General features: G+C 33.9%; 2 protein-coding genes and 1 pseudogene across 3 annotated transcripts in view; 2 read left to right on the forward strand and 1 right to left on the reverse strand.

Moving 5' to 3' along the window:
- The first annotated feature begins 178 nt into the window (after window positions 1-178).
- LOC145280565 (U2 spliceosomal RNA) lies at window positions 179-319 on the forward strand (annotated as a pseudogene).
- A 13,760-nt stretch (window positions 320-14,079) lies between these two features.
- LOC145280112 (GATA-type zinc finger protein 1-like) lies at window positions 14,080-53,179 on the reverse strand. 2 transcript variants are annotated; one of them, XM_080131863.1, is made up of 5 exons: window positions 52,996-53,174; window positions 44,707-45,009; window positions 43,219-43,355; window positions 38,206-38,296; window positions 14,080-14,745 (listed from the first exon to the last, which is right to left on the reverse strand). In XM_080131863.1, the coding sequence occupies exons 1-5, from the start codon at window positions 53,052-53,054 to the stop codon at window positions 14,607-14,609; spliced, it is 729 nt and encodes a 242-aa protein (XP_079987989.1). In that variant the 5' UTR covers window positions 53,055-53,174; the 3' UTR covers window positions 14,080-14,606. The 2 variants fall into 2 exon arrangements, with proteins under 2 accessions (XP_079987989.1, XP_079987990.1); XM_080131864.1 differs by lacking the exon at window positions 14,080-14,745 and adding an exon at window positions 21,643-22,016 and having other exon boundaries at window positions 52,996-53,179.
- A 14,684-nt stretch (window positions 53,180-67,863) lies between these two features.
- Window positions 67,864-72,089, forward strand: part of LOC145280113 (ubiquitin-conjugating enzyme E2 U-like) — a 66,329-nt gene continuing 62,103 nt past the window's right edge. Inside the window, exon 1 of the mRNA XM_080131866.1 lies at window positions 67,864-67,935. The gene's annotated coding sequence lies outside the window, so the exon portion shown is untranslated. The remainder of the gene's footprint in view (window positions 67,936-72,089) is intronic.

Consider the following 72,089-nt stretch of genomic DNA (forward strand, 5'->3'; position numbering starts at 1 on the left):
ACACGCCTCTATCTACAGTCAAAGAGGAGATAACTCTGAATCACCAAATTCTAAAACGCGTCATCAGTTAACAAAGGGAGGCAACTTGAGGTTACTTAAGTCTTTACGTCCCAAAAGCGTCAAAGATAGACAACTCTTCAAGCATTTAAAAAAAAAAAAAACAGCAACATCGATACTTTTTGTTTCTTGGCCTTTTGGCTAGGAACAAAGTGTAGTATCTGTTCTGATACTACACTTCATCTTTTTTGTCCTTACTATTATTCCTATTCAGAGTTCCCCTTTTAGGGGAGCTGGATTTTCATCACATTAAAAACCGACTTTGTGTCTAACTTTGCTCTCGTGCAGAGGCAAGTAAATAAGAACACTAATAAATTTTCAATAAAGTCACGACTGTTATATCGAATTGCAGAATAAAATTACGAAAGATCACCCAAAAGTGAACATTTTCTTTATCTTAAAGGCAAGGAATTATTGAATTATTTTCCATTTAAGCACATGCTATTAAGAGAGATAATTTCTTGATGGCAAAATACAGTAAAGAAAGATATATATATATTTTTTAAGTTTATTTATTATTAAAATTTGAAATTTAAGAAAGCTAAAACGATATGTGCTTTTCTTTTATTCAAAAAAGATATTTATTTACCTTTTAAAGATAATAATAAATATTTTTCAATGAATATTTAAATAATTTTTTTTTTATAATGATAAATTATTTATTATTGTATTAATTTTTAACACTTTAAGACAATATGTTTTAATCTTGTCTTTGTGGGGGAAAAAAAAATCTTGTGGACGTATATATAAAAAGCATATTTAAATGAAAGTTATGCTGGAAAAATAAAGTAGTCTTTCTAATAAAAAAATTATAGCTCAGGTTCATAAAAATGGAGATTGTTTTGTCAACAGGTACCGTACTGAAATGATATTATTTAGAAACCTGTTCTTAACATGGGGAGGGTGTTAGGTAAATGTACAGAATAATTACCAAACAATTAAATAAACAAAATATGCCGAAAAACTTTAAAAATACTATAAAAAAAAAAATAAGCTAGTTCTTTCTTTACATAAACACTGTTATTTCTTTTAAAAACATGGTTTTAGTAAATAAAAAGTTTAAGAACAATGTCAAAATAACTCGTTTCGCTAAGTAATTTGTGTGACTGAAATAGGAATTTCATTTATTTGGTGAAAATAAACTTTATTGAAAACTGAGCTTATATCTCAGTTCTTTCATTTGTCTTGAAATATCATTCCATTTTTTTAAACTCATTTCTGTAGAAATATATTTTCTTATAATACATATCAATCCTTATTTAAGAAGCTCAATGTAATTTCAAAGCAATATAGAGAATAAATGACAAAAAGTTGTATTCCAACATCCATGATGTTGACCATCTTATAATTTATTGCTTTAATTCAGTTGACTTATACAATTCTTTACAGTATCTGTTTGTTAGCGCAAAATCAATCACTTAATTCTTATATCAATCAGTGAATCTATTATGCCCTTAACTCATCAGAAGAAATAGCAACAATCAATCCGTCAAAAGGAATTGAAATGTGATTTGACATGGTGAAAATCCGAAAATTAGAAGGTAATCTGCAGATATCTTTTCATTTTTCTATTATGCCATATATATATATATATATATATATATATATATATAATTATTTTGTGAGTTTTGCACTGGATTTTGATTGAAGGAAAACTTACTTTCAACTTGATCACCAGAATTGAGGGGATTTGATAAGAGAAATTAACATTTCCTCCTTTTCCAATTTAATCTGATAATTGTTACATATGGGATGGGGGGGGGGTAAATAAAAAGCAAACAAAGGGATTGAATACAACAGCATGTGAGAAATAACGAAACAAACACTTTTCCAAATAATATAAAAATAGGTTTATTAAAGATAAAAAGGGAAAGTTTAACAAAAAAATAAATATATTCGAAATTATGGGGTTTGGGGTATTTCTAAACCTATAACATGAGCTAGTCTTGGAAAAAGGTTAACAGTGTAAGTAGGGATTGTGCCACCACGAGGAAAATTAAACTGATAGGAGAAACAAAATTTACACTCACAGTTCCCTTCTTTTTTTTTTTTTTTTGTTTTCACTTTTTTGTTTCTTTTTGTTCTGTTCTTTTTCTTGTCACGACTTGTTAGCGACATAATTAATCCGAGAGAATACTTTTGTGGGGAAAAAAAGTTCAAATAATAAATTCATGGTTATTCCATCTTTTTTCTTATCATCCGTCTTTTGTATCGTATCCGTCATTGGTTTTTGGTTCTCCAAAATAGTGTTCCTATTTCCTCTTCAGCCGGAATCCGGGTCTTAAAAGAAATTGGAGGGGAAAAGGAGACAGTTTCAGCTCTTGTCCTCCCCCTTTCTCTGCTTCACATTCCAATCTAAAAATAGGATTGACAAATTCTCTTTCTTTACCTCTTGGCTGATGAAATATCTCCCGGTTGAATTCTTAACTTTCGAGATTGGATCATAGTGTAGTATCTGTTCTGCTGCTACACTTCACTTTGTCTTCGGTCAGTGGAAGAGAAATCCTTCATGACTGAGACAATTTCTACCTCTGTCTACGTCCAGAGCGCCCCCTTCTAGGGAGCTGGATCTCCCCGCATCAAAGCTCTATCTTTTGTCCAACACTGCCCTCGCGGGGAAGCAAGTAAATAGGAAACAAATGTGGTTGCATGTTCTCGTTCCCTCAGACTGACTTTAACATTAGGTTTTAAAAGAAGAATGGATTAGTGGACTCTCGCTTAGTTCAAAACAAATATTAATATTTAGCCTGTTGCTAGCGAACAGGAAGAAAATGTCTGGCATCGAGGTGGGCATCTATAACAATGAAGAGGCTTCTTAATTTTACTTTTTCTGATGACATGGGAAGAAAGAATTATTGACCTTATGATAATGCGCATTGGCATTTATCAAGGCGTGTTGCTGTGTCAACAGTCTCCACAATGGCTAGTCATAAGTAGTGGTTGGGCCATCTGCCTTGCATAAGCCACAAAGCAAATGTCAGCTTTTGCAATAATCAAAATGAATAAGCGGTAAAGAGTTGATATTAAAACAGTTTTATAAACAAACAGGAAATATGTCTGACCGAATTCAACACCAGTCATTGATGTTAACCATTTATTTGAAATTTGCTAACTGATAATATTGCTTACCTAAACTAATGGAATCGGGGGCATTGCTGTGAGCGGGTGGGATGATTGATTAACTGCCAAAAGACACTCGGGTCAATGAAGAAGAAAAGAGGAATGGGTTGAAAGATCTGTTCACCACTCATGGTCTTGCAAGTTAAATTCCCATAGAATAAGAAATTGTAATTATTACTGGTAACTTGAAACAATAATTTATTATTATGAATTAGATTAGGCAGAGTTATGTCTGTCTTGTCTATAATAGAAATCTCACCTGTCTGTTTAAATGTATGTATGTTTGTATGTCTTCCTAAAACTTTTGACAGAGGCGACGAATTTTCACGAGATCAGTATCGTTTTAATGCTTGGCCCTTCAGATGACAAATATCGAAAAATTGGCTAAAAATATTCATTCTTTCACCCTCAACTGGGCACTTTTCTACAAGTAGGGGTTGCTGTTTTTGCCGATATTTTCGAAAGTCATCGCCTCTTTTCGATGGACTAGGCTTAACCTTTGCAACTTCCGGTTTGGCGATGAACACAACGGCAAGACATCACTGTTTTTTGCACGTTATTTTCTTCATTGGTGGTACAGGTTCGAACCTGACTGCCCTAATACCACTTTTTTTATTTTTATTTATTTATTTATTGTTTTGCTCAACACACACCTCCAAACACCCGGGCAACGCCAGGCACTCAGGCTATTTCCCAATGGAAAGCGAAAAATAATAAGCTTTGGAGACTCCGGTCTGCTTGATCACTGAACTCATACCATTAAAAGATTAACCCTCAGATTAGGATTAAGATCACTAAACCCAATAATTGCCCAGATTTTGCCAATATTGCCATCCGGACATGAACATTCTGATCTGAAGTCAGACGTGAATAATCAAGAGTTGTACAAGGTGGAACGATAAAACTGTCGCCCTAGAAAAGATTACTTGACTCCATTTCCATTTGATAAAAACCGGTTTTCTTTTTTTTTGTTGCAGACAAATCCCAAGAGCAATAAGAGACTTCTATCATGTCTGAAAGTGACACAATGTTCAACGAGTGAGATTGGAGATGCGCCATTGTACAACTCATGCTCTCTACCGATCCATGTTAGGACGATAGGATCATTACCAGCACCCTTTAAATGCAAATCTGGACGGTTCAATGCTTGTGGGCACAGCTCAATGAAGTATCCAGCCACGGTTATGGTCTTTAGTGTGGTTTCAAGTGAGGACCACATAATGCCACCTCACACCTTCAAAGTCAGCTTGAAAGTCAACAAAAGAGTACTTGGATGCTGAAAAGTGTGATCTCCTAGTGCAATCAGGCGGCTGCTGGAAAACCTTGGGTGTGGCAGCAGGACTTGGCACTGGCCCACAAGTCCAAAGAGACCCAGGCTTGGCTTCAGAAGTTCTACTTTGTACCCTTCTCTCACTGATCCCCCTCCTCCCTTGATCTGAACCCACTGGACTACTTTGTTTAGTCAGACATCGAGAACATCACCAACATGACCTCCCACAATACTAAAGCCAGCCTGATCACTGCTGAGCTTTCAGCGCTTGTGGAAAAGACATGCTCCCAGTTCTGGACCCATATCGAGACGGTGATTGAGGCTGAAAGCAGCTACATTGAATAGATGTCAGCACTAGTACATAATCAAGTTGCCTCAATTGATTTTTTTTTTTCAATAAGTTTTTCAAATAAAACTGTTGTGTTGTTTTCTTTAGGTGACAAATTTATCATTCCACCCTGTACAGTCTTTCAACAAATAATTTTGTTTTATCCAAAATGACTAATCATCAATATGTTATTTTCTTTTTTGACTTCAAATGACCTTTGCTCTCCAATAACACGGACTTTGGTGACCAATGCTGAACGGATTGTCCTCTTGATCTTTTACATGAGGAAAGTGGTGATTCATCGGACCAGGAAGGCATTTTGTTATAAAGTTCGGAAAGTACAGGGGCTAGCTCAGCCAAGCATTTTTTAATTAGTATAGCAGGGATGAGATCAGGCCCACAAGCCTTAATGTTACAGACCAACACCTTGACAACTATGATACACAACCCTTCTCCACCTCTTACAATAAGAACCGCCTCAAAAAATAAAGTCATTAATCTATATACATATAAAGTCAAGTTTTTTCTCACTCTGACATTGATATTAAAAGCCTACTTTTTCTACTTAAAAATTAAAACAAACTTTGTAATATACTCAGTCATTAATATGTGAGCTGACCATAAAGGTTAGCTAATTTGCATATTCCTTTGAAAAATGAGCTTTAATTAATTACTCATTTTTTTATGGCTTCTTATTAGATGATCGGTTTCATTTCACGCTTACACTGAATACTATTTATGCATAGTTTCTACATTCTGCATAATTGCATAGAAGTTAAGAAAACGTTCTAGCAAACAGAAATATATAAGTGACCTTGTCAGGGTGTGTGCAAAAAGTCTACCAAACCCGTCTCTGAATATTTGGTCTACAGAGTGCAAATTTTATATATATATATATATATATATATATATATATATAGGGTATTTGGACAGGTAGCACACTTTTGATTTAGTTTTTAGCTGGCAAAAATTGTTGCTAAGAGGTCAAAATTGAAAACAAAGCTGTTGACCTTGGCAGGAGTAGTCGACTAAACATATTTACATGCACAAACCTACATTCACAGGCTAAACGTTAATTTTTAACTATTTGTATGCGTATTGGCATAGCTCAGAGGTTACAGAATGAGTTTGGAAAGTTGTAGGTTTCAGTTTCAATTCTAGCTGATGGTGCCTGTCATTTTTTTTTTTTTTTTTTTTGCTATCACTACTATATATTAGGTACAATATAATAATAAATACATAATCTGCATGAATTAAAATATATTTAAGCGTATCTTACGGCTAGTTTACTATATGTTTAAACAATACTTTTCACAGCAATCCAAAACTATCGGTAGAATAATTTTTCATTATGAACTGGAGACAAGAGGGGTGCACAATAAACATTTGTGGTTATAGGTTTTCTATCATTAAGTCGAAAATAATTTTGTATTTTTGTTTTTAATACAAAACTGAAACATTACCAGATTTTAATTAAAGCTTTAAAAATTAATTTTAATTTGAAATGAAGAAAAATAGAAAAGATATAAAATGTTTACTCACAAACGCAATTTTCTTGTTACACCCAGCATAGATTCATGTGACTGAGAACAGACACCGTGCCACACACATGGCCTCAACATCAAGGTGACTGATTAGTGGCACGGACCAACAATCTGGATGTGCCAAATTAGAATCTAGTTCCACAGCAACTTTCACTCATGATGTTGGCAACCTTACTGTGGGTACTCCTGTAAATAGCTTATGTCTTTCTAGAAAGAATTCAAACCAGAAATATATCAGAGAAATGAATGCCAATAATGATCATCTGATTATATTTGGATAAGGATATCAGAATTGCCATCTCAACAGTTGGGGATCCATTTTAGTCATTAGCACCAGTGCTGCTAAAACTAAACTATGAACTAGTTTCAGTATACTCCCTGTTCTGTGGATTCAGCATTCGCTATCTGCTTAGTCACAATTCTGCTGAGTTTGCATCAATTTTCCAGCCAGTCAGACTAGACAGAGGTGATGATCACCAACGTAATATGCTTTGCTTTTAAAGCAAAAACACTCATTCTGGGCCACCACTTGTTCTGACCATTTTTGCAGCATCAAGATTCGTGGCATCTGTTTTCAATTCCAGCATTGCAAATCAGTTTGCTGAAACCACGAAATAAATAAATAAAAAAAAAAAAATAAATAAAATAGAACTCATTAACTAACCTTTTCCAACTTCTCAAGAAAAATGTCAGGGACGTTCAATTCCAATACTCCACAATTCATACAAAACATTAAATGTATGATGTCCAATGTACGAATGAGTTCTGATAGCCAGGATGCTTCACCACATTTTCCTTACAATTATCCAAGATAACGCTATTATGTCATCCCACAACATTTAAGATTTTGTGTCTATTTTTCGTTTTTATGTAAAGTACAGAGTTTTTGTCTTAATTATTTTACTAATGATTGGCTATTTATCGAAGTAGTTTTATTTCTTCAGTAAATTCATGCCAGTCACTTAAAATATGAACAATTGCATGGAAGAGTAAAAGAAAGAAAAAGTCAAATAACTAGTTTTCTTCAAGTTCAATGTAAACAAGTTCTTGTTGAGCTGCCCCCCCCCACCCCAACTAATCAAATTCTACCCAATTTCCATCACTAATGATTACTAAGTTGTCTCAGTGACCACTATACACTCATTAAACCTTATTCTCGAGTGGCCTTTGGACTATAATATTGGTGACTACTCCCTTGTAAAAAAGAAAAAAAAGGGGGGTGGGAGCAATAAAAGTTACTTTTTTTTTAATCTTTTATTTACCTGGATCATGTATCCGTGTATGTAAGTTTTAAAATATCTTAAAACATGTTCATTGCATTTTAATATTTCATTCAAATCCAATATTTTTTCAAAATGGCCAGTCAGTTTAACCAAAGTTTTAACTCTTTCATTTTTCCAATTAAGACTTAAATAAAAAAGATGTAAACAAATTTAAAAGATAATTGATAGGATTGGTTATGTTTGTAACAATCAATGTTTTGGATGGAAGGAATGAGAAGTGTTGAGAGGAATGGTATGATATAGAAAGAATCTAGGATATCACAATGTATTCAGAAATCCTTTATACTTTGTGAAAGTGGGACATGTTGAAAAGAGAGCGTTTGCCTAATGATTTTGTTACAGTTCCTTAAAAACATTGATATTGTTCAACTCTTATCCAGGTTACATTGTATTAACATTGCCCAACAGATCACAGGTCATCTATTATATAAAATCAAGGGAAACAAAATATTTTCGTGGAACAGGAAAAAGATGTTAGTGGCCACCTACAGAGTGACAAATTTCCAATAGTTTTTTTTTTTTTTTTTTCTCTCTGTCGGGTTTTTAATACTGTGAAGACAAGTTTTGTCCCTTAGACCATATAAGGAGTTGCCTCCCCTTGTCTGTTTAGCTGCCGTGACTTTTAAGCTTAATTTAGAGTTACTCCCCTTTGTTTATATAAAAAAACAAAAACAAAGGAGTGTTTACGTGTAATCACTCTCATCTGATTATGTAAATAAAAGCAGACGTGTCTCTTCATGTCTGTGTAAAACAAATGAGTTAACATATTACATGTTTATCTTTTTGTCAACCGTCGATATGACTTCCAATATGAATTTTATTTGAAACTAACAAAGTATGTTTTTTTTTATTTGATTCATAATTAACTATCAAAAGGTTATTAACCAACAAACAGCTTTCATGCTTACAGATTATCCCATCATGAATGACATAAGCATCAAACGACTAATTTAAAGTAAAAAAAAAAAAAAATTTGCAGAACACAAGCCACTTTCTCTACCGCCAATTCACTGTGCGACGGGATCAAGCTAAAAACTAGTGGTCTTCTTGTGGTTTGATAATCTTGTCAACCATTTCCAAGGATATATGTGAAAGTTACTTAATGACACCAACACAACTCTTACATTAAAATAACTAAACAAAACCAAATGGATTATATCAGTGTGTGCAGTCTTCATCCTACACCTATCCCCTACCATTATAAAATCATATTAGTGTGGAGGAAAAAAATATGAAAGAGTATAAGAAGGCTATAGCAATGCAAGGAACTGGCTGTTGTATGAATAAATGACAGGTCTTGTTTGTTTTGTTATTTTATTCAAACTTCGTATATCCATTTATTTTTCAGAAATCACAATACAAATCAGTATATATTTGATGTAATCAGGATGGTGGAGGTCTTAATATTTAGAGATAACATCTCTATAGATAAAAAAAGGGGGAGATGGACAACTTATTTTCAGACCAGAACTGTGGCAGTCACATAATAACGATCTATTTTCTTTTGTATTGGTTAATACATGATTTGGTTAAGAACATATTTGAATATTCTTATTAACTGAACGATTAAGGGGGTTGTTTGGCAAAAAAAAAAAAAAAAAAAAAAAAAAAAAAGTTTTGTCCAGAATAGCATTTCTGCCCCAATAATCGGACTGAGTATTGTATTGACACGCCATATTATATTTATCACCATAGTTTGAGAAAAAAACGAGATAAAAGACTTGAACGCAATCTCAATTCTCTATTACATATTATAGGCATCAACGAACTCTACAGATTTGATTCCTGCTTTTATAACTCTTTCAGACCATTTTGTAGTTTTTTTTTGTTTTTTTTTAATTACATTTTCACCCTAAACAAGGCACATTGCCACTTTGTTGTAGGGGGCTATTATCAGGGATATAGGCATCCATGGGTACTGTGTAGGGGGTTGGGCAGCAAGCTGTCGGTTCACGTTACACTTGAACTTGTGCATGTCAGTACAGTTGGAGAAGCAGGGACCCAGAAGGGAAATTCCAAAGTGTAGCTGTCCTGGGGAAGAAACTACTAGAGTAGAAGGCTCTCTTACATCTAGGGATCTCTACTGTGTAGGAGTGGGATTTAGCTGCTTGTCAGGTTTGTCGGGGGTATTTACGTCGAGGGGGTACAAGTGCCTGCAATTCGTCAGAGCATTCACCGTTAAAGTACTTGTAGAACAGGCAGAGGGATGCAACGTTTCGTCGATGGGACAGAGGTTGAAGTTTTGATGTTAGTTCAGGACCTATCAAATATATACCCATCTCACAGGTAATTTTGTCAGGGAGGTCATTTATGAATATTAGGAATAGCAGAGGTTCAAGAATAGACCCGAGACACTCCCACACTTATATCATATTGTTTAGATGTACAACCGTCGAGGACAGCCTGGATTTTTCTCTTATCTAAGAAGGATTTAATTATGTTAAGTATTCTTCCAGAGATACTGTATGATCTGATTTTCCTGAGGAGATCTGCATGCCATACCCTGTCAAAAGTCTTAGATATATCTAGAACTACCGTTCTACCCTCCCATGCTTTGTCCAGTATATGGTATATACGTTCTGAGATTACAGTCAGGATGTCTGCTGTGGAACAGGCTTGCCTAAATCCATATTGTTGGTCAGTCAGAATTTTAGCATCTGTAAGGTGATGCACTAAACTTGGTTAATTATGGTCTCAAATATTTTGGCGAAAAGTGGGAGGAGGCTAATGGAGCGATAATTTACTGAGTCAGTTCTTTCACCAGAATTCTTGAAAACTGGTACTACAGAATCAGTTTTTCAGCAGGCAGGAAAGCAAGATTCATTAAGGTATTTGTTGTAAAGTTTGGAGAGAACTGGAGCTACTTGGGCAGACACTTTAATAGCATAACTGGGATGAGACCAGGTCCACATGCTTTTTGCAGTGTCAAGATTTCTTATGATAGCATGCACCTAAGGGCTGATTTTCAGATCATCTAGTGTGGCATCTGTCTGTAAAGGAAAGTCAGAGAGGGGGTGGTTGGCAGGGTCCAGTGTGGAGTTGGAGGCAAACCGACTGGCAAGCATGTTAGCCTTCTCAGTTGCAGAGCAAACAACCTTATGATTGTTGGTTAGTGGGGGAATTGTTGATTGCCCATTATTTACTACACAGTTGTAGATTTTCCAGAAGTCGTGGGTTTCTAATTTCTGTGCTTTGATGCGTTTTTTAGTGGTTTCAGTAAATTCCCTCTTAGCTGTCGCTATTTCTTTCTTACAGTTACTTCTGGCTTCTATATACTTCTGCCTGTTTGAACTGAACTTATGTCGGTTAAATTTTTGGTACGCATGCTGCCTTTGCGCTATGGCAGCTGCACAAGTAGAAGTAAACCATTGGGGAGAGTGGGGCTTGCTATAAAATTTGTGCATGGGAACATGTGCTTCAATTGCCATTTTGAACCATTCAGTGGCCTCATTTGCGCAGTGTTCAGAAAAGAAGTGTTCAGAAAAGAAGTATAGTAAATAGATATATGGGCAGATTTCCAATAGATGCGAATATATGGAGATTGTAGGTATTAAGTATGTTCCCATTTCTAATGAAGATATCTTCAGCTTTCATTAAAAAATCAGGAAGTTGTATTTTGCATTATAGAGTATCGGTTCAGTTTTTGTATTTAACATAGCAAAGCTAAGGAAGAGACAGCTATTGCTATGTAATATAGATAGTTGTAAATCTAAGTACAGACTGTTGTTAGTAAGTATCTGCCTGGATAAGAATAAACTAATGCATGCCTACGGGGTAGAAATGTACAGATGTTTAGTGTTAATACACTAAACATCTGCACATTTCTACCCGTTAGGCATATTAAAATAAAATGGATTTAAATTGTAAAGAAATTTTAACGAAAACTTCATGACACATTTTCTTCTTATCCAATAAGACTAGTAGGATGGAGGGTTATTATCAAGCAAAGTCCCCCTGATGCTTGCTGTGAGCCTGTTGGATTGATTTTTTTTTAATCCAATCGAAACTATTCCTCAAAAGTTCTTTTTCTTTAAAAAAAAAAAAAAATAAATAAATAAAAAAATAAATAAATAAAAAAATAAATAAATAAATTCTAATAGTAAAAATCTGGTATGTTTTTTATGATCTTTGATTTTAGTTAAACAGGCTTGCAGCAAACATCGGGGAAGGGGGAGGGCTTTGACAATAATCCTCTGGATATCCATGCAGCGCCCCCCCCCCACACAAAATGTCAATCCAACAGCTTCTTCCTCTAAAACAAATATGTCAATTCTTTAAAATACAAACTGTTATTGATAAGAATGTCAAAAATTAATCAACTCGATACCCAAGTTTTGATTCTCTTGCAGTGTCTAACATTGCTGTATCATCAAATTTCGATTGTTGACACGAGTGAAAAACCATACTTTTAAGGCTACCTTCAAAATTCGCATCTATACAGAAAACATCACTTGTGAAAATTATTACATAAAAAAACAAACAAGATTTCATTTTGATTTTTTTTTTTTTTTTTTTTTATTCAGTTATAATTTCATGGAAAATAAAATAAAATGATTAAAAAATTCATTAGAGCAAATTTTTGCTATGTCCATTTTTAATATTTTTCTTGTTAGGGTGTAAACAAATGTAATCTTCGGGAGTTAATATTTAATAAATTATATATAAAAAATTAAATGTCAATTAAGTTAAATACAAAAAAAAAAAGTCAAACATGACAATTTTCTGCTCTTAACAAAATGTTATTTTGTAGGAAGAAACTGATTTAGTCAATGTCTGAAGACAATGTTAAGAATATCTTAAATACAAAAATGTTTCCTAATAGAAACCAGGATGTAGTCAACAATGTTTCTTGATAAGAAACTAAAACAAATATATTAATCTTTTGTTATAAGGCACTTTTTAAACTTTTTAAATATCACATACACACAACCTTAACAATCAATGTATTGGTTTTCAAATGCATATTTACAAAAACAAATGTTAATCAATATCTGCAAATTTTTTTTTTTTTTTAAAGAATAGATTTTCAACAATAAATAAGATAAGCTGAAAGCCGAACTTATGGGAACCGATATCACATGCAATAATTATGTTGACATATTGGTACTAATTAGATCAATTAAGTTAAGCAACGTTAAGTCTGGTCAGTACCAGATGAGTGACCAATCGGGAATACCAGGCACTGTATCCTGCAAGAGACTTTAAAAAAAAAACACACTAAGATCGTCTCCTTTGATAAGGATATACACTCAACTGGAGACTGCTTGTGAATTTTATACTCCCATGAAACTTCCTCCTTCAGAAGAAGCCAGTTCAAGTTGCCTAGGGTGAATGCCACTATTGATTAATAATGTTACATGTGAGAAATTGTTGGGCTCGAACAAGTTCAGTCTTTCCAAAAATGCAAAGGAATATGGTTCAGGGAGTTGTAGTGTGCACCTTGACAGCTCTAACTCCTTGCTATAGAGGTCAAATGTAGCCAGACTAAAGGCAGCTTTATGGTGGTACAGGCATATTAAACAAAGACCTTGTTGGATGATATAATCTCAATTTAGACCAAGTGAGGCAAATCAAATCCAGATAGACTTGGAAGATTGACCAAGTTAAAATGACCTCAAACAGTTGCACATATAAATGATAAAGTTTCAAGGAGGAATAAAGTTACTGTGTGCTGCTACGATCAACGTACAACCCACATTTGATATGGAAGACATTAAAAGAGCTTTTACTTTATTTTTATACAAAGGACATTCCAAAAATAATGCCTCCTATTTTTTTCTGCCCGAATGGATCAAAGGAGATTGAAAATTGCATTTGATTTTTTTTTTTTTATTCAGTTACAATTTCATGGGGGAATAAAAAAAAAATAAAATTCATTGAGTAAATTCTTTCCATGTCTATTTTTACATTCATGACCTGAAAGTTTTATCTGTTGCAACTATTAACAGTGTGAGACTTAAAAAAAAAAAAAAGAAAAAAAAAGCAACCTTTGTTATAGACATGCATCAAAAGCAGAAATGCGTTACTGAATTCCTCCATGCAAAAAAAAAAAAAAAAAAATTGAGCCAATTAACATCCACTGATGCCTGTTGAACATTTACAAAATCAATCAAAGCACAGTTAGATGGGTGTGTCGATTAGAGCAATGTGAGTGACAAAGTGCGCTCTGGACTATTATGACAGAAGCATTATTCATCACTGGTAAAAATGCAGAAAGAATGGTGGTGACTATATAGAAAAATAAATTCTGGAACAAAAATGATCACTCGTCTTATGATACTACTCCTGTCTTTGTAGCTCTTCAAAATTGTAGTTTTTTTTTTTTATATACTACAAAATAAAAACCTTACGTTTTTAGAACGACCTTCATATTTACTGTCAAAACAAAAGTCCATATACATTATATATGTGTGTGTGTGTGTGTGTGTGTGTGTGTGTGTGTTTGATCCCTTAAAATAGGAATTATGAATATATTCATATATGTATAACAAATGAGGATGTGTAAATATATTAATGATGTTACTCACAACAGAAACAGCCAAAATACTTGCTGGCTCCACAAAACAAAAATATGGTTGACGAAATCAGAGAAAAAAAGAAATTAAATAAAAATTTCCACTTCAAAATGTCTTTGCCAGGAAATTAAAATCTAAATTTGTGTTTATAAATTTAAAAACCATCACCAAAAGATATAAAGGAAAATAATAGTTTAACTCTTGACAAGTTTTGCCATAAAAGCTTAAGATTCTTAAGCATTTAATTTTCTTTTTGGTAAAAATAGAATTAAAATAAAAAGGTTTCAAAATTCATCACTACAATTACCTCCATTTTTTTTTTCTTTTCTAAAACAAAAACTAAAACAAATTTTGTGCATATATATTGATACGGAAATTCATTACAAAATGATTTTGTATTTTCTTTAAAAAAATAAAGTCTTTATACCTTAACAATAAGAGATTTTTCTCTTAACAAAAAATGTGTTAAAAAATGTATTAAGTAAATAACTAAAAATAATCTTTTAAAGTCTGATTTCGGTCTTTCCGACGAAGCATTGCATTACAACGAACACACTTTGGGTAGGTTTTGTCATCTTTTTTAGGAATGTACCAACATCCACTGCATCGAAGTCTGTATTTCTTGTAGCTGTTTAGAGAAAAAGATATTTTTAACTTTTTACACATTGCATTTTCTAAATATAAAACTATAAGTTTATCAATAAGCTCACCTTAAGATAGAAAAAAATTGATTGAAGCTATAATCAGTATCATACAAAAACAAAACCTACCAATTATTATTTGGATTCATCAAGCAAACAAAACACACTTCAAGTCAAAACAAGCTGCAAAGAAAATGATTTACTTATTCAATCCAACATTGAATCTTAACATTTCTGAATTTTTGAGAGGTTTCATTATTTGTATTTAAATTCTACTGTTATCATCTTGAGTGAGATTTGCACAACCATTCAAATGCATCTTGTGGAACTCCGGAATATGTATAGAATTTCAAACGGAACCTTTTATTTAATCCATGGAAGTAGCATACTCTTGTTCCGTCAGCCATAGCTAGTTGAAGTCATGATTAATTTGCAATTGTATTGTCACTGAGGATTTAATCTAACTCCCAGAAGAGTGCAATATCAACAACTGAATTTTACCAAGTACTTTATCCACTATGCCATGGGTCTTTGCAAACACGTTTGACAAGATACGCCTTAAGATTGACATTACACCAAAACGTTGTACCAATAAAACTTAAGAGAATAGTAGTCCAAAGAATCCAAATAATACATACAATCTTATAAACTTAATTTTACTTAAATATTCAATAATTTTAACTCTGTTTTATATATATATATATATATATATATGAGCAAACAGTTAATGAAATATGTTAAAAAACACTTTGAAATGAGTTAAAAACATATTTAATCTGAAAAAGGAAACACTAGATAAATGGATAGTCCTTAATCCGCGGAGTTTCGAAGAAATACTCTCCTTCTCATCAGAGGGTAGGAATTAGCAAAATTCAGGATCGGATTTTGCATGCAGAAGTATTTGATGAAACAACAAATAAGTCAAAGATCTTACTTGAAAACAAAATAAGTTAAGCAGAGGGAATATGGTAAAGAAAAAGGTGATTACACATTAATGGATAGTCTGGTGGAAGATAAAAAAAGCCAGTGACGGTAAAATCCAAATGTAAAACTTCAAGAAAGTTAAAAGAATTTCCATTTGTACAAGTAAAATTCAAAGAAATCCCGTAATTGGAAGAAGATGGTCCATAATAATCCAAAGGCAGAAATCCATGGAATAATTCACAAAAAAGTGTGTACAAGGAAAAAATAATATTAATAAAAGAAAAATAAGATGTGCTTTTCACTCTACTTCCGAGACATAACTATAAATAAAAAAAATCTGGGAAGAGAAAGGAGAAAAAAAAAAATGATAAAGTTAAATATAAAATAAAGGGAAACAAAAGTGAAACTGACCCAGACAGGAAATGTTAAAGGCGCGAAAATATATATGGGGCAAAATAATATAGGTCAACTGAAATATACTTAAATGTCACTTAAAAAGTGTCAGCAAGAATTGTTAAAGGACATTCAAAGGAAAATAAAAATAAATAAATAAATATATAATAAATAAATAGAAAATAAATAAAAAATGAAATATAATAAAAAATAAAATATAATATATAATATAAAATAAAGTAAAATAAGAATAAAATTAAAAAATAAAAATAAAAGTTATTTGGGGAGAAGATGGCCGGTATCTGCAATTTCAGGAAAAAAAAAAAATTAAAAAAATTTATAAATAAAAAAATAAGTAAATTCATATAGTAAAATTTAAGTAAATATACATACAAGATATGAAAGTGTGGGTAGATTGATATATTAGATAGATAGGAAAGTTTAAAGAATAAAACAGAAAATGCAGATAAAAATAAATAAATAAATAAAACAGAAAATGCAGATAAAAAACCGGCCATGCAAAGAAGAGATAAAGAATTAAAATAAAGGATTATTAAATTATAAAGTATTAAGTATGTCGAAAAACGATAAAGTCAAAGAAAAAATATTTTATATCTATATAAAGGGTAAAAGTAATAACTATGTAATTTCAAAATTGCCATAATTAAATTTGGACTTATGTTTACAGAAAGAGAGGAGTTCATTTTTAGAATTTATTATATTGTTACTTAGAGGGGAAGTAATTATAGTTATAGCTTCGGTTGTGCAGAGGCGACATGACTTAGAGCCTGGAGTATAAGACTTAACTTTTTTTATAATAGTCCATTTGATTGAGAAGGGAGTATTGTTAGAGTTAAGTTTTTTAATTAAAGTGGTTAGAGAAGTTCCTTGGTTATTATTAGAATTATGGTTGTTAAAAGAAGAAATGTGGTTTGATATTCTTTTCTTAATTAATATTGAAGTAGCGCCGATATATGTATGTACTTTATTAAAAGCTCGGGGTCTGGTATTAATATTAATTTGCTGATTTGTATTAGTTAAATAGTTTGAATTTTGTTCATAGTGTTCAACAAATGGTGGGACAATGTATTTTGGAGGGGATAATGAGTGTTGTTAGTGTTAGGATGGTATTAGGAGAAATATTATTCTCATTAATATTATTATCATCATCATCATTACTAGTTGTATGATTGTAAATGGAAGGGCTGCTCGAATGGTGTATTGGATTAGTAACTATATCCGATGGAGGATGGGAAGAAGAATAACTTGAAGACAAAATATTAGTGTCTGTTATGGGAGGATTGCGTGGGAGCTCAGTAATAGTGCAAGAATATATAACATCTTTATGGATACAATCATTATTGAGTGGGCAAAGATGTTTGTTATTACAATTACAGTTAGTTTTGGGTTTAATTGGGAAAGGGATTTTTTGGGCTGATTTAATTTTTTTGTTATTAAATGTTAAGATTCTTTGTGCTAAATTAGGCATTGTTGAATAAGAAATCCGGATTGAATTTTTATTGAAAATAGAACTATATCTGTGCGGGTATTTGTACAATGTTGAAGAATTCCTTAGGTATATTAGTTTTGACATTTAGGCTAAATGGAGGATTAAACCAAATTTTAATTTTACCATCTTGGATCATTTTGGTAAATTCAATTGTAATTTTCATTTTATATATATATATAAATTGTACAGGAGTTCAGAAAAACATTGGTACCGTTGGTTTCAAGCCCAACATAAAGGGGACCAGTTAATGGTAAACATAAATAATGTTAGGCTCACAAGAGAAACAACATGGCTGACGAGAGCCTAACATTATTTATGTTTACCATTAACTGGTCCCCTTTATGTTGGGCTTGAAATCGACGGTACCAATGTTTTTCTGAACTTCTGTACAATTATATATATATATATATATATATATATATATATATATATATATATATATATATATATATATATATATCAATATCACGCACACTTTAATTCTGTGCCAGTATGTAGCTTATATAGACATAAGGGAAGTAACACTTAGAAGATATTTTTAAAACCAGTCACCATTATCTCACTTGTTTTTTCCTGATAAAAAAGTAAAGTGTTCCCTTATACGGATTATTGTTTTCTTGACATGTCCTGAATATATCTCCCTTTAACTGACACTTTATTTTCATTTAAGGTTATTGAATAAATTTATAAGAAATAAGGCTTTCGTCCAAATATCATTACATGTTTAAGAAGTCAACAGTTTTTTTTTTTTGTGTGTGTGTGTGTGTGTGTGTGTGTGTGCACACGCACTTGTGAGAGTTGAGGCATTGCAGCAGGTTACAGGCCAAATGAAGGAGCATTGGCTGATGCTGATTCAGGAACTCTGGCCCAACTGGTCACTGAAGAAAAATCTGGCTTTTTAAAGGATTGAGGCGACTCCCAGAAAAACCATTTCTAATAAATTTAGGAAATCCTCTAATTGGTCCAAAACATTTTCGGTTGCACAGAAACGAGTTTAGCGTCCAAAATGAAAATGCTTAAAGTGTAAACACCGCTGCTACACTTAGCAAGCAGGTCGAAGTTGATAATATGATTTCTGGTCTCTTTCCAGACACCCTCAAATGGAGGAATCAAAAATTCTAATTCCCAAATACCTCACCGGGGTTAAGGTAGATGTATAATAAGAGTTTGCATAGCATATTATTATTATATCTAATTTTCTACAGTTAATAAAACCTGTATTAAAAGAGAAAAAAAATCCTTGTGTCCAAATTGGTTTTGACAAGGAAGGGGTGCCAGCTGTCCTGTGTATGAGATTATATGCCTTGATAACACAACATTGTAACAATATTTAAAAATAGCTTAACTAAATGAAAGCGCATAAAATATTTAAAACAGTTAAAGAAAATAGAAAAAAAGGGGGTTAAAATCATGGTTTTAAAATTTAAAATACACCAATATATATTTTTCATAAAATTACAATCAAATTAAAAGAATGCACTTAAATACAACAAGCATATTATTAAACCAAACAAAAAATATCACATCTGTTGCTCTACTCTGCATATATTAAAAAAAGTTGCGAATAAGAATGATTTCATAATTAACTGAAATCAGTTTTAATTTTCTAATGAAACAAAATGGAAAAATAAAGATAAAACATCTGTTCTTCAGATGCTGCACTTCATTTTCTTGTTCTCTTTCGGTGGAGGAGAAATCCTTCACGACTGAGACAATTTTTATTTTTGTACCTTTTCTCCACGTTAAAAAACGACCCTGGTGTCTAACTCTGTCCCGTGGGGAGGCATAGTAAATAGGTACAACAATAACAAAATTGATTAAGGGGAGATAACTAACGAAATCTAAGGGAGATCACTCAAGGAAACCAAAGATTTGTGAAGTTGTTTTGTTAACAATGAAAATTACAATATTAAAGTCAGTTTAGCGTTACAATATTTTTTTTATGGGGCTAGAATTATGGGACTTATGCGCCAAAATTTGCCGCTTATGTATTTAGTATTATATAATAATTTATTTGCTCGCTGGGCTAATATTTTTTATACAATGTAAATTTAAACGGCTAACGTTATGACTATGACAAGCAAAAATGGCTGAATAAAGGGGACAGTTTTGAAAGCCGATTTATCATAATTTTTTTTTTTTTTTTTTTTTTTTTTTGTAGGTTTCCGGCTACTTCATGATTTTATTTGAAAGATTAAAGACTAAAGTTAATTTCCCAAATGGAAAAAAATATTTGTACACGTGAAAAAAAAAATGCTTTCACGGCGAGCTAACCAATTCAGTAGGTGTATCAGAAATTTGGAGGAAATTTTGACACCCCTAACAGAAAACTGCGAATAAAATATAAAAAAAACTCGTAATTTCTCTTTTTAAAGTGGGTTGTTTATTTTCTGTATGGAATATACTTCCAAAATAAACTATTAAAGTTGTTAAAATAATAGAAATATTATTTTTTAAAAAACAGTGTTTACAAAATACCGACGTGCCTTCATGCAGCCATTTTTTTTACGTAATAAAATCAATAGAAGTTTTAAGAGCTAAATATTTTTCAATTTTTAAACTTAAAAAAAAATTTATCAAAATTTTTCTATTGGTGCAATTTTTACGATATTTTCAGGGTCAATGTAAAATTTTATGCTCTTTCCAATAAACCAAATATAATATTTTAGAGAAACGTCTTTTTTTTTTCAAATCCCCCCGTATTTTGAAATGTCTATTAAAATTTTAATAATTAATTTATGTGCCAAAGTTTTATACATTACAAATTGAAGATAAAAGATCAATAAAGAAAATATTCTAATTTAAAAAAAAAAAATAGTTTTTTGGAAATTTACCTGTAAAGTCCAAAGTGTAAAACTTTTTTTTTTTTAAAAACACTTTTTTTTAAATGAAAGCTCATGTTATGCTTACATCGTCAAGTAAATACCAGACGCTGACGGCAAACATTTCTATTTCATTAAATGTTTTCTTTTAGATATTTAAAAAAAAAAAAAAAAAAAAAAAATTAGTTAATAAAGAAGTATTAAAATATATCAATCAAAAATTCATGTATTTCATTAAAAGAATAAAAAAAAAAAAAAAAATTGACGAAGCGGATTTTTTTGTTCTAGGGGAAAAACTTATAAGTGAATGTGCGTTTCCTTTTTAAATACGGAGGATGAAAAATACTAATTTGGTTAACACACACAAAAAAAAAAAAAAAAAAAAAAACATTTATATTCCTTGGACTCATCTGTATTTCATAAATTTCATTTTAGCAGGAGCAACTTTGCGTAAAACACATTGCGAAAATGTGATTTTCTACGACCCTCGCTTTAAAAAAATCCTTTTCAAAAAATACATAAAATTTAAAATATCAATATGGATAAATTCTTAATTAAGGATGGAACTACCCATTTAACAGTAATGCTGGAGTCCCTCAGGGGTCAATCCTAGGCCCAATTCTCTTCCTGATCTACATCAATGACCTCCCTAAACACATACTTAAATCATTCGTTGACATCTATGCTGATGACACGACCATCTACGGCAACACATCAAAGGCTGTAAATGACAAAGTTCTCTCTGATTCTCTCTCCTCTGATCTCGAGCGCATGGTTCAGTGGGGGAAGATGTGGCTGGTTTCCTTTAATGCATCTAAAACTAAACTCCTATCCTTGCATCATCAACGCTCTGATCCCCAGCTGGCATCAATTGTGATGGATGGCTCTCGTCTGGGTGAGGCTCAGGGTTTTGACAAGCTTCTGGGTTTGACCTTTACTCCTGATCTGAAATGAAACACGTACATCAAGTCTGTTGCCAAGGTCGCTGGAAAGATGGTGGGATCCTTCTACCACTCCAGAAGATATCTCACTATTGATGCAATTCTCTATCTATATAAAAGCCAAATACGTCCAAGGATGGAATACTGCTGCCATATCTGGGCAGGAGCTGCTAAAAACAGCCTATCCTGCCTTGACAGAGTACAAAATAGACTTCGTGGTTTAGTGGGGGATGCCCTTTTCTCTACCCTGCAACCTCTCTCCCACAGAAGAGACGTTGCGAGCCTGTCCTTGTTTTATCATTATTTCCATGGCAGATGCTCACCTGAACTCCAATCTCTGGTTCCCCCTCGCCAATCTTTCACGAATAACACCCGTCTAGCTGAATTCACTGTGAAAAATTTCCCCCACTCTATATCTGTGCCTAAATCAAAACGTGGATTCCATGAACAAAGCTTCTTTCTTAGAACTGCACGCCTGTGGAACTCTGTTCCATCTGCCTGCTTCCCTCCGGACTACAACTTGGATGTCTTCAAGTCCAATGTTAACAAATTCCTAATGAACCGCCCCCTTAAGTAAACACTTCAGCAAATTTCCACACTAACGTAATGTACTTGCAATAACCCTTATCCCTGAGTGGCTTCTTCCGGGCCTTGATAAGTGGTGATCACTGTGTAAAAAAAAAAAAAAAAAAAAAAGTGATTTTTTTGGCATTTATAAGCAAGTCAAATGTTGATTTTCTTTATATTTTTTTTTAAAGAAAACCGCTTTAAAAAAAACAAATATTGCATAATTTGCAATTAAACCTGTTATTTTTTTTTAATTTGGTCTTTGCTCCTTTAATTGAAAAAAAAAATTTAGGGTTTGAATTATATTTTTCAAGTAGTTATAAGCTTTGAAAAATAGTAAATTGAATTATTAAAGTTCTGATCTCCGTTTTTAATGGCCACTTTCTGATACACCTACCAATTCAGCTACATTTTTAAAGTTAAATAAATTCATTGTAAAAATCCTTTGAAAGAAAAATAGTTTTCTGGGTCTATTTCAAAGATAATTAGTAAAGTCCTAAAATATTGATATAATTAAAAAAAAAGAAAAAAAAAAAAGAAGTTTTGTAAACATCAACTATACGGAAGCCCTAAATCTGAGATAGTCGAAACGCTGTCATAAAATTAAAAGGAGGTAGGGACTGCTGGTCCCCTCCAACCCCACCGAGACGTGCATCCGTACATTCATATCTTGAACGTTTGTATCATTTTTACCATTTTTTAATTTAATTATTTTTCTATGTTCCTGTTTTTAAATTAAAATTTAAAGTAATTTAAAAAAAAAAAAAAAAAGAAAAAAAAAGTAGAATTATTTTTTGCATGAAAATATTAAATAAACACTTTAATTCAATGATAATATCGGTAGTTCGAGAAATTAATTTTTCTTTGAGTTATATCGAATTTATTAATATATATTTTAGGGACCGTTTTTTCATAATGTTTCTGTAAAAATTAAATCATTTTATTTTTAATTGTTATAATTTATGCTTTATTTTCATAAAAAAAGCAAAAATAAATTAAATCATTTTCTTTTTTACTACAGAAAATAACTTTAGTAAAGGTGTTTTTTGTTTAAACAAAATAATACATTTCCACTAAGATTTAAATAAAAGAAATAATGGATCCATTATATGCCATGATCATTATTTGATAAATACTGAAAACTGCATTAAAATTGGTTAATTTCCTGATTTTTGGTGAATTTTAAGTAAAGGGATGTGGAGGGAGGGGTGTCAAATATTTATACATTTTGAGCATCGGCATTCATTTTGCACATACCTAGTTATGACTAATAACTAAATTACTTATAGGTTATAACATGGACACAAAACCAGAAGGTGAGGATATAAATGCCAATGCATTTTGGCCCTACAAAAAAAAAAAAAATAAAAAAATAAAAATAATCCCTGAGCATCTCCCCTAAGTCAACTACTTCTCAAAGAGAGAAGGTAAAGCCTGGGAAGGTTATATTAGGACCAATCAGAACAGAATCTGATGCCGCAATGGTTCGCTTTGTTAGACTAATTGTCTGGCATGGGATCTTCAAATTTGTAAAAGATCATAAAAGCGACGATTTTGTCAAATTAAAAAATTTGAGTTCATTTTATTTTCATTATTTTTTTTATTTAATGTAGCAATTATTTTAATTATTTAATTTTTAAAAAATAATTTTATAATTTTTTATTTAAATGTTAGAAAATTATAGAATTATGTGATAGTATTAAAAAAAAGCATTTTATATACAAAATAAGATGGCACTTTAAATATCATTAAAAGTTTGAAAATTAAAATAAAATATTTTTGAACCTGATCAGGTCTTTATCAAAAAGATTTGTTTTTAATTTTTTATTAATCATTTATCCTTTGGAAATCTGGTGACTTGTTAAAATAGTTTGTAAGTCACCAGATTTCTAAAGGATAAATGATTAATAAAAAATTAAAAACGAGTCTTTTTGATAAAGACCTGATCAGGTTCAAAGATTTTTTATTTTAATTTTCAAACTTTTAATGATATTTAAAGTGCCATCTTATTTTGTATATAAAATGCTTCTTTTTTTTTAATACTATCACATAATTCTATTTCAAATTAATATTCAAACTTATATTTGAAATAATGACATCTTATAACATTGTCAATCTCTTTGATGTGATAAACTGCATTTTAAAATCCCAATTAGATTTTTATATTTGCAAGAAAAAAAAAAATATGAATAAAAAAAAAAAAAAAAAAAAAAAATGAAACAAGCCTAGCATGCGGGATTCCCCTCCATGTGAAAAATTTGGGGGCAATTTTACCTCTATAATGCTCCCTAGGAGGAGGGTGGGGGCAACCAGAGTTATCCCGAAAAATATGTTCTGGCAAAAATTTACTTTCATCATGACTAATGTTGGTGCAAAATTTCAAAAAATTCAAGGCATGGTTATTGAGAAAAGCGAACAAATAGACAAGAGGGGATGAATTACTAGATTCAATCCCTTTGTTGGGGGGAGGGGCAAAAATTATTAATAAAATTCACTTGACAATGATCTGACTAGGTCGAAAGCTTTATTTTAAAGAAAAAGAAACAAATCGTTTTGGATTTGTCAAATTTCAATATTCATTTAATTTTTTTTTTTTTTTTTTTTTGCATATTTTCAGTACTTTTTTATGATTTATATTGAATTCAACCGATTCTATGGAGTCCCCTAATGGCCAAAAGTTAAGCAACATTACTTGCTCGTATAGTATACTATACTGCTGCCTTTTTTCATGTCAGACTAGTATTAGTTTTAAGAGATTACCCCCCCCCCCATACTCTAGTTAATTGCCTAAAGGAGCTGTCCAACGAATTTTTAAGGAACTAAAGAGGCTCTTGTTGTGCTGGCTTTATGTCCTCACCTTCGAATCCTATAAGAGCAATGCAAATACAAAGTCATTGAATCGCCATAAACAAATCAATGGAAGACTGAATTTCCAAAGTTACACAATACACACCGATATTCAAAATATTTTTTTCGTCTGCAAATCATTTAGTTCATATTGAAAGTGATATTTGACAAATAATTCATTTTCAAATCAGAACAAAACTAATTTTTTAAGCCGTTTATTAAAAAAGGAAAATGGTTTACAAAAACGTTAACACTTTCTAAAAATTAACCAAGCAACCATAACATGAAGTAAAATGTACAAGTTTAAAAAAAAAAAAAAAAAAAAAAGATATTTTTGTTAAGATGTTGATCATGTTTAACAATAAAAATAAGTATTAACATGTTTATATTTTTAGGGTTTTTCAAGCCGATTTACTCTCACGGTTTCGGCCATTTTGTCCTCTGGCTTTCTTTAGTACCTTGCATCAAATTCTAAAATCATTATGGAATTTTGAACCAAGGAGGCTACGCAGTTTCATTTTATTTTATTAAGAATGAAACATCAACTATAAAAAAACAAAGATTACAAAAAAAAATTATTTTCATGATTTGGTTAAGAAAAATTTTTCTTTCAGGTTTGAGAAATAAAAAAATTTCTAAGCCTAGAATTTGGTTTCAAAAATGACTTTATCTTTTCAATTCTATTTTGCTTTTCAATGTAAAAATATTGGATCTGTTACTCATACACACGTCACTAGCACACTACACAAAATCTAGACATTAACAGTCTCCATTTGACACGAGGAAAGATTGGTTATCACAGACATTCATTGTTATAAGAAAGAAAATAAATAAAAATGTGTCTCGCACCAAGGAAGATCAAAGTTTGCCAAAAGATTTGATTCACTTTTTTTTTCCCAATAAATGAAACGTTGGAAAATTTAGTACAATGTAAGATCCAATTTAAATTTATTACATTTGAAAAAAAGTGAACCTTACAATAGCAGAGATGAAGTCATAAACAGTGACAATGTTCATATATATAATCTGGTTACATTAAAATAAGTATAAATCTTGGATCCACTTCAACTTCAATAATCGTATCAAAGTCTTTTTTTAGTCATCACCCCCCCCTACAAGACATTGCCAACTTGGACATAAACGGTTACTATTTGGGAACATGTTTATAGATGAATGAGAGAGATATCCGTTTATATCACATTTAGACTTCTGCATGTCAGTACAGTCAGGGAAGTCGGTATCAGGGAGGAAATTCGAAAATCTAGCATTCCAAGAGAAGAAGCTATGAAGAGAGTATGGCCTCTAGGGACCTAAAGTGAAGTAGAGGATTTTATTGCTAAACTGGTTTGTTGGGAGTATAAGTGCAACAAGTTCAGAGTAAATATCCCATTGATTACTGTACACGCAATAACCCTTATCCTCGAGTAGCTTCCGGGTCTTGATAAGTGGTGATTCCATGTAAAAAAAAGAAAAAAAAAAAAATTCTATTAAAATACTTGTAAAGTAGGCACAGGGATGCAACATTGTGGTGATGGGACAGAGGTTGGAGCTTAGTTGACAAAGTGGGACCTATTAGATTGGAGACTTAATGGACCTTGTACAAAAGGGAGAGACTAGTTTTTGTTTGTTTATTTTTGTTTAACAGCACCTCAACCCTTTTCAGGCTATTTATTGCCAAATCCAGTAGTTTAGAAAAAGGTCTTTATGTTTTGAATATTTATTCATAGGGTTTAGTTGGGTTGCTTTGTAGAGAAAAAAACTTTTAATTTAAAAAAAAAAAAAAAAAAAAAAAAAAGTCTTGTTACTCTCAAAAAGGAAAGTATTTGATTCAAGTCAGGAACCCGAACCTTGGATTAACCACTAAGGAGTCTGTCCTATCAGCAGGCACAAAGTACTGGGACTGCTGTATTGCCATTTGGTGAATGGATTCTGGACCATGCAGTAGTCTCTGGTGGGGCCTCTCGATGCCATACTAGTGGGTAATTGTTACGGCTTTACCTTTTCATGTGCTACAAAAAAAAAAAAAAAAAAAATTTCCTGTCTTATTCTCTCTTACTTTCCCTCTCTATCCTGCTCTAACCAAGTATGCCGACCTGTTCCACAAATCCCAAAACCTCAACATGAAATATCTCCAGAAAAAAACCTCAAATAAACCTAGAACCCCATCTTCCAATGCACCAGGTCTCCTTCTCCAACATCAGGGGTCTACGTTCCAACCTTCCAGAGGTTGAAACCCAATTACAGGAGACAAAACCGGACATTCTTTCGAAGCGAAACTGGAATAGGGTCGACCACTTCTCTAGAGGAGTTCATAATTAACGGATACTCTAACTTAACAGCTAAATCTGATCCCCAAGATCGCCATAGGCATGGAATATGTGCCTACATTAAAGATGGCTTCCCATGTGGCAGGGATATCTCTAGAGAAGATCCTAATTTACCCTATATGTGCTTCCGGGTTGCATTTGTTTACACTACTGCATTTATATTTGCTCTCTATCGGCTCCACAACAGCGGAGTTACTATCTTTAAGAGCATATCTAAGAAAATAGACCACATCCTATCTGCACATCCCTCGACTAACATCCACATCTGTGGTGACTTCAACATCCATAACGTGGAATGGCTGACCCATTCAAATAAGACAGATGATGAGGGGAGGTTTTGTCATGATTTTGCCAATGCTTATGACCTCACTCAGATTATTCGTGAACCCACCCGTGTGCCCGATACTAGTGGTCAATATGCAAGCCTCCTAGACCTTTTTCTCTCAACTTCCCCTGAGCTATGTTCATATTCCGTTCATTCTCCTCTAGGATCCTCCGACCACTCCGTAATATCAGTTAAGATAAAAATGAAATGTAATAAGTCCCCAGACGTACTCCTCCACCGTACTGTATACCAATACTTTATGGCTGACTGGGATAGCTTCCGTACATTCATATCTGATTTATCTCTGCACTCCATGTTTAAAAAGGAAGTGTCCTCTATAGTATCAGATCTGACCGAATGGTTAATTGTAGGCATAGACAGATTCATACCATCTAAAAAATTCCAACAAAAACCTAACAGCCAGCCATGGTTCTCCCCAGAATGTGCTTCTGCCATTGCGCACAGAAATCACTTTTTCCATAACTACCAACGTAATAGATGCACTGAGACTAAAGCTGCTTTCAGGAACGCCAGCAACCACTGTAAAAGAGTAATAAAAAAAGCAAGAGAGCTATATGCCCAGTCTGTTAAATCCAAAGTAGCTGATCAGAGGCTTGGTTCCCATCAGTTTTGGCAAATAACAAATAGGATCCTGAACAGAAGTGTGCGTTCTATCCCAACTATTATCAATGGACCAGAGGTCATCTCATCAGCATCAGACAAGACCAAACTATTTGCAAAGAACCTTGCAGCTAATTCTACCCTATGCGACGAAGGCCATCGACTCCCCATATTTCCTCCTATAACACAGAACACGCTAGGTAACATACAAATATCTGTGCATGAGGTCGCCAAGCTAATCAAGAACCTTGATTCCAGTAAAGCTACTGGCCCTGACGGCATCCCAATTACAGTGTTAAAAAAGCTTCAACCAGAACTTGCTCCCATACTTACGAAACTGTTTAAGCGTTGCCTTAAGGAGAAGTGCTTTCCGACGCCCTGGAAAACCTCATCAGTTTGCCCTGTATTTAAGAATTCAGGTGATAACTCATCTCCCTCTCAGTACAGACCAATAAGTCTCCTGTGTGTTATGAGTAAGTTGCTGGAATCCATATTAAATAGAGAAATAGTCAACCACCTCAGCAGAAATAACCTTAGTGACACAATATGGTTTCTGTTCTGCAAGATCTACCGCAGATGTGCTAACGGTTATACCTCACAGGATTAGTGAATCTCTTGACAATCTCTAGGGCAATTGCTCTTGACATATCAAAGGCCTTCAACAAGGTATGGCATAAGGGCCTACTTCACAAGATTTCCAGCTACGGTATAACTGGAAATGTTTTCTCAATCATTAAATCATTTCTCTCCGATAGGCTCATAAGAGTAGTGGTCGATGGACAAAAATCAGAGGCCTGCAGTATTAATGCTGGAGTCCCTCAAGGGTCACTCCTGGGCCCAACTCTCTTCCTGATCTACATCAATGATCTCCCTAAACACATACTTAAATCATTTGTTGACATCTATGCTGATGACACGACCATCTACGGCAACACATCAAAGGCTGTAAATGACAAAGTTCTCTCTGATTCTCTCTCCTCTGATCTCGAGCGCGTGGTTCAGTGGGGGAAGACGTGGCTGGTTACCTTTAATGCATCTAAAATCAAACTCCTATCTTTACATCATCACCACTGATCCCCATCTGGCATCAATTGAAATGGATGGCTCTCGTCTAGGAGAAACCCCATGTTTTGACAAGCTTCTGGGTTTGACCTTTACTCCTGATCTGAAATGAAACACGTACATCAAGTCTGTTGCCAAGGTCGCTGGAAAGATGGTGGGATCCTTCTACCGCTCCAGAAGATATCTCACTACTGATGCAATTCTCTATATAAAAGCCAAGTACGTCCAAGGATGGAATACTGCTGCCATATCTGGGCAGGAGCTGCTAAAAACAGCCTATCCTGCCTTGACAGAATACAAACTAGACATCACGGCTTAGTGGGGGGGATGCCCTTTTCTCTACCCTGCAACCTTTCTCCCACAGAAGAGACGTTGCGAGCCTATCCTTGTTTTATCGTTATTTCCATGGCAGGTGCCCATCTGAACTCCAATCTCTGGCCCCCCCCCTCGCCAATCTTTCAATTTTCGTCTAGCTGAATCCACTGTCAAAAATTTCTCCCACTCTTTATCTGTGCCTAAATCAAAACGTAGATTTCATGAACAAAGCTTCTGTCTTAGAACTGCACGCCTGTGGAACTCTGTTCCATCTGCCTGTTTCCCACCTGACTACAACCTGGATGTCTTCAAGTCCAACGTAAACAAATTCTTAATGAACCACTCCCTTAAGTAAACACTTCATTAAATCTCCACACTAACATACTGTACTTGTAATAACTCTTATCCCTGAGTGGCTCCCGGGCCTTGATAAGTGGTGACCACCGTGTAAAAAAAAAAAGAAAAAGAAAAAAGGCAGTTGTTTTCGAAGATGTTCTTCAGATTGTTGGATTTAAGATATTGTTTTCTAGCATTATCAATGGTTCTACATTTCATGAAAATGTGTTTAATGGTGCAAGTTTCTTGACAGAATGAGTGTTGTAGTTGTTGCTCTTGTTTCATTATGTAGGAGTGTGAATTTTGTATGACCAATATGAATTCTGGATATGACAACTTGTTCTTTTCCTGATATTCTGGTACTTGATTTCCATTCTTCCAGAATGGGTTTAATTTGGTATAATTTGTTATTTATGTTGTTGCCATTTTGCATAAAATAGTTGATTGATTTTGGGTTTAAAGTCAGTATATGCAATGTTTGTTTCAGGGTTCAGGTTTAAAGCTGATTTGGCTCTTTCATTTCCTTTTGTTCCGATGTGATTTGGGATCCAGCATATAATTATTCCTTTGTGTTTAGATAAGGAGTGGATTCTGTTTAGGAGTTTGATTTTTAGAGCGGTTTCAAGTTTATTATTCAGTGATGTTAGTACAGAAAGTAAATCTGAGAGTATTAGGAGTTTATGTTTATTTTGTTCTAAAATGTTGAGTGCGAGGTCAGTGGCATATGTTTCAGCAGTAAAAAATAGAGCTTTCTGTTGGAAGGGCCCCCTTTTTTTTTTCTTTTATTTTAGGGTTGTCTCATTCGATACAGTGGAACATACCACACTACTGTGGTCTTTGAAGCCATTGGTAAAAATGTGTAAATGATCAGGGTATTTCAGGAAGATATCACAGGCTTTCTCTTGGTAGGTATTAGGAGTTTTTGCTTTTAAGAGTTCATTTAATTTTAGGATGATGATTAGGGCTTGGGGTTACTGGCCGATTGATCAGATCAGACCTCTCCGACAGCTCGTCTAGCCAAAGTAAGAGTCAAAGTAATGTGTTGTAGTGCCTAGATTGCTATGCAACCAGTCTAGAACAGCTCAATCACCAGGATCACGTTTTAAAGAGTTACGAGTAGTAACCCATGGCTAACTGGTTGCCTCATGGAGGAATTTTTACCCTCTGCAGGGTGGAGGGGGCGGTCAGCTTATTCTGGTGTCCTAGCAATAGAGAGAGAAAAAAAAAAAAAAAAAGCAAACGTCCATAGTTTTGTAAAGATACAGCCTATCATACAAATAACTGATTATTCAAACATCAATACACTATACGCCACTCCAAATTGGGTGCTTATTTAGAATTGTACTTATAAATACAGAAAAATCATTGATGTATGTATTCGTCACGGAACAAGGTCATATTCCAAAAATCATATAAGTAGGGGTTTTTTTTTGTTGTTGTTAAATCAAATTTTATGATTTATAGTGATTAAAAAGTGTTAATCATTTTGAAAAAACAAAAACAAAAAATGTTTCGAATCGAATTGCCGCCCTTGAATTTTAGCAAAATTCAAAATCAACATAGCTGCTTCCAACCTCCTGGCTTAGTCATAAAATGATGTTCTATGATGAGTACAAAGATTTTTCTGTATTTTTTTCTTTTTTAACAACTAATAAAAAATAAAAAATTTTTTAAAATTAACAGAAACTGCCACTTGAATATTTCAGAAAGTATCGCCTCATCTAACATCTTGTTAGTGTAAATGACATTGAAGATGTCAAAGATTAAAATTTGCTAATTCAAACAAAACATTAGAATTATCTCCCTTGATCTATGAACAAGATTGTAATAAAATAGTTCTGCTTTGTTGATATAGATTTGTACATGAAAGTTTTAGATACTAAAAGTAAATAGACATTCACCAAATATAAGAAAATCGGGTGTTTGTAGACATGTACCGGTGATAATATATTTAATATACTTACATATCGAGCAAAAAAGGTATATCTACATAAAAAAAAAAAAAAAAAAAAAAAAAAAAAAAAAAAAAAAACTAAGGGAAAATTATAGAAAAGAATTTTAATTGAAAATATCAGTTTCATTCTATATTTTGGATCAAGATAAAAACTAAGGACCCCAATGGACTGAGAAAAAACAAACGGTCAGATATCGATCAACACCAGTTTGATCTTAATCTTCACACACGGCCTCTAAACAAATAAAACAACAGACTTGTTCATTTTTCGTGACTAAGATTTATCTACGTAGAGCAGGGTTTTTTTTTTTTAATTTTTAATATACATAAACATTTAATAAAGCTATTTAAACCAAATACAAGCTAAGTTTTTAATGTAAAAAACAAAAAACAATGCAATACGTGTAAAAAAAAAAAAACAAAAAAAAACATGGCAACCAATGAAAACAATAGGATTGTATAATAAAGATTTTAATATAAAAACTATTTGTTGGTGACAATTTTAAAGGTGATATTCGTTCAAAGCAATGCCAAATACTTGTAAAAATATCCAACTTTTAAAAAAGGTAAATATTTAGTTGGTAGTTTATTGCATTTTGACCCAAAACTTTAAATCAAACTTTAATGGCTAACATTTTGGGGAGGAACAAGCTTGCCAAAATGAGGCACTCTGGATTAATATTTCTATTAAAAAAAAAAATCTATTTAAATATATTTTGTTTAAATATGTTTCGTTAAAAACTTACCTTGGATTTAGTTTAAATAGTTTTATTAGAGAGTAAAGAGTTTTGTAAATATTTTTTTTTATTTAAATTAAAAAAAAAAAAAAAAAAATGCTTTGTACAGCCGAACACGTCTTATTTTATATTTGTTTACAGAGGTTCTTAGTTTCTGAAGATCTAAGTCAAACCAGTGATCGATTGAAATCTGTCCTTTTGTTTTTCTTGGTCGATTGGGGTCCTTATTCTTGTCTTGATCCTATATTTCAAATTCTCCATTGGCACAAACATTTTACGTTTAATTTAGAAGAGTTATGGAAAAAAGGAGAACCAGGGAGACAAGTCAGTTATTTTAAAAAAAAAAAATAAATAAAAAAATTTAAAAAAAAAAAATGTAAAATGCAAAAAAAAAAAAAAAAAAAAAAAAAAAAAAAAATGTAAAATTCATTTGTGTCAATAGAGAAGTAAAAATATACGATAAAACATTAAAATTCTCTATAATTTTCCAGACTTTTCAGTGGTCTAATTTTGCAAACTATGCAATTATATTAAAGAGTTTTCCTTTTAACTTATTTTGAAATATATTACATCTAGAAAATGAACAGTTAAACTAACGTAATTGTCTTTCGATCTCCGATTGCATTGGAGCAGTCATCAAATAACTTTATAAATTCTATTTAATTTGGTTTTGGAGATTTTTATGTGTTGAGACGATATATCAGAGTCGGGGAAAATCTGAAGTTTTGTAGTTATGTGCCTATTTTCTGATGCCAAAAACAATTCTTTTATTTATTTTTTTTATATTTGACTTTAAAAAAATCTTCCATTGCTGGTAAGTAATGATGAAATCAATATTTATTGATTTTAAACTAAAATCTATAGATCACCTCCCACAAGAACATTTTCACGTTTAAGAAAATATACTCATTTAACATGTGTTTATAATAATCGGGAAAAAATAGCTATAGTTAAATATTTAGAGATTTATAAAACCAAAAAAAGTTGGAATCAGGGAAAAATATTAGAATTGTCGCATCATTAATATATATATATATATATATATATATATATATATATATATATATATAAAAAAGGTATTTGTACAAATATGTAAACATACCATCTAAATTAACCGGTTATGAATTTTAAACAGAGCAACTAGGCATAAGGAGTCCAAATGTGGATTATATTTAATTTAGTTTTATGGAAAGGGGAGAGGGAACTTAAAAAAATTCTGATTTTGATGGAATTTTAATAGATATCAATAAATATTTCCAAAATCTCAGTTATTTGGGGATGAAAACAAACTTTGACATGTTATGGTCTTTGGTGTAGTTTCAAGTGAGGGCCACATCATGCCACCTCACATCTTCAAAATCAGCTTGAAAGTCAATACCAAAGTGTACCTGGATGTGCTGAGGAGTGTGGTGATCCTCTGGTGCAATTAGGTTGCCGCTGGCAGACCCTGGGTATGACAACACAACTCGGCACTGGCCGTCCAAAGAGATCCGGGCTTAGATTCAGAAGTGCTATGAATTTGAACCATTCTCTCAATGGGCCCTCCTCCTCCTGACCTACTTCGTTAAGTCATACGTCGAGAACATCACCAACATGACCTCCCACAACACCAAAGCCAGCCTGAGTTCCTGCCATCCGGTGATCTCTCGCTGGTGCTTATAGAAAAGGCATGCTCCCAGTTCCAGACCAGTATTGAGGTGGTGATTGAGGCTGAAGGTGGCTACATTAAATAGATATTAGCTCTACTACATAATCAAGTTTCCTGAATTGATTTTTTTTCAAAAGTCTTAAAATAAAATTCTAGTGTTATTTTTTTTTAGAGCGACAAATTTATCTCACCCTGTACTTAAAATACCATATTAATCACTATTAGTAACTATTCTAAAGTTTTGTACAACACATACCTAACTTTTATATAGAGACATTCTATCTAAAAAATTCAAATTAGATGAAACTAATTTTTGATAACCGCCAATCCAATATTTTCCACAGATTTCAAAACACTTCATCTAGTATTAATAGGATCCAATTGCAGATTCCAAAAGATATTACAGTCAATAAAATTTTACAACAAATCCAATTGCAATATTAATTTTGTATTTAAATTTTTATAATGTATCTTGCAATAGACATCTATAAACAGCAAATCTTAATTTTAAAAAAAATATGGGGGCTTAGAGATGGGAGGTGTACATAAAGTTCTCATTTCTTTTAGAGTAATGCCAAAGAGTGCGATAGCCAATGTAGAATAAAATGTGGAAAAAAAAAAAAAATAAAAAAAATAAAAAATAAGAGGCATCAATCCTAGATCTTGTGAATCAGTTTTCTTTTGCTTAATTATCTAAAGAGGGGAGGAGAGGTGTTGCCCGGTCATTAAAAAAAAAAATAAAATAAAATTTAAAAAATTAATAAATTTTCTAAATAAAAGGAACTTGGGTGCCAGCAGAGAAACCAAATTTTCTAAGCACAAATATATATATAAAAAAAAAATAAACGACTGCTGGGCTCCAACTTGCATAACTTAACACAAGAATACAGGCATTATCTTGCAAACTTACCTTTTTAAAAACGTAAAAAAACAAAACGACAGTTTGCACATGCATTTTGCTAACAGCATCGAAAGCAAGGTTTTTATCTGACCCCCTTCAAACAAAATGACATTTCTACACAAAATAATCGATTTTTTTTTCCAATTTTTCTGTTATAACATTATCATGTTCGTGCCTGCTTGATACGGATAGCAAGTTTTTAGCAGACATATGCATACAGACGTTTTCCCTTTATATAAGGGACTAGTGGGGGGGGGGAATTGGGTGCCATCAGCCAGAATGGAAACTAAAATTTCTAAGCAATAGACAAACAAAATTTTTCTGGTTGTGAAATAGAAGGGGGGGGGGTAAGTGCACTTTAATTTGAAAAACAAAAGATATGGTTAAAAACATGTCCAAAAATGTATCAAACTTTGGTGCTATTGTTTTTTTTTCTCTTTGCAAAATTCAATCATGTTCTGCAAAGGCTAAAACAAAATTTTCATAATATAAAAATAAATTAAAGAAAAAGAAACTTAAAGCATAAAACTTAGGAAAATTATAGGATTTGGCATTAAACAACCCTAAAAGTGTTGATAGGACAAACTAAAGACAATTGGATGTTACTATTATTAAAATTTGAACAGTAAATGTAAAGCTTATGAATATACGTTCTTGCAGCATACAGTTACTGTAAGTCAAATATCTTATAGCATACATTTATCATAAGAGACAGTATTGCAGCTCATATGGCTAGTCAACCAACTGAGTTATGAACTGCTCCATCAAGTTTTCATCTTCAAACACCACAGGATTTAAAAATCAAGATTTGAATTCTGAAGCACATTACTGAAAGCAGATTCATATCTTTGGTGATCTTCAGTTTTATTTTGAAATCTGCATGCTTTTAATAATGCAACTTCATGCAACCCTTTTCCATTAAAAGTCACTGAAAATATTTACGTATTTGTCGTTAAAGAGGAAATATTTTATAACCATTTACAAGTCCAGTATAAAGATACATATTACAAAGCAGGAAACAAAAAGAGCAAAAGAGCAACAAGAGCAAATAAAAAATAAAAGGCAACAAAGATTAAAAAAAAAGGCAACAAAGAGCAAAAAAAAGGCAACAAAGAGCAAAAAAAAAGGCAACAAAGAGCAAAAAAAAGGCAACAAAGAGAAAAAAAAAAGGCAACAAAGAGAAAAAAAAAGGCAACAAAGAGAAAAAAAAAAGGCAACAAAGAGCAAAAAAAAGGCAACAAAGAGCAAAAAAAAGGCAACAAAGAGCAAAAAAAGGCAACAAAGAGCAAAAAAAGGCAACAAAGAGAAAAAAAAAGGCAACAAAGAGAAAAAAAAGGCAACAAAGAGCAAAAAAAAAGGCAACAAAGAGCAAAAAAAAAGGCAACAAAGAGCTAAAAAAAGGCAACAAAGAGCTAAAAAAAAGGCAACAAAGAGCAAAAAAAAAAGGGCAACAAAGAGCAAAAAAGAAAAAAGGCAACCAAGAGCAAAAAAGAAAAAAGGCAACCAAGAGCAGAGAAAAAAAAAACAAAGAACAGAGCTAAAAAAAAAAAATAAATAAAATAGCAGTGTGAAATCTTCATGAAATTATAATTTAAGGATGCCTATTATGTATGTCTGTGATTGGAATTAGTTTTTCAGTGACCTATCAAAAATGCATATGCAGAATATCCCTCCTCTTCACAACATTAGGTTTTCAAAATTCAATTAATTTAAAAGCATTTTCAATTATTCAAATTAACATTCTCATCCTCATTATTTTCACAACATTTTAGCCAATGTAACGAACCATCTTCAGGTGGTACATATTTTTTTAACTGAATAATTTAATCAAGAGTAAATTGACCTTATTCCATCAACAATAACTAGGTAAAAATACTTGTTTTTAGTTATTACCTGTAGTAAGGACTGAACCATTAACCCCTAGAACTGATTGACAATCAACATATGAATTTTGGGAGCTTGAAACCTAACATTGTTTAGATGCATAGAGTATTCCCTTACAAGCTAGAAGATTGAAATTCAATCCTTGGTTTAATCATACAAAAGAAAAAAATTATTTAATGTCTTCTTAAAGTTCTAAATTTTTAGATGAGGGCCGATTGTTTACATTACTTGTATTGATCGGACTATTGTTCTCATCTTCAGTGTTAGTTGGGCAACGTTTCAGTCGGATTGGCCTCCGACATGTTGGTTGCTGTTTGGGGGAGAAAAAAAAAAAAAAAAAAAAAAAAAAGTTACTTGCTCTGTAGATATTTTTGTATTATTTGAGTCTGATTTCATATTTGTGGAAAAGTTGGTTGCCAAAGAGGAGGCAATTCTAATAAAAATCGACAGGGATTATCTCCCTTCCATTGCCAAAATTTTAAGGGTATGTAATGTTTTTTCTAAAATTAGAATCTCCTAAATGCTATTAATCACTAGGCTTGGTCTGCTTAGTAATTTTTTTTTTTAGCATATGTGCTGCCTCCTTGAGTCGCCTGACCCTCCACCTTGCATCCCTGTCAATTATTTTGACCTCGTTCCACAAAGGGAAGAGTGTTCTTCTCCCCCCCCTCCCCCCATATGTGATCAACTAGTGCCAACTTTTCGATCTCTTCCCAGGTTACAGTTTTCCAGTATTCTTCTAAACTTACCTTCAAGGGGCAACCGGTCTTATCTTTGTATAGTTTTCCACATTTGTATGATATATATATCAGTTTTTTGTCATGATACTTTTGTACCAGTGATTAACTGCATTTTAATGCTCTTTTGCTAAACACTGAACATTACAGATGATCAAGGATAAGTGGAGCAATTCAAGTAAAAAAAAGTGATGCTCTTCTCTACATCTGTATAGTAACCAATGGAAAGGTAACCTTTGAATTACCCTCAACTAGTTGACTACTAAGAATAAAATAATTAACACTTCTACCTGGCCATGGTTGACTGAAGCAGCACAAACTAGCGCTGCAGATTAAAAGATTTAAGTTTCCGTTAAAATTCCATTTAGGTTCAGAGTTCAAAGATTACAAATTTCAAAAAGATGCGCTTAAAAAGTTCAGCAATTAAAATCGGCTGAAATATTGAACGAAAATAACCAAGATGAGAATAGTAGTTTAAATAATCTAACTTATCAATCCTTATCTCAAAAATTCAGAAACAAATTATTCTTACCAGAAAATTTAATGAACATGTCATTAAATTACCTGAAATGTAGTAAGTTAGAAATTTTACTAACCGTATTCCACAGGCATTGCATAATGGGGTTCCGTCTTCAGCATCTCGCCACAAGGGAGTTTTTTTTGTGCCACAGGAGTTGCATATTTTTGCTGAAGAAAAATTTCAGTTTAAAAATTTTTTTCAAATTTCAAAATTTGATTTTGGGTGTTGAAGTAATCATTAATTTTCTGGAGGGGGGGGGGGTTTACATTACTATACCAAAGACTGATAAAAAAAAAAAAAAAAAAAAAAAAAAAAAGTTTAAGCTATTTCATATCTGCAGACAACCAACTTCCTTTACTCAGACACTGTACAACTTTCTCCAATCTACATGTAAGGATGTACCAACCAACCCCAACGAAGCGACACTAATCCTAGACAGGTTGAACCGGTTTGCCCTAAAGGAGGAAGTTCCATGGTAGTATGAAATTCACAAGTAGTTTCCAGTCACATGTACATCTCCGTCAGAGGAAATGACGTTAGGTGTTTTGCAGCTCTTGGAAGGAGGTGTCAACGATCTCCCACATACAGTGCCTAGAATTCCCAAATAGTCACCCATCTAGTACTGACTAGGTTCAATGTTGCTTAACTTTGGTGATCTTACAAGAACCAGGGTGTCAACATGGTTATGCCATATTTACACAAGGTTTTAAGTTCCTTTTGTTTGACAAATGTTTTAGTTGTTACAAATATTATAAAAGTTGGTTTTGATTATCTATACCAAGATTCCTTTATTTTTTCCTGCTTTCCAGCTGAAAAGCATATCATGTTTACTATTTTCCGAGTCAATTTCTTTAGATGAGCATTGGGGCTATAAGTGTTAATGGAAGTAACGTTTTTTTGCGATTGGATTTTTATATTTACATACGAAAATAAATAGATTTTTTAACAAACTCCACAGATGAGAGTTAAAACAAAATTAACTTTAACGTCTTCTGTTGACATTTATATATCTAAAAGATAGTGTTACTTACAGGCCTCCATACTTTTTTGGAAAAAAAAAAAAAAAAACGCCAGAAAATAAGTATCACCCTCTTTCATATTAAATAAAAACAATTTTTTTTTTTTTTTAGGTCGATTTTGTATTTGTAATTTTTATTATTATCTCAAGACTCTTATATTCTATTATATAAATATTTTTTTAATATTGGAAACCCGATATAAGAAAAAAAAAAAGAAATCTTTGTTTAAACTTCATATCACATAATATTTGAATTTAATATCATTTAAAACTTAAATTTTTTAGAATTATGTTTTTTTTTTGTAATTCAAATAATTATATTACAGAGAAAAATTTTTTTTTTAATTATCAAGAAAAAGTGTTTATTTTTTTAACATAATATTGATTTTATGTCCAATTTTATTTACAACTTTAAGGTAAGTGAAAGAAATAATGGGATTTTAAAAATATATAAAAATAACTTCATTATTTGATCTTTTCAGCTTTCAAAAATGTTGAAATTTTTATCGACCTATATTTACTTGAATGCCGAACAAGTCAATTATTAAAAACTAAAAAATGTTTCTCCTATTTAACGAAACCTACTTTTATTGTGTAAGTTTATTTAGTAAGGAGTAAATATCAAAAATTTCAAGAAAATACGGCAATTATTTGATTTTTGCTAGATTTTTAAAACATGGGTATATCTACAGCTTCAAAAACGTCACTATATAGGAACATTGTTTTAAAGAATCAATAATGTAAACACTATTTTTGTCTCGCATTTCCATTATTTTTGTATGCTGTAAAAATTTTTTTAAATAAGTTGCACATGCGTGGTCTTCCTCTGGTGCTGCATGTGAGATGACGCCACAAAAAATAGTGAAGAAATGATGAATGTGAGAAGGGCCAACCTTGCCTTCACATTTTTGCCAAGTTTCAGAAAAATACAATGGATGGGGCAAAAGTTATGGGGTAAAAAGTGTCATTTTTTGCAATTTGGGGGGCATTTGTGACCCCCTTTTGAGCTCCTGGGAATGCCGAAGCCTAGTCAAAATGGACAAACGATGCAGTTTCACACCTTAAAACATGTATATTTGAATTCAGCACTATGGAAAACCACTATATAGACATGCATATCAGGTTCTTGAGTAATATGAAAAAAGATCTCCAAACAGGCACGTTTTTTAGCCCTAAAAGTCCCAGAGGGATGCGAACCAGAATTTTGCCAGGGTTACCCATACTGAATTTACATTAAGAACAATGGCCTCTACATTTTGGCCAAGATCAGGAAAATCTAATCGATAGATCAAATGCTATGGGGCAAAAAGTGTCATTTGGGGGCATTTTTGACCTCTTTTGAGCCCCTAGGGATGACGAATCCCAGTGTAAATGGATAACGGTACAGTTTCAGGCCTTAACACATGTATATTTGAGTTGATCAAGATGAAAAACCACTATATAGTCAGACATATCAAGTTTTTGTTGAGAAATATGAAAAAAAGAGCCACAAAAAGAGGCGTTTTTAGCACTGAAAGTCCCCAGAGACGCAAACCAGAATTTTGTCAGGGTCACCCATACTGGATTTATATTAAGAACAATAGGCTCCACATTTTGGTTAAGTTTTAAAAAAATCTAATGAATGGATCAAAAGTTATGGGGCAAAATGTGTCATTTTGGACCATTTTTGACCTCTTTTGAACCCTTGGGGGCGCAACGGGAATTTTTGTAAAAAAAATTTTTTTTTTTACTGTGCACATTTATTTAATGAAATAGAATTTGTAGCAAAATTTCAGGAAAAACTAATGGACGGTTATCTGGCAATAGTCCGGACTAACGGATGCATGGAAGCCACTGAAAATATAGGTCCCTCTGATAAATCAGGGGGACCAATATTAGCAGTTTGTTTGAAGCTTCTTTTAAATGGCAAAAAGTTAGGATGTTAATTTAAATTAAATTACAATTGCATCATGTTGCATACAGCAAGGATTAAAACTAGTGCAGGTTGGCGGTACCTAATGATAGTCTTCAAGTCCAAGATGAGCCGTCCCCTTAAGTAATCCATTTTACCAAATTTCCACTACTAACAATTATTACAACATTGTCCCATTGACTAATGTACACTCATTAACTTATCCTGGAGTAGCCTCCATGCCTTGATAAGAGGTGACTTTGTAAAAGAGCTTTTCTAAGTGTGAGCCAATCAAAACCGCCAAGTGGAATGATACAAGTTATTGGACTACTTAAACCAGATAACAGAATCTGGTCAAAAAGACAAATGTGCCCTAGACTTTTACCATCAAGGTGGCAAATCTTGGAAATAACAAATTCCTTCATACCTCCACAAGAAAATAAAAATACTGATCAACTATAGTTTTAGGCAGGTTTCCGTGGTTTGCACGGTTATGTCTTATGGACACTTTAGAATCATAATTTGTTTGAAGAAAAATTATGCAAGTGGCTACCCTTCCTGATAACAAGGCCTCCAAAAGGAGGAGTACTTTGCCGAGACACCATCGCACCAGGGTTTTTCATTAACTGGAGTTTTGTGCTCGTCAGGAATACAATCATCCACAACCATTCCCTCACTTTTGTTGGATGCCACATGAACTACTGCTACCCATGAGAATAACACGATTCTTTATCGAGGTTTACTCCTCTAGATTAGCCATGTTCTATATATGCCTATAAATATTAAAAGGGGTTACCTCTTTTAGAGTGTGATTCTTGCCACACGGATGGTCATTCACTACAACTGTAAAATTGGCTATTTTACACATCAGATAGTGCCGGATGCAGTTATTCCAACCAACAAGATGACTTGCAAAAATGGTGATAAGGGGGGGGGGGGGGAACTGCCCAGTTGAGGGTGAAGGAATTAATGTTTTTAACCAATTTTTCGATATTTGTCATCTGAAAAGTTGAGCTTCAAAAGGATACCGATCTTGTGAAAAATTTGTTGGCACTGTTGAAAGTTTTAGGCAGACATATAAACAAACATACATACATTTAAACAGACAGGTGAGATTTATGTAATAAACTAGCAGGGGGTACCTGGCGTTGCCCGGTGTTTTGTAGGTGTGTGTTTTTGGGTAAATGAAAAAAAATCGTTGGCCGGGTGTCCCGGGTGTTTGTTTAAAAAAAATAAATAAATAAATAAATTAAAAAAACAAAAAAAAAAAAAACAAAGCTTTGACATACAGTTGGAAAATAAAATGTGAAAAAAAAAAGGTGTGACGTTTAATGGTAGGTGCCCGTATTTTAAGAGTTTAATGACATCAACTGAGTGCGGGACAGTGTTTTATTTACCGCGAGTCTGTTCGCTTCTTTTTTTCTTTTTTTTTTTTATACGAAAAAGCTTAATGCCCATGCGGCGATCGAAAATTGTCGGATATTTATCTTTTCAAAGTCGGGCAAATTAAATAGGCAGGCTACCCCGGTTGTTAACTCGTAATATCATTTAGGTGCGATATAAAAAGTTTTAAGTTGTGAGGCGACCGATCGGTTCTCGGAAAAAAGCCTTTCTTGGACATACATGAAAACGCACACACAAACATTTTCGCTTTTATATTTATAGATTAAATCATTATGCATGCCTTCAACATGGCATAATCATGTTGGCACACCAGTTCCCGTTAGATCCCTAGTTAAACAATGTTGAGTGATCAGTATCGAATAGGTGACCATTTGATAATACCAGAGGCTGTATGTAGAAAGACGTCGACACCTTTCTGTATGAACCCAACGTTGTCATCTTCCCTGACAACGATATACATGCAACAGGGGACAACTTGTTAATTTTGTAATCCCATGAAACTTCCTCTTTTGGAGAAGGCCGGTTCAACCTACCTAGGGTTAGTGGTACTTCGGTCAGATTTATGCCTTTTGGATCAATAGATTTATTAACATCTACAGCAAACCATAATTCACTACAGTTTAAGAACATCAGATACAACCTGCAATGTTCTAAAACAAGCTAACAATTATTGTAACAAAGATATTTTATAAACCCCCCCCCTCCTCCAAAAAAAAAAATAAAAATAAAATAAATAAATAAAAAGATGGATGGAATAATGCATTGTTAACACTTACATAGACTTTCAAACGACTCATTATGGGCCTGCTTAGAATTGGTTTTCGGAGAATTGTCCAAGTCTGATCCACTAACAGAGTCCGTATCATAGCAAGGTCTTTGGCAACGAGGCTTGCGTTTTCTTAATTTATAATTCCTGAAAACAAACAAAGTTCTTATTACCATGTTCAGTTAAAATATAATTAAGGGACCAAAAAAAGATTTAGGATTGCTTTATGTCAAATTGATAAAAAAACCATTAGCCATCTTTAAACAAAGAGAAATATGCTAGCTAACTAGGAACGCCAACATGACATGTTAATAATATTAAGTTATCGTTCATCACCAAGTTAGCCTCTTTCTTGACTTGTTTGGATGGCAATTATTTTCTCAACCTAATTTTACTTTCAGCGTTTTACATGCACAATGAAACTTGACAAGTTTGTTTTTTCTGAAATATGGTTTAAGTAAAATATATAAATTAGCTATGAGTAATGCTGAAACCTATTTAATTTAATGTACATTGAACGAAAATAAAATAAGGAGTTAAATAGAAATGGCAGAATGCCTGTTTTTATTTATTTGGGAAATGTTTAACAATTTATTAAATAAAAAAAAAATTTTTTAAAAACCTTTAAAACTTCGACATTTTTATTTTAGACTATGTAAATTCAAAATTATTTTATATGGTAAATAAAACCATGTGCTTAAACAATAAAAAAAAAAAAAAAAAAAGAAAATCTATCATCACTAGAGAAAAACAGGAGAGAGGTGAAAAAAAAAAAAAAATAATGGCAAGTTGTCTTTTTTTTTTTTTATTTATTTTTAAAAACAGCTAACTTCCCCACAGAGACAGAAATTCTTTTCACTACATACACGTAGTAAATGTTTTCCTGTTCAAGACGGTAAACATACATTTTGCAGTTGACAACCTGAAAAAAGATCATATCAATAAAATAACTTCAAAACAATATTAACAAAATTGTTGAAAAATTAGCCATTTTTTTTTTTTTGCCAGAAACGCGAGTAGAAACAAAACCAGCTTTCAAGTAAGTTGGTGTGATTGTTTTACAGCATATCAACCCTTTTCAGGTTATTTAATGCCGAATCCCGTAATTTAAAAAAAAAAAAAAAAAAAAAAAAAATTATGCTTCAAGTTCTTTACACCTTCACATATTTATACACGATGTTTAATTTGATTGCTTTGTAGAGGAAAATCGTTTTTGTTTTTGACTTTGCAGAATGATCGAGTTTTATAAAGGAAAAGGAATAAAAAAACAAAAGAAAACGTGTCAATGTTTGGTGTATTTAAGGTCAGGAAGCCAATATCAAACAGCCCAATTTGGTAGCATCAGCTTTCAAATAATTCGATATCAATCACTGAAACGAGAAGGTAAGTGTTTATGGAGGTTAAAGAAAATTCCTGAAAAAAATAAATAAATACAAATAAAAATAAAATAAATAAAATATAAAAAAAATTAAAATAAATTAAAAAAATAAAATCTTACTTGAGTAATGGTATCATTTTTACTTCAACTTTTCCATTAATTATTTTTGTCTGCCGTGTAAATGAGATTCCTCGAAAATTAGGATCAACTTTTGGAGCACTTCTGCAGGGATTGGCTTCCCGTCTTCTATTGGTTGTAGTTGATGAACAGAAAACGGAAACAGAAGATTTTATGGTGGGTGACTTGGACATTGCAAAGAAGTCAACAGAATTGTCTAGCAACTTTAGAGTCTTGTCTTCATAAGTTTCACTTGACCAATTCTCTTGTTCTTGAGAAACACTTTGAGAAAGTATTTGTCCTAATCTGAAGAAATACAAATCAAATATACAAAAATATTAAACGGTCTCAGAGTCAAAAATGTGAGAAACCATCCAGATTTTAGTTTGAGAAATTACACAATACTCCAATAGTTTTCATCTTTTTATTTTTTCTTTTGAGTACTATATAAAAAAAAAAAAAAATTGACATTGACAAAGCGAAAATGTGTGTATTAGTCTTAGATGCTAAGGTCTTAGAAAGTAAAATAGCACATTCCTTCAGCTTAAGCCTCAAAGGCCCATCTTGCTTAAAGAGGCACACAGATCAAATTGACTGCCAACCCTCAGAAAAACAAACTGCTTGAAGGCTGGCTATGACTTCTGATCTCCTGGAATATATGCACCTTTGACCAGAAATTCTAGACATCTGATCTTATTCTTGGTCATCCCCATTCGACCACTCAGAAGGACTACCCTGATGTCCAATAAAGATAACAGCTTGACAGTATCCACTCAGAAGTGCTTATCTGCAGGCTATTTAGAAACATGACTTTTCTCAAGTAGTGTGAGCTCAGCATGATCCCCTACTTAATGAAGCCCATATTTCAAACGAAGAGAAATTTCTGTGTGGCCTAACTGCTATTTTCAATTTCTTCTGTACCCCTATCCCTTTTATCTTAAACACTAACGGGGCTACCCAACATTGCTCAGGTGAGAAACACCGGAGGGGGGGGGTCAAAAAAGTTTTGATATGTAGGTAGCATCGAACCCGAAGACCTGAGGTGAAGTTGGAAAATAAAATGTGTGAAAAAAAAAAAAAAAAAAAAAAAAAAAAAACATGACACGTTAACCAATCGGCCAGCAAGAAAGAGTTACTGAAAGACGTTTGAATTTATTTAAGTAGGAAGAGAATTGACAGGTACGTGCACCTAATGACTTAATGAGATCAAGTGGAAAGCATGGAGTTAACATTTTCTGCGAGCGTTATGACGACGTAAGCAACAGGTAGTCAGCAGTTAACATTTTCTGCGGAACAGTTTTTAATGAGTTCAATAACTCGGTTTGTGTGTTTTTACCCAACTTGGGGGAAAATCAGCTCCCTATTTATTAGGGGACTATCCAGACGAAAGCAATTGTTTGATATGACGCTAAAAAGCCGACATTGACCAAACGTTTACATCGCTTTCCGGAGACCACCGGGGAGTGCCGAGTCGAATAGAGTTTCGCTTTTTTATACTGAAAAGCGAAAGATACCCATGACGATCTAAAAATCTGGAAAAATTAGCACGTGAAAGTCGGGCAAATTAAATACACACGCGACCCCCGTTCGTAACTCTTAGATATTATCATTTAGACAGCATATAAAAAGTTTTAAGGAATGAGCCGACCGGGAAGTCCAGCGAAAAAAGCCTTTTTACAGACATACACAAAAAGCGAACATACATACACACATTTTCGCTTTTATATATGAAGATTTCATCTGCATCAAATCAGTCATTCACATGCACCACTAAACCTGCAACAAGTGCATGTTTACATCACTAAAGAAATTCATATTAAGGTGATGTCCAATGAACTAAATTAAATCATAAATGGTAGGAAGAACTAATTTTGGATTAATCATTAAAATCTAAGCAATTGGGTGAAGTGATCCTTCAAATGCTCTCTAAATCATTCACAAACCTCCCAAGTGGAACAGCCTGACTTTCCAAACGTATCTATTCAAACTGATACAGTTCTTCCTGATGCTTATCTGCATCTAAGTTCACGGCATAGTCAGTTACCTTTTTTGTGTAAACTACTTTAAATAATGTTTACTAGCTTCTTGTTGATTCCCCTTAGCTAGTTTAAGGGTTAGAGAATCCTTTCTCCAAGCCATCACTCAAGCTAGTTTATTTTTGAAGCGTTTCTTCATCTTAGCCTTGTCTAGTGCGAGATGCTGGCCATATCTGATTTTTATTTTATTTTAATAACCCACCACTTACGTTCACGTGTGTTGAATAAAGGTTTCTAGATTTTTCCAGAAATCTTGCATTTCCAGCAATATGGTATTCAACTTACACTACTCAGCTAGCTTAATCTTATTACTTAAATGCACTCCGCCCATAATCAATTTATGGTTACATTCCCCAAACAAGTGGAATACGAGAAAAAAAATCTAAAATCTACATTATTTCTAGCTAGCATCCAATCCGAATAAGTAATTCGCAGAGGAAGGCATACTATTGGTCCACATACCAATTCTCTCAAGATAGTACCTTGCCATTTGCTCAGACACTGCTTTCACATCTATCAAACCTCCTAATCTTTCCAACCTTATCTATCTTGAGATCATGGATACCATTCTAATTCATCATTAAAACTACATGCTTTGAACCCTTTGAAAAAAGGAAAAGACACTTGCATGAACCTGTAAACTTTTACAGCCAACATTAGCCACAGTCAGCTTTCTGCATATGTATGGACAACATTGCAGACATAGTGCACTTTATTTTACAAGTATGAAAACACCTCTTAAAGATTCCCATTCCCATGTTGAGAATCTATTGTGGAATCCCTAAGATCCAGATTGTAACAGCAGGGAGGTGACAATGATTCAGTGGTTAACAACACAAACTAACAACCTGAGTGTGCCAAGTTCGAATCCAGTTCATCTCATGGTAACACTGTCACTTAAGAATATTGCAACCTTCATATGCTCCCTCCCATTACCTAATGTCTTACAAGAAAGAATTCTAACTAGAAAAATATCAGAGAAACGAATGTCAACAATCATCGAATGGCAGCCGTGAGTGAACGGATGTTAAAAAAAAAAAAAAAAAAAATGTAAATTTAAGTGAAACGAAATTTAGCAAGTCGACTGTAGAGCCTAGCAAAAAAAACTCTACTGCTAATAACAACTAATAAGCGTGTTTTAATTTTTAACTACTCTGTACTTGTTATGAATATATTAATGAAATGTTATTTCATTTCATTGTTTTGGTAATTATGCAGAGAAAGGACCATGAAATTAAACTGTCACGGTATCTTGTTTATGAAATTGTTATGTGAAACTACAGTCCTATTTGAAAATAAACAAAAATATTTTTGCCAAATTTAACTGATATTCGTTATCAACATACCACTCGCAAATACTATTAAAAATAGGGGGGGGGGGCAGTGTCAGTCTCAGAAGTGGATTTGTTTCCGCTAGGTGGCAGGGTCATTCACAGAGAAGTAGATTTGTTTATTGCGTGCACGTACAAACATGGCAGCCAGTGAAGTACAGTGCATAATACAGGTTTTTATATCTCAAAAACTACTTGTCTGTGCTAAATTTAAATGAGATTTTCTTATCCAGCATTATCCTTTAAAAGTCGTCATTTTAAAGAAAATTGTGGAGACGGACCTAAATGTAAAAATTTACCATTAGTTATCAACAGTAGAGTTGTTTTATTTTCTTGCTACGGTCGACTCACTAATTCCGTTCCGCTAAAATTTGTGTTCCGTTCCATTTTTTTTTACATCCATTCGCGGCCGCCATGTTGCGTACGACTTTAGTCAAGATTGCCTGGAATTTTAAATGCTATTTTCGTTTTCAGCACCCCCGAAAAACCTTCATGAATGCACTTCTTAAAGGAGTTTTGGTACTTGTACACTTTATCGCCGTAACTGGAGACGCCATTTTATTTCGCGCACTTGCTGTAAAAATCCAAGGGAGAAATCAGTATTTTAAACTATGGCCGAAGCATGAAATAAAAAAATTAAACTGGAGATGCTTCCGGAAAGAATAAATTAATCTAAAATTAAATGAAAAACTTTGTCGTTTTCATTAATTACATCGAAACATTTCCAATTAAACAATTATGGATATTGTTCTCTTTCACTTTTTGGTAAAGGTGCCGCATTTTTCCACCCCCCAAAAATCCGGTGCTTCTACATTTTATAGCCGAAACTGGAGACGCCATTTTATTTAGAGCACCTGTCGATTAGAATCAAAGGGAAAAAAAAAAAAAAGAAAAAAGAAAAAGTATTTTAAACTATGGCCGAAGTTAGAAATAACAAAAAATTTATACTAGTAAACTTCCGGAAAGAACTATGAAAAAAAAGGGTAAATATGAAGAATTACTCCACCCTCGAAAATTCCTTTTAAATTACCACTCTTCAAGGTTTTCGGGGTCACTGAATACGAAAATAACGTTTAAAATTACGGCAAACGAGTAGTTTCCAAGATATGAAGAAATGTTAGTTTTTAAAAAGGGGGGGGGGAATCACTTTTCTATAATAATTTAACGTAAAATGAGCACCCACTTTGTGGCCACGATTATTTTTTCCAAGAGGGGGGGGGAGACTTTCTTTCCACCCTCGGAAAATCCTTTAAAATTACAAGAAACAAGTAATTTCCAAGATATGAAGAAATGCACTCACTTTATGATCAACTTTTTTTTTTTTTAGGGGGGGGGGAGAACTGCCGGTTTGTTTTTCGTTCTTTTTTTTTTGGAGGGAGATATTCAGTTATAGAACTTCTAGTTTTTTTTTTAACAGGCGCTTATGCAGTTTAACTGTTTTGAGCAGACGAACTGTATTATATTTTACAAAAAATCTGTTTACATTTGGTGGGAGGCGGTGGAGGGGCAGGGGGTGTTGTGGCGGCCGCCACAACACCGCCACCACCTCCCACCAAATGTAAAGAAAATTTTTGTAAAATATTAAACAGTTCTTCTGCTCGGTTAATGTTGGCGCGTTACTTACGTTAAAACAGTTAATTAAACTGCATAAGCACCTGTTAAAAAAAAATATACAAGTTCTATAATTGAATATCCCCCTCAAAAAAAAAGAAAAAAGTGACTATGAAGTGAGTGCATTTCTTCATATTGTTTCTTAAAATTTTTTTAAAAATTTTAGTGGTAATTTTAAAGGATTTTCTGAGGGTGGAAAGAAAGCCCCTAGTATTATTTTACTTTAAGGCCCGTCTCACGTTCGTATAGAAGAAAATGTTTTTTTTGTAGATTCCAGTGTGCTGAAAAAGAATATGAAAACCGTTTCCGTCGGAAATTTACCGTTTGCATGGTATGAACCTCGGAATGTTGGAAGTACGCGCGAGCGCGCGGAAACATAAGCGAGCTTTTTTAATGGCGGAATCGCGCGCGCACTCGCGTACCTGACGGCCTTTTCATAGAGCAATGTAATGTTTGGCGGAAAATTTCAAAGTAGATGAAAAACAAGAAAAATAAAACAACTTTGCGGGGGAGGGGGATGTCGGAAAGACCCTTTTTTGTGGCGGACAAATCAGTTTTTTTTTAGGGGGGGGGGTGAAGTTGGAATATCATTAATAATCTCGGAAAGACATTTTTTTTTTTTTTTTTTTTCAAAACAGTTCTTGGTACGCTACTACAGAACACCGACCACTCTAATTTGTTTGTTTTATAGGTAATTGAGGTCGCTGACAACTTACATTATCTCCGTTGTTGGCAAATGTTCCTTGGCGCGTGTAACCGGTGGCTGCTGGGTGGGTGCTATAAACAAATATAACTTCCGGCGCAAATTAAACCCCACACCCCCACCCACCCCAATATATACGCGGAAGAATATCAATGAAAGAATTTTTCGAAATTTTTGAAATTATTATATTCTAAAATATATTATAGCACTTTTTGGGTGGAAAATTTAAAATTAGCTGAAAAAGAAATAAAACAAGAAAAGGAAAGCACTCGAAGTTGGAGTAGGGAGGGGGGGTAATTTATCTTTTTTTTTTTTTTTTTTTTTTTTTTTTACCTGGAACATAGAATTTTCAAATTTTCAAAAAGTAACGCACCGACATTTACCAATTAGAACACCATTTAACATTTTCCGAAGATTTTACTGTGTACATTGGGGGCGCGAGCGGGCGGGGGGGGGGCGGATGTGATGTTGGGGCGCGCGCCCCAACATCACATCCGCCCCCCCCCCCCCCCCCCGCCCGCTCGCGCCCCCAATGTACACAGTAAAATCTTCGGAAAATGTTAAATGGTGTTCTAATTGGTAAATGTCGGTGCGTTACTTTTTGAAAATTCTATGTTCCAGGTAAAAAAAAAAAAAAAAAAAAAAAAAAAAGATAAATTACCCCCCCCTCCCTACTCCAACTTCGAGTGCTTTCCTTTTCTTGTTTTATTTCTTTTTCAGCTAATTTTAAATTTTCCACCCAAAAAGTGCTATAATATATTTTAGAATATAATAATTTCAAAAATTTCGAAAAATTCTTTCATTGATATTCTTCCGCGTATATGTGGGGGTGTGGGGTTTAATTTGCGCCGGAAGTTATATTTGTTTATAGCACCCACCCAGCAGCCACCGGTTACACGCGCCAAGGAACATTTGCCAACAACGGAGATAATGTAAGTGTCATTTTGACATTTTTTATCATTCTGATTCCGACTTATCCCCCCTCCCCCCAAAAAAAAGTAATTTGTCCGCCACTAAAGAAAAAGAATTGTTTTGAAAAAAAAAAAAAAGTCTTTCCGAGATTATTAATGATATTCCAACTTCACCCCCCCTCAAAAAAAAAAAAACAAAAAACTGATTTGTCCGCCACAAAAAAAGGGTATTTCCGACATCCCCCTCCCCCGCAAAGTTGTTTTATTTTTCTTGGTTTTTCATCTACTTTGAAATTTTCCGCCAAACATTACATTGCTCTATGAAAAGGCCGTCAGGTACGCGAGTGCGCGCGCGATTCCGCCATTAAAAAAGCTCGCTTATGTTTCCGCGCGCTCGCGCGTACTTCCAGCATTCCGAGGTTCATACCATGCAAACGGTAAATTTCCGACGGAAACGGTTTTCATATTCTTTTTCAGCACACTGGAATCTACAAAAAAAACATTTTCTTCTATACGAACGTGAGACGGGCCTTAAAGTAAAATTTTACCAAGCCCCTCCCCCCTCAAAAAAAAAAAAAAAAAAAAATCGTGGCCACAAAGTGGATGCTCATTTTACGTTGAATTATTATAGAAAAGTGATCCCCACTTTTGTAAAACTAACATTTCTTTATATCTTTAAAACTACTCGTTTGTCGTAATTTTAAACGTTATTTTCGTTTTCAGCGACCCCGAAAACCTTCACGAATGGTAATTTTAAAGGAATTTGAGGGTGGAGTAATTCTTCATATTTATCAAAGGGAATTAGAAAACAAATTGGTACTTATGCACTTTTGTTACCGTGCTGAAATAACGTTATTTTGAAAGCCATTCTTAACATGGGGAAGGTGTTTTGTAACTATTCTGTATTTCCACCTAAAACTTTAATAAAGATATCGTGAAACTTGAATTTAACCTAAAAATCCTATTTAAAAATAGCGTGGTATCAAAAGTGCATAAGCACCAACAAATTTATTTGAATGTTAAAGCTACAGTTAAATACAAAATGGACATTTGTGCACTTTTAACTAAATTAGAAATAATTTTAAATATGTGCATTTGTCCAAATATAGAAATTAAAATTTAATAAAATTGTACCCTTATGGCTGCAATCAAACTTAAAAATATTCGAACACCTGTACCAAATGACCTTTTTCTTTTTTTTTTTTTTTTGCAATGCTTATTTCAGAAATTCCATTCAATTCAATTTTACAAAAGTCTGAACCGTAAATTTGTTTGGCAGCTTTTAATTTTAATAATTGTCATAACTTCAGACTTTTGTTTGGAGTTTTAACAGTTTTAACTATTTTTCTTCATTAAAAGAAGAAAACCCAAAAATACAATCTAGATATAAAAATGAACATTTCATTTATGTCTTCAAGGATTTAAAATACAGCTTTCAAGATTTAAAATTCTGTATTTACGACAATTTATCCAAAAATGATATTAAAATAAGCAATAAGAACGAAGATTTAAATTTAAAAAAAAAAAAAAAAATGGTAAAAATTTTGGTAAAGTTTGCAGCTAAAATTTTCAAAGACCAATTAAAAAAAAAAAAATGGTAACCACTTCTTTGGGTATTAAAAAAATTAACACTCGCTTCCAATTTTAGATTTCATTCATTCGAAAAATGCGAACTATTGGATATTAATTTTGGCACTTACATTTGGTTATCAAAACTCTTGTATTCGTTGGCGGTAGGACGGTGTTCAAAGCAGGACATGATTTCATTTCAGAAAAGAAAACGTTGACTCCAAGCTGTGGTCATGCAATGCAATGCTTTTACCGAAAACCCCCGATTCTAGTCGAAATGTCTCACCAATAAATATAATTTTTAGTCTAAGTTTTTTGGGGGATTTTTTACCGCCTTTTAAAAAAGGGATTTTTAAACAGTGAACATTAAACATGATAGTTAAAAAAAAAACATAAGAAGTTTTTAAATAAATATTTCTTAAAAAAAAAAAAAAAAGAAGAAGCAAGTTAGAATCTAATCTTTAAGTTTTCGGTAAAGCTTCATCAGTTTTATTCACGTTAGAAATAAACAATTTACTATTAGCTTTTAGTTATAACGTAAGATTATAGTAATTGATTTCAAATAAGATGACTTTACGAGAAAGAATTAAGCCAATGACAAGTGTTTTATATATATATATATATATATATATATATATATATATATATATATATATATAGAAAATTTTAGTCATTCAATGAATTTAAAAATTTATGACGTGAAATGTTTAAATTTCAAATCAAAAGATTTTTATTATTCTATGTAAGACAAAGTCTATTTTTTTATTCTGAAGAATATATATATATATATATATATATATATATATATATATATATATATATATATATATATATATATTGAAACATATGTAACTAAGCAGATAAAACGGTGTGTGTATATATATATATATATATATATATATATATATATATATATATATATATATATATGCCAGCATTGCTTCCAACAAAGACTTTATCAGATGAATGATGACTCTGGGTTCAAGCATGGTTTTGGACCGAAGCATCATTGCCACAAGCGCAGGGCACTCAGCAGTATCTCACGATACCACCAGACTTTGTTGCATTGTTTTTAATCTATGGGATTACCATATCCACGCTGATGTAGATAGAGCTCTGTCTTGTATTTTCTTTGTGTATTTTTTCTTGTTTGACGGAGAAATACTAAGCGCTCCTTCTGAAGCCAAGCCTGCGTCTCTTTTGATTTATGAGCCAGCTCTGAGTCCTGCTGCCACACCCAGAGTCTGTCAGCAGCCACCTGAGGGTATCACCACACTTTTCAGCACATCCAGGTACACTTTGGTGTGGACTTTCAAGCCGACTTCGAAGATGTGAGGTAGCATGATGTGGCCCTCACTTGAAACCACACCAAAGACCATAACTGGCCGGACACTTCGTTGAGCTGTGCCCTCAAACGTTGAACCGTCCAGATTTGCATTTTGAGGGTGTTGGCAATGGTCCTGTTGTCATAACTTGGATTAGTAGAGAAAATGAGTTGTAAAAGCAGTGCATCTTTGATCTTGCTTGTGAACTTTGTGTCACTTTCAGACATGATAGAAGGCTTTTATCGCTCTTGTGATTTGAACACAACTGGCCAACAAGTAGATGGTCTACAACAAAAAAAGAAAACCGGTTTTCATCAAACAGAAATGGAATCATGTCATCTTTTCTGAGGCGGCAATTCTTATCATTCTACCCTGTAGTAATCCAAGTTAAGAATGTATTTGTAGGAAAAATCCAAATAATATCCATTGGGTTATATAAAAGTGCTATATAACAAATAGAGTTATTTATATATTAATATTTATTTATAGACATGTAACAGGCTTCACTACACTGGCATGACAATGTTTCAATCTATAACATCATTATTAATAACATCAGCAAATGTATGTCTTTTCCATTAGGCTCCCTAAATGGCTATCTAATGGAAAAGACAAACTTTTCGCCTGATGAGTTCTTGGTTATTATTTAAAACATTGTCATGTCAGTGTAGTAAAATCTGTTATATGTCTGTGGAAATATGATTTTTTTCAATTATATTTCACTTTTTTTTAATACAGTCATCCTAAAGTTATGAAGCTCAATCAATCATTGATTGATATAATAACCAAAGGAATGATTTTGCACTTTGAAACAGTTATTGTCGAGAACTGTAAACGTTAATGTAATTAAAGGAATAAATGGTAAGATGGTCAACATCATTAAATTTGTAAAATAGACTTTTGTTATTTCTTATATATATATATATATATATATATATATAAGAACAAGTATTTAATAAAACATGTAAAAAAACACTTTGAAAAAAAATTAAAAACATATTTAATTTTAAAAAGGAAACACTAAATAAGTGGATAGTCCTTAATCCACAGAGTTTCGAAGAAATACTTTCCTTCTCATCAAAGGATAAGATTTAGCAAAATGTGGGATCGGATTTTGCTTGCAAAAGTATTTGATGAAACAACAAGTAAGTCATAGATCTTACTTGATAACAAAAAATGAAGCAGAAGGGATAGGGTGAATAAAAAAATGATTTCATTTTTTTTGTTTTATTTTACTTCAGTCGAAGTTCTCAGAAATCAAGAGGCCCACGACCTGGGGCTAACACTTGAAGTCTATATGAGATACATAGGTATCGAATGTTCCACTTAAGTTACTTATATCTCAAGCATTGAGAACATACTTTTCCTCTCCCCAATTAACCATTTTCATATGTTGTAGTATATCTTTTGTTTTGGTCTCTTGGTATTACTGAATTCCAGAACAAGAATTTATCTAGTCTGGTGGAGTATCCAGTTTCGTGCTGTTACTTGAGGTAACATCACTTGGAAAAGGTGTACCATTCCTTGTAAAAGCTAATATATTAGCCATAGCGAGATCTTATTTGGGCAGCCAATACTATGTGATTTTTTTTTTTTTTTTTACACAGTGATCACCACTTATCAAGGCCCGGAAGCCACTCAGGGATAAGGGTTATTGCAAGTACATTACGTTAGTGTGGAGATTTGATGAAGTGTTTACGTAAGGAGGTGGTTCATTAGGAATTTGTTAACATTGGACTTGAACACATCCAAGTTGTAGTCCGGTGGGAAGCAGGCAGACGGAACAGAGTTCCACAGGCATGCAGTTCTAAGAAAGAAGCTTTGTTCATGGAATCCGCATTTTGATTTAGGCACAGATCTAGAGTGGGGGAAATTTTTCACAGTGGATTCAGCTAGACGGGTGTTTTTCGTGAAAGATTGGCGAGGGGGGACCAGAGATTGGAGTTCAGATGAGCACCTGCCATGGAAATAGCGATAAAACAATGATAGGCTCGCAACGTCTCTTCTGTGGGAGAGAGGTTGCAGGGTAGAGAAAAGGGCATCCCCCACTAAGCCACGAAGTCTATTTTGTACTCTGTCAAGGCAGGATAGGCTGTTTTTAGCAGCTCCTGCCCAGATATGGCAACAGTATTCCATCCTTGGACGTACTTGGCTTTTATATAGATAGAGAATTGCATCAGTAGTGAGATATCTTCTGGAGCGGTAGAAGGATCCCACCATCTTTCCAGCGACCATGTGATTTTGAATATTTGGTCAGGGTTTACTTCTATGGAAAAAGTATCCTCATGCCAGATTGTTTTGACAAACTCCTGTACAGATAGACCTTAGACACTTGAGGACAGTGTCAAGTTCTCTCTGGTGGAGGGTAAAGTATCCAATGACGGTAAAATCCAAAAATGCAGAATCCAAGAAAGTTTGTTAAATTTCCATTCGCACAAGTAATATATATATTTACAAACAAACGTTTGAGCACTTTACGAGTGGCGGACGGATGTTTATTTAAATAGACATTCGGACAGATTAATTGCGGCCACCGCTTCCGTAGTCAGGGGGTAGAACTGCCGACTGTCATCACGACAGTTCTAGGTTCGATCCTCGGCTTGAGATAGGTGTTAGTCTAGCGGCACTGATGAGTTGTGAAACAACGAAACAGGACTGTATGTCGATGACTAAAATATATTTTATATATATATATATATATATATATATATATATACTAGCCCGGCATTGCTCGGTTGTAAAATATGCTTAAATATGATATTTTGATTAATGCAGTCGAAACCAAACGTTTAGCTTACTAGTTACCTTTTCCTTTGACGTTAATACCTGACCTATGAAGACATGTTTGCTGCAAGGCTAAAAATTAAAACATGAACCTATAGTTATTATGTTACACATGCATACATAATGCCGTCAACGTTCACCTGGCAAATTCCATTTTTTTAATTTTCACATTTTTGCCCAGATTTTTTCCAACTAAAACCCAAATATAAAGTTTTGCATGGGTTCGAATACCCTATATGTTAAGTTTCATGTCAGTAGACTAAAAACTGACAGAGGAGTTTGATAGGCAAAATTTTTTAAACAAATATATATACGCATACATAAATATGTATAGAAAGAGGTTTGTGTTTATTATAACCATTTTACACAAATATTACGCAAGTATAAATTATGTAGAATAGCTGCATGAATATAATTACACGTAATAGTTAACTAAAGATGATCATCCCATAAGAAAGATTGTTGCAAGTTCGTCTGCTATACAGTACCCAGCTAGCTTAGTCTTATTACTTAAATGCGACCGAGCCATAATCAATTTATGGTTTCATTTCTTGAATGGAATATGTGACACATACGATATAATTGAATGTATACTAAATATAATTAGATCTTTCTTAGACAATAGGACCAGCTAGGTTGTCATTGATGGACATAAATCCAATCAGTATAGCATTAATGTAGGAATGTCTTAAGAGTCAATGCTTGGGCCACTATTATTCCTGATATTCATAAACAGCCTCCCTGATAATATTGTACCCGAGATGGGTATATTTTCTGATGATACAATGCTCTATAACATGCACGAGGGAAGAACAGATGTACACAAATCCAAGACAATGGCTGAATATCGTTAGAAAGTGACCTCCAGACTGTAGTAGAACGGGGCCATAAATGGATGATAACATTTAATGCTATTAAGACTAACCTGCTTTCCTTTAACAATTACAAGAAGCGTCTCCAACCACCAATATCCATGACAAATAATACCTTACTTGAGAATTCTTTCTTCAAACTCCTTGGCTTAAACAAATACATTGTACACTGCTGCAAACAAGGTGGGTTCCCTCTATCAAGCTAGAAAACTACTCACACCTGAGAATATCATATACCTGTACAAGGCCACCATTTGCCCATGCATGCAGCAGTGTTACCACATTTGGGCTGGTACATCTGCCACTGGCCTCTCCCTCTTGGATAGGGCCCAAAAAAGAGTTTTCAATCTAATAGGTACCACTTCGTCAACTAAGCTCCAACCCCTGTCCCATCACCGCAATGTTTCATCTCTGTGCTTGTTTTACAAATATTTTAATGAAACATGTTCTGATGAACTCTTTACACTTGTGTCCCTTCGACGTACATATTCTCGACAAACCTGCTTAGCAACAAAATCTCACCCCTTCACTTTTGTTGTTCCCAAACGCCAGAAAGCTTTCTACTCTAACAGTTTCTTCCCTCGAACAGCTAGACTTTGGAATTTCCTTTCTGCTACCTGCTTTCTTGATTATACTGATATGCAGAAGTTTAAATGTAATGTAAACAAACATTTTGTTAATCTTTCCTATACATGATCCCAAATAGTAGCCCTGACGTCCAAGTGGTGATGTACCTTGTTAGGGGTGATCAAGAGTAAAAAAATTTTTTAAATCTACATCACTTCTAACTAGCATCCAATCCAAATAAATAATTGCACAGGAAGGCACGCTATTCGTCCATGTTCTGATTTCTGTTTTTGCTAATCGGTCAGAATTTTCAACACAACCAAATTTCCTCCATGACATTGTACAGAATCTAATTAGGTCTAATCGATGTAGACGTCATCAGGGGCCGAAATGGCAGGAGAGCGTCGATGGATACTGGATCGGTAGTAGGATGTTGCTGAGAATTAGAACAGGAGGAGAACGTCATCAGGAGATGGCATGGCAGGATGACATTATCAAAAGCTGAAACGGTAGGATAACATCACCAGTAGCTTGAATGGCAGGAGGACGTCGTCGGAAGCTGAAGCAACAGGAGTTGGAACAGTAGGATGGCGTTACCAGGAGCTAGAATGGCCGAAGGAAATTACTGACAGTTGGAACAATGGAAAGACATTGCTAGGAGCTGGAAACATAAGCTGGGTCAGAAGTTGGGAGCGGATTAATCAAAAGGACATCTCAAGAAACAGTAGCAGCAAAAAGTTCTAGGAGGGATTGAAGTTGAATTGCAGTAGTTGTTGAAAAGTTGCTTCCAACAGTGTAGTTGGTAGTTAGTTCGCATTTCATCAGATCAGCAGTGGGCCTGCTGTTCTTTTAAAAGTGTTGGTGACCACGGATCTCCAAATTGTAAACCCAAGTAAAGACAGTAGTGTCCCATTGCTTTTCGTCTTGATTCGGGGGCGCATCTCCCCTAGTGAGTTAAACGCACACCCAGATACCAACCTGGAAATTTCTACAATAACACGTACATACTGCACTTAGACTTCCCAAATGGTCACCCATCTGGTATTGGCCAGGCTCATCATTGCTTAACTTCGGTTATCTGGTGAGAACAAGTGTGTCACCATGATTGTGCCGTATATGCCACATTTAGTAGTTACGCAAAGTTGACCTAAATAATTATTGTATTTAAACAGTAGTTGAAGAGTTGCCCTGTAAAGGGTAGTTGTGTCTTAAGAGGAACAGTTGCTGCTGCTGCTGCTGCTGCTGCTGCTTGTTTGTTTGTCTATTTGTTGATCATCATTCATGATTATGATTTTTTGTTGTCATTCGTTTCCCTGATATCTTCCTATTAAGAATTCTTTATAGAAGGATATCGGGTACTTACAACAGGGACCACATGAAGGTTGCCAACATTCCTAAGTGAAATTGTTTCTGTGGAACGAACTGGGGTAGAACTTGACACACCTAGATTGTCAGCTAGCTTGGTTAATCAGAGGAGTCACTTGGTTTTTTTTTCAGAGAAGTCACCACTGATCAAGGCCTAGAGGCCACTCGAGGATAAGGGTTAATGAGTTTACAGTGGTCAAAGGGAACATGTTGTAGTAATTGTTACTAGTGGAAAGTTGGTAAATCAGATTACTTAAGGGGATGGTTCATCAAGAATTTGTTCACGTTGGACTTGAAGACAACCAAACTTTGTTTATGGAATCTACATTTAGGTTTAGGCACAGATAAAGAGTGGGAGAAATTATTGATAGCGGTTTCAGTTAGATGAGTGGTTTTTCATGAAAGTCAGGCCAGGGGATACTTTAGATTGGAGCTCAGACGAGCACTTGCTATGAAAATAATGATAAAGCAGGGATAGGATCACAGTATCTCTTCTGTATGAAAGAGGTTGCAGAGAAGAGAGAAGGGTATCCCTCACCAGGCTAAGACGTCAATTTTGAACTCTGCCAAGGCAAGATAAGCTGATTCTAGCAGCTCCCACCCAAATGTGGTAACAGTACTCCATTCTTGGATGTACCTGGCTCTTATACAGATAGAGAACTGCATCATCAGTGAGATATCTACTGGAGTGGTAGTCTTGCATAGGAGATTTCATATTGGGGAGGCGGTTAAGGGGGAGATAACATTAATACCTTTTACAGTCTGTGGTTTCTTATAACATATATCGTAGAGAGGAGGGAGGGAGTGATCAGTTCTTTTACACCAGAGGGGACATTACTTAGATGGAGAGGGGGACGCATTACTTAGATGAGTTATACACAATGTTCATTAAACGATGAGTGGGAACAAAGTTCATTAATAATGATGATTTCACATTACCTTCAATTTGGTAGAAAGACGACACGAAGACGGCAGTTTAAAAAATATGAGATGTTCTTTTATTCCATTTGACCGGTCAAAATGATGATGACATCCAGGAATTCAAAGTTATTTCTACATGTTTAAAACTTTCCCCTTCGCTTCTAAAGGGGGACCCTCCTCTGATTCGATCCCGACTCAACCCTGGCTCCGTCTCTCTCTGTCCGTCCGTCTGTCCAATCTCACTAAAACTAGCAAACTATACTGAGAATTCATTTTTGCTATGACGTCATGTATGGCTTCAAAATGTACCACACATACATGGAAACTCACGTGGCCTAAACATGCATGGTTCGCACATGTCCAAACCATTTCTGCAAACAAAGAATTCTTACTAACCTATTTTTCGACCTAACTTATTTTTCAATATGTTTTTAATTTGCTATTATTCGTTATTTTCTCTGACCTTATTCTAATTCACTTTTCACAAAAAGAATCGAACAATTAAAATTCCTTTTCCAACAACATCTCTAAACTATTTTATGTGAAACTGAACAATGCGAATTCCTTTCTGAATCTATTTCTGAACCTTGCTTACAAAGTTCGAATATCGGTCTATCTAATGCTTTTCTTACTTACAAGAAAAGGGCTCTTTTCTTGTAACACTATCGAAGGATCCCACTATTTTTCCAGCAGCCTTAGCAACAGATTTGATGTACGTGTTCCATCTCAGATCAGGAGTAAAGATCAAACCTAGAAGCTTGTCAAAACATGGAGCCTCCCTAAAATGAGAGCCATTCATTTCGATTGATGCCAGACGGGGATTAGAGCATTGATGATGGAAAGAGAGAAGTTTGGTTTTAGATGCATTAAAATTAAACAACCACCTTTTTCCCCATTGCATCACGTGATCAAGATCAGAGAAGAGGGAATCAGAGAGAACTTGGTCGTTTACGGCATTTGATGTGTTACCATAAATGGTAGTATCGTCAGCATAAATGTCAACGAATGATCTTAGGATGTGATTTGGGAGATCATTTATGGAGATCAGGAAGAGAGTTCGGCCTAAGATGGATCCCTGAGGGACGCCAGAATTAATACTGTGAGCTTCTAATTTCTGCCCATCAACCACTACTCTTATGAATCTATTAGAGAGAAATGATTTAATAACTTAAAAGACATTTCCAGCTATACTGTAGCTGGAGATTTTGTGGAGTAGACCTTTATGCCATACCCTATGATAGGCCTTTGATATGTCAAGGACAATTGCCCTAGGAAGGAAGCCTCAGTCGAGAGATTCGCTAATCCTATGAGATATAACTGTCAGCACATCTGCTGTAGATCTAGCAGAATCGAAAACCATATTGCATACCACTAAGGTAATTTTTGCTGACGTAGTTGACTACTTTTCTATTTAACATAGATTCCAGCAACTTACTCATCACACACAGGAGACTGATTGGTCTGTATTGAGAGGGAGATGACCAATCACCTGAACTTTTAAATACAGGACATACTGATGAGGTTTTCCAGGGTATTAGGAAGCAATTCTCCTTATGACAGCGCTTAAACAGCTTTGTTAGAATGGGAGCTAGTTCTGGTTGAAGTTTTTTTTAGCGATAATTGGAATGCCGTCAGGGCCAGTTGCTTTACTGGAATCAAGGTTTTTAATTAGCTTGGCAACATCATGCACAGATATTCATATATTGCATACTGTGTTTTCAGACACAGGAGTAAATACAGGGAGTTGGCTGATCACATAGGGTAGAATTAGCTGCAAAGTTTTGGGCAAAGAGTTTGGCTTTGTCCAATGCTGGCGAGATTTCCTTAAGTCCATTGATGATGATTGGGATAGAGTACACACTTCTATTCAGGATTCTGCTTGCTATTTGCCGAAATTAGTGGGAACCAAGCTGCTGCTCAGCTACTTTGGACTTGATGGACTAAGTATACAACTCTCTTGCATTCTTTGTTACTCTTTTACAGTGGTTCCTGGCAGTCCTGAAGGCAACTTTAGTGTCAGTACATCTATTTTGTTGGAAGCAATGGAAATACTGATTTCTGTATGCAATGGCAGCAGCACAATGTGGAGATAACCACAGCTGGTTGTTAGGTTTTTGCTGGAATTTTTAAGGGTATGAAAGGGTCTATACTTACAATTAATGATTTTGTCAGCTCTGATACTATGAAGGACATGTCATTTTTAAACATAGAACGCAGGGTAGATTTGGTATAAATATACAAAAGCTATCCCAGTCAGCCATAGAGTATCAGTATACTGTACGATGGAGAGGTATGTCAGAGAACTTATTACATCTCATTTTTATCTTAACTGATACAACCGAGTGGTCAGAAGATCCCAGTAGGGACAGAACGGAAGATGAACATAGCTCAGAGCAAGTTGTGAGAAAAAGGTCTTGGAGACTTGCATACTGATCATCAGTGTCAGGCACATGGGTGGGTTCATGAACAATGAGGTCATAAGCAATTGAGAAATCGTGACAGAATCTCCCCTCGTCTGTCTTGTTTGAGTGGGCTAACCATTTCACATTGTGAACATTGAAGTCTCCACAGCCAAAGAATGAGCAGACAGAATGTGGTCAATTTTCTCTGATATGCTCTTTAAGATAGAAACTCAACTTATGAGGGTGATAGAGGGCAAATATGAATACAGTGGTGTGAGCAAGTGCAATCTGAAAGCACATATAGGGCAATTTAGGGTCTTCTTTGGAGATGTTCCTCCCACATGGAAAGCCATCTCTAATGTAGATCTTCTTTGGAGATGTTCCAATGGAAAATCATCTCTAATGTAGATCTTCTTTGGAGATGTTCCAATGGAAAATCATCTCTAATGTAGATCCTCTTTTGAGATGATCCAATGGAAAATCATCTCTAATGTAGATCTTCTTTGGAGATGATCCAATGGAAAATCATCTCTAATGTAGATCCTCTTTTGAGATGATCCAATGGAAAATCATCTCTAATGTAGATCCTCTTTTGAGATGTTCCAATGAAAAATCATCTCTAATGTAAATCTTCTTTGGAAATGTTCCAATGGAAAATCATCTCTAATGTAGATCTTCTTTGGAGATGATCCAATGGAAAATCATCTCTAATGTAGATCTTCTTTGGAAATGTTCCAATGGAAAATCATCTCTAATGTAGATCTTTATTTTAAGCATATTTGGACCTACAAATAAAGAATGGGGTTGCTATGAAAATTTGAAATATTTCAGTATGTATTTATTTATAAATAAAAATATCCAGGTAGGATTTTGCTTTTGTGATAGTTACGTTTTGTAAAATTTTGCTTTTGTAACATTTTCGCTTTTGTAACATTTCGCTTTTGTAACATTTTGCTTTTGTAACATTTTGCTTTTGTAACGTTTAGCTTTTGTAGCATTTTGCTTTTGTAACATTTTGCTTTTGTAACATTTTCGCTTTTGTAACATTTTGCTTTTGTAACATTTAGCTTTTGTAGCATTTTGCTTTTGTAACATTTTGCTTTTGTAACATTTTCGCTTTTGTAACATTTTCGCTTTTGTAACATTTTGCTTTTGTAACATTTTCGCTTTTGTAACATTTTGCTTTTGTAACATTTTCGATTTTGTAACATTTTGATTTTGTAACATTTTCGCTTTTGTAACATTTTGCTTTTGTAACATTTTCAGGTTTGTGACATTTTGCTTTTGTAAAATTTTCGCTTTTGTAACATTTTGTTTCTGTAACATTTTCGCTTTTGTAAAATTTTCGCTTTTGTAACATTTTCGCTTTTGTAACATTTTGCTTTTGTTACATTTTGCTTTTGTAACATTTTCGCTTTTGTAACGTTTTGCTTTTGTAACATTTTCGGTTTTGTAACATTTTGCTTGTGTAACATTTTCGCTTTTGTAACATTTTCGCTTTTGTAGCATTTAGCTTTTGTAACATTTTCGCTTTTGTAACATTTTGCTTTTGTAACATTTTCGCTTTTGTAACATTTTCGCTTTTGTAACATTTTCGCTTTTGTGACATTTTGCTTTTGTTACATTTTCGCTTTTGTAACATTTTCGCTTTTGTAACATTTCGCTTTTGTAACATTTCGCTTTTGTAATATTTTGCTTTTGTAAAATTTCGCTTTTGTAACATTTCGCTTTTGTAACATTTTGCTTTTGTAACATTTTGCTTTTGTAACATTTTGCTTTTGTAACATTTAGCTTTTGTAACATTTTGCTTTTGTAACATTTTCGCTTTTGTAACATTTTGCTTTTGTAATATTTTTGCTTTTGTAACATTTTCGCTTGTGTAACATTTTCGCTTGTGTAACATTTTGCTTTTGTAACATTTTGCTTTTGTAACATTTTCGCTTTTGTAACATTTTCGCTTTTGTAACATTTTGGTTTTGTAACATTTCGCTTTTGTAATATTTTGCTTTTGTAACATTTTGCTTTTGTAACATTTTCGCTTTTGTAACATTTTCGCTTTTGTAACATTTTCGCTTTTGTAACATTTTGCTTTTGTAACATTTTGCTTTTGTAACATTTCGCTTTTGTAACATTTTCGCTTTTGTAACATTTTGCTTTTGTAATATTTTGCTTTTGTAACATTTCGCTTTTGTAACATTTTGCTTTTGTAATATTTTTCTGTTGTAATATTTTGCTTTTGTAACATTTCGCTTTTGTAACATTTCGCTTTTGTAACATTTTCGCTTTTGTAACATTTTCGCTTTTGTAACATTTTGCTTTTGTAACATTTTGCTTTTGTAACATTTTGCTTTTGTAACATTTTGCTTTTGTAACATTTTCGCTTTTGTAACATTTTCGCTTTTGTGATAATTACATTTTGTAACATTTTCGCTTTTGTGGATTACAACAAGCTAACATGGCGACCGTCTAACTCCCATTTGTTTCCACGTGCGGTACCCACACAAACTTTATTTATCATTTTACAGAACTGCTCTCATCGATACACCGACACACCCACACCCACGACAACACGTCAACACACTGAATACCTTTTACTTTCTTTCTTCTTTAACCAGCCTCCTTCGTCCTGATGACTACTGGCTACAAACATGTGTAAACGGAACTATTCTCTCCTTCAACAAGCCTTACTAAAGTCTAATCTTCATCTCCACCTCAGGTACTATTATTAATGAAAGGTTTGTATCTGTAGCCGCTGAAACTCGCTACAATCATAGGCAGGAGTTAATTCTTGTGGCCCGAGATTTGAAATCCATTTCCTCCCTGGCTTGTCTAATCAGTAGCCAGCTCTCAATCATGTGACCGAGTACATAAGAGGCAAAATCTGAAACTCCTACTCTCTCTTTCCTCCTGACCCTTCCAGGCAGCAGACTTCACCGGGGCCTTTTGCCTCAAGCTGAACGTGAGTACAACAAGCAAACATGGCGACCTTCTAACTCCCATTTGTTTCCACGTGCGGTACCCACACAAACTTTATTTATCATGCTACAGAACTGCTCTCGTCAATACACCGACACACACACACAACAATGACAACACGTAAACACACTGAATACCTTTTCCTTTCTTTCTCCTTTAACCTTCCTCCTTCGTCTTGAACTGAGCTGTTCTCTCTTCAACAAGCCGGCAATGTATTAAATCTATCTTTACACAAGAACACTTCCACCTACTAATCCGTTTCTCTTGTGTACATGCTACTAACGAAGATGACAAATAAAGTTGTTTATTAAATGTAAAAATGAAACTTCTTTTCATTGTCTTCATTATTAACTAAATGTAATACTTGAGTAACTCGGTTAAATTTGCTAAAGTCATTCCTGACTTGATTTGAATGGAAATTGTCTATCCCTTTTAACATTCAACACTAGGTGGCACATTTATTAGTGTGACAATTTGAAAAGTATACTTAAAAAGTGGAATGGCGTTGGCTATTTTTTTTTTTTTTTTTTTTTTTTTGTAAAAGGAAATGTGAGAAAACGTTGAATTCAAAATTGGAGAACGTGTTTATTTTCAGGGGAAATTCAGCAAGTGAATGACAAGCCGCAAATGGACAACAATAAATTCCAATGATGAATTTTAACAATAGTATTTAGAGTGAGGTGACCGGGGGCAAGTGTAGAAAGAAAAATAATTAGGTAAATAAATTAATACATAACTGAAATAAAACAGACATTTTTAAATAATTTTTTTTTTTTTAATGCTTACTTAATTGGGAATTATATTTCTTGGTCTCTCCTTTCAACTGTTGCATCCATTGCTCTCTCTCTCTCTCTCTCTCTCTCTCTCTCTCTCTCTCTCTCTCTCTCTCTCTCTCTCTCTCTCTCCAAACACCAAATGCCATCTCTAATTCTTCCTCAATTATATTTCCTCTTGAAGAAAAAAGACTTTTCTGTTTCCACTACCTTAGCAGTACCATTCTCATATAATCCGACTTGTTCAACAAGTCTTGCTCACAAATCTCTCTGATGAAGTTCATCCAGTCAAAGATTGTGTGTGATGCAACACCGATTTCCTCCTGAATTCTGCATTGCTTCATGTCAATATTCCATAAAAACAACGGTATTATTATATATCTTATGTGTAGATTAATTTAAAAAAAAAAAAGACCCTTTGCGTTTGGTAATTGTTGACAGACATTGTTTGCATCTCCATTGGCAACCATCTTTTTGTTTCCTTTTTATCAAAGACCTGAGTATTTCAGAAGCCTCACATGTGCTCGAATTGGCTATCAAACACAGTGAAGCTTCAAAGTGGACTTCATTTCCCATTAGTTTTGGTAAAATGTAAGTATAATTCCAGTTAAAATCCTGAATTTCTTGTGATGAGAGCAGATGGTCCATTATGAATTCTTTACTTACACAAACACTTCCTAAATTGCCATTCTCATTTGCTAAATAAATTCGGAATATGATTAATAAAATTGCTGAAAGTGCTAAAATATTAGATTGAATGAAATAGCTGAAAGCGACTCAAAATAAATTCTAATAGCTATAGTAAGTTTTTATAGAAACATGCGAAATTGTTTCAACCAATGAAAATCGTTTCAAACTCCAAAGAAATAAGTCTGTAAGGAAATAAAAGAAACAACACCGGTTACGGTGTAGAGTAAGGAGTGATGTCCCTTGAAAAGAGAAAAGAGAGAACGAGTTTGAGCATCAACAAGAGAACACGTGTTAACCCCCTCCCCCCCTCCCCTGGGCATAGCGCCCACGGGAGAGACAGAGTAGAACTCTAGACTGATTGATTCCCCCCACTCAACCGGCAAACCGACTATTGAAGTGAGTAATGTTTTATTGTGTTGTTCGGTATTGCAGTGTTGGCATTTGTTCGTGTTTGTCAATAGATATTTGTCTATTGTACAAGTCTATGTTAGATTAAACTCCAGAATTCCAAAGCCGAGCCACACCAACCACTCCAGGACCTATGCTCACCCGACTCCACCCTTGTACATTTGACCAGGAAGACAAATAGAAATATTCAACTTTTTGAATAGTCACATCTTTTTTATACAAACGAACTTGACTGTTTTTCAACATAACAGAATATTGGTATTTATTTGTTCCCTCCCGAGAGCAAAAGTCCTGTATGTATGTTATACGTTCTCTACATCCGTTTGGTAATAATGTCCAAGCTATATATTGGGTAATCCGCATAGCTGTGTAGATATCCGAATCGGGCTTTTACCAAGCAAGCTGGATCTAAAAAACATTCATATCCTTTTTCTACAAACCCTCCTGATACAGGACTTTTGATAAATGCATTATTTTCACTTTGACTTTCCATGTCTCACTGACTTTAGCAAACAGGGTGCATACCTTTATAACTATTTGCTAATATTTTCTCTCCTCTGATGAGATGGTAGACATCGAAACCCTATAGGTTAAGGAGATTAATTTTCTAAAGCATTCTTTGTCTTGCTTAGAATAATAAAAATTCTTTGATATGAAACTCAACCACTTCATTTCATTTCAATGAGAGTTTTTTTAAAATTCATTGAATTACAATTTAATTTATTTGCTCTATCTTGCATATCGAGCAATTCCTGTTTAGATGGGATAACTTATAGAATATTACTGCCAGTAATATTTTGTAAACCTACAATCTCACGTTTCCATAACAACTGATTGTTAAATAAAAACTATTCTGAAGTATATATATATATATATATACGAGGTGCTTTCAATAAGTTTTTAGACTTTTTTTGTACGGGCACTTTTATTGATAGTACACGCATGAAACTCTAGTCCCCTTCAAAGTAATCTCCTCCGGCTGCAATGCACTTGTTGTACCATTCCAACAACTTCTGGAAGGCCCCATGGTAGTCATCTTGTGTGAACGTGTTAATGGCTCTCATCACAGCCTCTTTCATTTCCTCAATTATCTCATAATGACAGCCTCTCAGGTTTTCCTTGAGCTTAGGGAATAACTAAAAGAGAGAACAGTTAACATATGAAGGATAGAATGGATATCCTGTTTGCAATGAAAAGGAAAAAAGTTCATATATGAGAATCTTTTTACGTATACATGCATGCAAGTCAAGCTGTGTCTACAGGGTGGAACGATAAATTTGTCGCCCTAAAGAAAACAATATTACAGCTTTATTTTAAAACTTTTATTGATAAAATCAATTCAGGTGACTTGATTATGTAGTAGAGCTGACATCTATTCAATGTAGCCACCTTCAGCCTCAATCACTGGCTCGATACAAGTCCAGAACTGGAAGCATGCTTTTTCCACAAGTGCTGACGAGAGCTTGGTGAATACTCAGCAAATGGCGACGATCAGGCTTGCTTTAGTGTTATGGGAGGTCATGTTGGTGATGTTCTTGAAGTATGATCAAATAAAGTAGTCCAGCGGGTTCAGATCAGTGGAGGAGGGGATGCCAGTTAGAGAAGGGTACAAAGTCGTAGTACTCCTTCTGAAGCCAAGCCTTGGTCTCTTTGGACTTGTGAGCCGGTGCTGAGTCCTACTGCCACACCCATGATCTACCAGCGGCCACCTGATTGCACCAGGGGATCACCACACACTTCAGCACATCCATATATTTTGGTGTAGACTCGCAAGCCTACTTCAAATATGTGAGGTGGCATGATGTGGCCCTCACTTGAAACCACACTAAAGACCATAACCATGGCTGGAAACTTTGTTGAGCTGTACCCTCAAGCGTTGAACAATCCGAATTTGCATTTTGAGGGTGCTGGCAATGGTCCTGTTGTTATAACTTGGATCGGTAGAAAGTATGAGTTGTACAGTGGCACATTTCCGATCTCGCTCGTTGAACATTGTGTCACTTTCAGACATGATAAGAGGCTCCTATTGCTCTTGAGATTTGTACACAACTAGCCAACCAGTAGATGGTCTGCAACAAAAAAAGAAAACTGGTTTTCATTCATGTGTGTCCAGAAGTAGCCATAATGGATTGTGGTGTCTTCTTGTTAAAGTCGAACCCAGGGTCAGAGCTCTGGGAGGATTTTGGTTGCATCTGAAGAGAGAAAGGATTGGTAGAAACGTTGTAGATGAGTTAGCTTGTTGGTGGTCTCCTGACTGAAAAAAGAAAAAGAGTCTATTTGGCACTCCATTTTATCAACTCTTGTTGTGTACTTAGTTCACCTGAGAGATGGCCTCTAACTGGACAAGCTAGAAAGGAAGTTGAATGCTTGCACCAATCAGAAACTAAGCACAGATTCAAAGTCATAATGGCAGCTCGTTATACGAGTAGCTGTGTTACTTCTGCTTCCGTTGCTGTCGTTATTTTTGTTTTTGTTGTTGCTTTTGTTGTTGTTGTTCTTGTTGAGTATCATTTCTGAGATGTTGTTGGTTTCCCTGATATTTTTTTTTTATATGGAAGTCACCACTTATCAACGCCCAGAAGCCACTCGGGGGATAAGGGTTATTGCGTATACAATAATCAATGGAATAGTATTGTAGTAATCGTTAGTATTGGAGATTTGATGAAGTGTCTTACTTAAGGGGGCGGTTCATCAGGAATTTGTTTATGTTGGACTTGAAGACATTTTTCTAATAAGAATTCTTTCTAGAAAGATATCAGTTATTTATGGGAGAGACCATGTGAAAGTTACCAACGTACCTAAGTAAAAGTGTTTCTGTGGAATGAACTGGATTTGAACTTGGCACACCCAGGCTGTCAGTTTGTGTCGTTAACCACTTGGCCATCGTGACTTCCCTGTTGTTGATGTTGAGCATCATTCATTAATTTTGTATGAATTTGGATGATTATTGTTGGCATTCTTTTTCCTGTTAGAATTTATTCCAGAAAGACATCAAGTACTTACGTAGGGATCAGGTGAAGGTTGCGAACACCCCTAAGTGAAAGTTTTTATTTGGGATGAACTGAATTCAAACTTGATACACCAGGTTTTCAGTCCATGTTATTAACCACTTAGCTATCATCACCTCCCTGCTGCTGTCACACCACTGCTACTGCTGTTGTTGTTGTTGTTGTTGTTGTTGTAGGTAAAAGGGTTTGCTTGTAGTTGAGCATCTTTCATAATGATTTTGTTGGCATTTGTTGCCTCGATATCTTTCTGTTAAGAATTCTTTCTAGAAGGATATTGGTTACTTACGGGAGGGACCATGTGAAAGTTGTCAACATGCCTAAGTGAAAGCGTTTCTGTGGAACGACCTGGATTAGAAAGGGTTGGTAGAAACGATGTGGATGAATCAGCTTGCTGGTGGTCTCCTCACTGTAAAAAAACAGTCTATCTGGCACTCCATTTTATCAAACCGTTTTCAGTCCGTGTTGTTAACCACTAAACCACCATTACATCTTTGCTGCCTCTGCTACTGCTTTTAGCACAGTTGCTACACATTCATCTCTTAACACTAAGTATAGGTGACAATACTAAAAATAAATAAGAGATCCTTAAAAGTTAGTTTCACCTCATGTTCTCATCTTGAATGTTATGTTTCGACCAATGTAACCATGGTGAATCCAAGAATCTGTATGTTGAACTTAGAAATCTGTACAAAATTATTTACTCCGTAGGGGTTGCTGCTTTCATTCCATACAGGCGATACTAAGAATATAATAATGAATTAAAGACTTTGACCTGACTATGGCTGACAGAACAAAACAAGCTACCCCTGTGAATTAAATAAAGAGCTCCATTCAAAATTCTGTACAGTCTCAAGTTCGAAATCTAGATTTCTGAATTCAACAAGATGCACCTGAAGAAGGTTGGAGGTTACATCAGCCGAAACGTTGTGAGAATAACATTCAAAATTAGAGTAGTAGTCTGAATAATCTAAATAACACAAATTATCACTCGTCATTTAAATTATCCAAAGCATAATTTTTGTCTCTTCTTTGGTGAACTAGTATATTATGTAAGGTTAGAATAACATCAAAACATTTGTAAATTTCTAGAGTGACACCTGTTGTATCTTTTCATAATATTTGTTTGTACGAATA

The sequence above is a fragment of the Euprymna scolopes genome, chromosome 7 (genome assembly GCF_053919585.1).
Source record: "Euprymna scolopes isolate OS-2025 chromosome 7, ASM5391958v1, whole genome shotgun sequence".
Classification (NCBI taxonomy): domain Eukaryota; kingdom Metazoa; phylum Mollusca; class Cephalopoda; order Sepiida; family Sepiolidae; genus Euprymna; species Euprymna scolopes.

Excerpts from the sequence above, each read along its gene's own strand:
- LOC145280112 (XM_080131863.1), bottom strand. The coding sequence starts at position 53,054 with ATGTCCTGCTTTGAACACCGTCCTACCGCCAACGAATACAAGAGTTTT. Across the intron at positions 43,356-44,706 it reads AAAATGATACCATTACTCAA|GAATTATAAATTAAGAAAAC; the intron begins GTAAGATTTTAT and ends GTTTGTTTTCAG. Across the intron at positions 38,297-43,218 it reads TGAGTCGTTTGAAAGTCTAT|CAAAAATATGCAACTCCTGT; the intron begins GTAAGTGTTAAC and ends ATTTTTCTTCAG.